The 60948-nt window shown below is 46.7% G+C and overlaps 1 protein-coding gene across 2 annotated transcripts; it reads left to right on the plus strand.

Moving 5' to 3' along the window:
* Positions 1–12282: 12282 nt before the first annotated feature.
* Positions 12283–53306, plus strand: pola2 (polymerase (DNA directed), alpha 2). Of its 2 annotated transcripts, XM_041181988.1 has the most exons (18): positions 12283–12520; positions 13804–13928; positions 15563–15651; positions 17695–17752; positions 18274–18383; positions 19725–19918; positions 21493–21581; positions 23903–24058; positions 26286–26348; positions 27866–27926; positions 28856–28980; positions 29446–29484; positions 30715–30788; positions 33818–33926; positions 39737–39843; positions 49049–49108; positions 50977–51103; positions 52825–53306. In XM_041181988.1, the coding sequence occupies exons 1-18, from the start codon at positions 12439–12441 to the stop codon at positions 52972–52974; spliced, it is 1818 nt and encodes a 605-aa protein (XP_041037922.1). In that variant the 5' UTR covers positions 12283–12438; the 3' UTR covers positions 52975–53306. The 2 variants fall into 2 exon arrangements, with proteins under 2 accessions (XP_041037922.1, XP_041037923.1); XM_041181989.1 differs by lacking the exon at positions 49049–49108.
* Positions 53307–60948: the final 7642 nt, after the last annotated feature.

Raw genomic sequence — 60948 nt, forward strand, 5'->3', positions numbered from 1 at the left:
AGTCATATATCACCCCATTATATACAGTGCAACCATATATCACGCCATTAAACACAATGCAGTCATAAATCACTCCATTATATACAGTGCAGTCATGCATCGCTCTATTATATACAGCAGTCATATATTACTCCATTATGTACAGCACAGTCATATATCACTCCATTAAACACAGCGCAGTCATATATCACTCCATTATATACAGTGCAGTCATACATCGCTCTATTATATACAGCACAGTCATTTATTACTCCATTATGTACAGTGCAACCATATATCATACCATTAAACACAGTGCAGTCATATATCACTCCATTATATACAGTGCAGTCATGCATCGCTCTATTATATACAGCACAGTCATATATTACTCCATTATGTACAGTGCAACCATATATCACACCATCAAACACAGTGCAGTCATATATCACTCCATTATATACAGTGCAGTCATACATCACTATTATATACAGCACAGTCATATATTACTCCATTATGTACAGTGCAACCATATATCACACCATTAAACACAATGCAGTCATATATCACTCCATTATATACAGTGCAGTCATACATCGCTCTATTATATACAGCACAGTCATATATTACTCCATTATGTATAGTGCAACCATATATCACTCCATTAAACATAGTGCAGTCATATATCACTCCATTATATACAGTGCAGTCATATATCATTCCATTATATACAGCGCAGTCATATATCACCCCATTATATACAGTGCAGTCATATATCACCCCATTATAAACAGTGCAACCATATATCATGCCATTAAATACAATGCAGTCATATATCACTCCATTATATACAGTGCAACCATATATCACGCCATTATATACAGCACCGTCGTATTTCATTGCATTAGAGTGCAGTCATATATCATGGGGAGGTGATTGCATAGTGGTATTATCGCTGGACTAGTAATCTAGTGACCCTAGATGCCCTGGAAACCTGGGTTCAAATCCCGCTACGGCAGATTTGAATCCAATTTAAAAAAATCTGGAATTAGAAGTCTAATGATAACCATGAAACCGTTGCTGTAAGAACCCATCTGGTTCACTGATGCCCTTTAGGGAAGGAAATCTGCTGTCCTTATCTGGTCTGGCCTACATGTGACTTCAGACCCACAGCGACGCGGTTGACTCTGAGATGGCCGAGCAAGTTACTCAGTTGTGTCAAACTGCTACACAGCCTCAAAAAAAGGAATGAAACCGGACAGACCACCAGCATCAATCTAGGCATCAAAAATGGCAACAGCAATCTCAGCCCTGTCGACCCTGTAAAGTCCTCCTTGCTAACATCTGGGGGCTAGTGCCAAAGTTGGGAGAGCTGCCTAATCAGGCAACAGCCTGACATAGTCATCCTCATAGAATCATATCTTACAAATGATGTCCCAGACTCCACCACCACCATCCCTGGGTCTGCTCTGCTGCAGGGACAGGCCATATCCAGCAGAGGTGGTGGCACAGTGATATACAGTCAGGAGGGAGTTGCCCTGGGAGTCCTCAACATCAGCTCCAAATCCTGTGAAGTCTCATGGCATCAGGTCAAACCTCCTGCTGATTATCACTTACCACCCTCCCTAAGCTGATAAATCAATACTCCTCCATGTTGAGCATCACTTGGAGGAAACTGAGGGTGGCAAGGGTGCAAAATGTGGTTTGGTTGGGGGACTTCAATGTCCATCATCAAGAGTGGCTTGGGAGCACCACTACTGGCTGAGTCCTAAAGGACATAGCCGCTAGACTGGCAGGTGGTGAGGGAACCACCAAGAGGGAAAAACATATTTGACAACAGATGCATTTCTCCATGACAGTATCAGTAGGTGTGACCACAGTCGTTGTGGAGACTTCCATTGAAGATACCCTCCATCGTGTTGTGTGGCACTACTTTGCTAAATGGAATAGATTTCTAACAGATCTAGCAGCTCAAGTCTGGGCATCGATGAGTTGCTGAGGGGCAGCAGCAGCAGAATTGTACTCAAACACAACCTGTAACCTCATGGCCTGGCATATCCCCCTCTCTACCATTACCATCAAGCCAGGGGATCAACCCTGGTTCAGTGAAGAGTGCAGCAGGGCATATCAGGAGCAGCACCAGGCATACCCAAAAATGAGATGTCAACCTGCTGAAGCTATATCACAGGGCTACTTGTGCGCCAAGCAGCAAGTGATAGGCAGACTCGCTGTGATCCCACAACCAACAGATCAGATCTAAGCTCCGCAGCCCTGCCACATCCAGTTGTGAATGGTGGTGGACAATTAAACCTCTCACTGGAGGAGGAGGCTCCACAAATATCCCCATCCTCAATGATGGAGGAGCCCAGCACATCAACTTGAAAGATAAGGCTGAAGCATTTGCTCCAATCTTCAGCCAGAAGTGCCGAGTGGATGAACCATCTTGGCCTCTTCCAGAGGTCCCCAGCATCACAGATGCCAGTCTTCAGCCAATTCCATTCACTCCATATGATATCAAGAAACAGCTGAAGACCCTGGATAGTGATAAGGGTTTGGCCCCTGACAATAATTCTGGCATTAGCACTGAAGACTTGTGCTCCAGAACTTGCCGCGCCCCTAGCCAAGCTGTTCCAGTACAGCTACAACACTAGCATCTACCCAGCTATGTGGAAAATTGCCTAGGTATGTCCTGTACACAAAAAGCAGGACAAATCCAACCCAGCCAATTACCGCCCCATCAGTCGACTCTCGATCATCAGTAAAGTAATGGAAGGGGTCATCAACAGTGCTATCAAGCAGCACTTACTTAGCAATAACCTGCTCACTGACATCCAGTTTGGGTTCCGCCAGGGCCACTCAGCTCCTGACCTCATTACAGCCTTGGTTCAAACTGTAATGAACCAAGGTGAGCCCTTAACATCAAGAGAACATTTGACCGAGTGTGGCATCAAGGAGCCCTAGCAAAACTGGAGTCAATGGGAATCAGGGAGAAAACTCTCCGCTGGTTGGAGTCATACCTAACACAAAGGAAGATGGTTGTGGTTGTTGGAGGTCAGTCATCTCAGCTCCAGGCCATCACTGCAGGAGTTCCATAGGGTAGTGTTCTAGGCCCAACCATCTTCAGCTGCTTCATCAATGACCTTCCTTCCATCATAAGGTCAGAAGTGGGGATGTTCGCTGATGATTGCACAATGTTCAGCACCATTTGCGACTCCTCAAATACTGAAGCAGTCCATGTCCAAATGCAGCAAGATTCGGACAATATCCAGGCTTGGGCTGACAAGTGGCAAGTAACATTTACGCCACACAAGTGTCAGGCAATGACCATCTCCAACAAGAGAGAATCTAACCATTGCCCCTTGATGTTCAATAGCATTACCATCACAGAATCCCCCACTATCAACATCTTTCGGATTACCATTGACCAGAAACTGAACTGGACCCAGCCATATAAATACTATGGTTACAAGAGCAGGTCAGAGGCTAGGAATCGTGCGATGAATAACTCACCTCCTGACTCCCCAAAGCCTGTCCACCATCTACAATGCACAATGATGGAATACTCCCCACTTGCCTGGATGAGGGCAACACTCAAGAAGCTTGATACCATCCAGGACAAAGCAGCCCCACTTGATTGGCATCACATCCACAAACATTCACTCCCTCCACCACCGACGCACAGTAGCAGCAGTGTGTGTACCATCTACAAGATGCACTGTAGGAATTCACCAAGGCTCCTTCGACAGTGCCTTCCAAACCCACAACCACTACCATCTAGAAGGACAAGGGCAGCAGATAGATGGGAACACCACCCACTGGAAGTTACCCTCCAAGTCAATCACCATCTTGACTTGGAAATATATCGCTGTTCCTTCACTGTCACCGGGTCAAAATCCTGGAACTCCCTCCCTAACAGCACTGTGGCAGTACCTACACCACATAGACTGCAGCAGCTCAAGAAGGCAGCTCACCCCCACCTTCTCAAGGGCAACTAGAGATGGGCAATAAATGCTGGGCCAGCCAGCGAAGCCCACATCCCGTGAATGAAGTTTAAAAAGACAGTGCAGACATATATCACTCCATTATATACAGTGCAGTCATATATCACCCTATTATATAGAGTGCAGTCATACATCGACCCATTATATACAGTGCAGTCATATATCACCCTATTATATAGAGTGCAGTCATACATCGACCCATTATATACACTGCAGTCATATATCACCCTATTATATAGAGTGCAGTCATACATCAACCCATTATATACAGTGCAGTCATATATCACTCCATTATATACAGTGCAACCATACATCACCCTATTATATACAGTGCAGCCATATATTACCCCATTATATATAGTGCAGCCATATATAACTCCATTGTATACAGTGCAGTCATACATCATCTCATTATATACAGTGTAGTCATACATCATCTCATTATATACAGTGCAGTCGTATATCACTCCATTAAAACAGTGCAGTCATATATCACTCCATTACATGCAGTGCAGTCATACATCATCTCATTATATACAGTGATAATTTGGATACAGTCAGATCAGCCATGATCTTGTTGAATGGCGGAGCTGGGGCTGAGTGGCCTACTCCTGTTCCTAGTTTGAATGGGTGATACTAGTATTGTTGGACGCTCCCTAACTAATATGAATGATCCTGAATGGTTCTGGTATTGTTAGACTCTCCTGGACTAATGTAAATGACTCTTGGTGATCAGTCTGCAGCTCCAGGTTGCCTGTAATGTTGATGGGGAGGGGGTGATGTGCTGAACTCTATGTATGTATGTGGTAACCAGAATGGAAATGATTAGGTTGTTAATAACTGAGTTCCTGCTGTCCTTGACTTATTGTGGATCCCTGTCCCTTGGCGGAAATTTGTTCCCAACATACTCACTGTGCTCCTGCTGCTTCAAGTCTCTCACATCGGTCCCCCTGCTATCGATATATCAGTTACCCTCAGTGGTGACCTCCTTTCTTGAAAGAGAGAGAGAGAGAGTGAAGCAAAACGAGAAGGGAGACTAATGGGAAGATAGAGAGAGTGTAAAATAGAGAGACAGAAGGTGAAGAGAGAAGGAAAGGGAAAGAGAGATAAGGAAAGAGATGTGGGGGCTGGGTGGAGAGAGAGATAATTTGATGTATACAAAAAGCAGAGATTACAGGACTTTGGGAGAAGAGTTGGGGGTCTAATGGATTCATTTGGATAACTCTTCGAAGAGCTGGCAGAGGCACAATGGGCAGAATGACCTCCTGTGCTGTCAGACATAATATCTTTGGAAAATCTATGACTCATATATTAAACATAATTGGATAGAGTGGTGGTGATATTACTGAACTAATCACCCAGAGAACATGAGTTCAGACCACATGGTGGGCAGTTTGAGAATTCGAATGGGGTATTAAAAATCTAGAATTAAAATGCTGGTATCAGTAACAGTGATCATGAAGCTGTCAGATTGGGATTAAAACCCAACTGATTCAGTAATGTCCCTTAGGGAAGGAGACCTTCTGTGCCCAACCAGTTTAAGTCTAAATGAAACACCAGTACCCACCCACCTCACACCAACGTGGTGGCCTCTTAACTATGGAATGACCCAGTGAGTCACACAGGGAAACTAGGGATCCCAGCCACAGCCCCTATCTCTGTAACCTCATCCAGCCCCTACAACCTTCCCTATCTCTCTATCACCCTCCCTGCCTCTGTATAACCTTCCCTGTCTCTGTATAACCCTCCCTGCCTCTGTATAACCCTCCCTGTCTCTGCATAACCTTCCCTGTCTCTGTATAACCCTCCCTGTCTCTGTATAACCCTCCCTGCCTCTGTATAACTCTCTCTATCTCTGTATAACCCTCCCTGTCTCTGTATAACCCTCCCTGTCTCTGTATAACCCTCCCTGCCTCTGTATAACCCTCCCTGTCTCTGTATAACCCTCCTTGCCTCTGTATAACCCTTCCTATCTCTGTATAACCCTCCCTGTCTCTGTATAACCCTCCCTGTCTCTGTATAACCCTCCCTGTCTCTGTATAACCCTCCTTGCCTCTGTATAACCCTCACTGCCTCTGTATAACCCACCTTGCCTCTGTATAACCCTCCCTGTCTCTGTATAACCCTCACTGTCTCTGTATAACCCTCCCTGTCTCTGTATAACTCTCTCTATCTCTGTATAACCCTCCCTGTTTCTGTATAACCCTCCCTGTCTCTGTATAACCCTCCTTGTCTCTGTATAACCCTCCCTGCCTCTGTATAACCCTCCCTGTCTCTGTATAATTCTCTCTATCTCTGTATAACCCTCCCTGTCTCTGTATAACCCTCCCTGTCTCTGTATAACCCTCCCTATCTCTGTATAACCCTCCCTGCCTCTGTATAACCCTCCCTGTCTCTGTATAATCCTCCTTGTCTCTGTATAACCCTCCCTGTTTCTGTATAACCCTCCTTGCCTCTGTATAACCCTCCCTGTCTCTGTATAACCCTCCCTGTCTCTGTATAACCCTCCTTGCCTCTGTATAACCCTCCTTGCCTCTGTATAACCCTCCCTGTCTCTGTATAACCCTCTCTATCTCTGTATAACCCTCCTTGCCTCTGTATAACCCTCCCTGTCTCTGTATAACCCTCCCTGTCTCTGTATAACCCTCTCTATCTCTATATAACCCTCCTTGTCTCTGTATAACCCTCCCTGTCTCTGTATAACCCTCTCTATCTCTGTATAACCCTCCTTGCCTCTGTATAACCCTCCCTGTCTCTGTATAACCCACCTTGCCTCTGTTTAACCCTCCCTGTCTCTGTATAACCCTCCCTGTCTCTGTATAACCCTCCCTGTCTCTGTATAACTCTCTCTATCTCTGTATAACCCTCCCTGTTTCTGTATAACCCTCCCTGTCTCTGTATAACCCTCCCTGTCTCTGTATAACCCTCCCTGTCTCTGTATAACCCTCCCTGTCTCTGTATAATCCTCCTTGTCTCTGTATAACCCTCCCTGTCTCTGTATAACCCTCCCTGTCTCTGTATAACCCTCCTTGCCTCTGTATAACCCTCCTTGCCTCTGTATAACCCTTCCTGTCTCTGTATCACCCTCCCTGTCTCTGTATAACCCTCTCTATCTCTGTATAACCCTCCTTGCCTCTGTATAACCCTCCCTGTCTCTGTATAACCCTCCCTGTCTCTGTATAACCCTCTCTATCTCTGTATAACCCTCCTTGCCTCTGTATAACCCTCCCTGTCTCTGTATAACCCTCCCTGTCTCTGTATAACCCTCTCTATCTCTGTATAACCACCCCCGTCTCTGTATAGCCTTCCCTGTCTCTGTATAACCCTCTCTATCTCTGTATAACCCTCCCTGTCTCTGTATAACCCTCCCTGTCTCTGTATAACCCTCCTTGCCTCTGTATAACCCTCCCTGTCTCTGTATAACCCTCTCTATCTCTGTATAACCCTCCTTGCCTCTGTATAACCCTCCCTGTCTCTGTATAACCCACCTTGCCTCTGTATAACCCTCCCTGTCTCTGTATAACCCTCCTTGCCTCTGTATCACCCTCTCTATCTCTGTATAACCCTCTCCATCTCTGTATGACACTTCCTATCTCTGTAACTTCCTCCAGCCTTGCAACACTCCATAGGTGAGAAAAAACTTTTTCACACTGCGAGTAGTTAGGGTTTGGAATGCACTGCCTGGAGGTGTGTTGGAGGCAGGTCCAATTGAGGCATTCAAGAGGGCATTGGATAATTATCTAAATAGAAACAATGTCTGGGTTATGGGGAAAAGGCAGGAGATTGGTACTAAGTTAAAATGCTCAGAGAGCCTGTGCAGACACGATGGGCTGAATGGCCTCCTTTACACTGTAACAACTCTGTGATCTCTGTAACTTCTTCCAGTCCTACAACTCTCCCTATCTCTGAAGCTTCCTCCAGCCCCTACAATCCTCCCTATCTCTGAAGCTTCCTCCAGCCCCTACAACCCTCCCTATCTCTGTAACCTCCTCCAGCCCCTACAACCCTCCCTATCTCTGTAACCTCCTCCAGCCCCGACAACCCTCCCTATCTTTGTAACCTCCTCCACCCCTATAACTCTCCCTATCTCTGTAACCTCCTCCAGCCCCTACAACCCTCCCTATCTCTGTAACCTCCTCCCGTCCCTACAACCCTCCCTATCTCTGTAACCTCCTCCAGCCCCGACAACCCTCCCTATCTTTGTAACCTCCTCCACCCCTATAACTCTCCCTATCTCTGAAGCTTCCTCCAGCCCCTACAATCCTCCCTATCTCTGAAGCTTCCTCCAGCCCCTACAACCCTCCCTATCTCTGTAACCTCCTCCAGCCCCTACAACCCTCCCTATCTCTGTAACCTCCTCCAGCCCCGACAACCCTCCCTATCTTTGTAACCTCCTCCACCCCTATAACTCTCCCTATCTCTGTAACCTCCTCCAGCCCCTACAACCCTCCCTATCTCTGTAACCTCCTCCCGTCCCTACAACCCTCCCTATCTCTGTAACCTCCTCCAGCCCCGACAACCCTCCCTATCTTTGTAACCTCCTCCACCCCTATAACTCTCCCTATCTCTGTAACCTCCTCCAGCCCCTACAACCCTCCCTATCTCTGTAACCTCCTCCAGCCCCGACAACCCTCCCTATTTTTGTAACCTCCTCCACCCCTATAACTCTCCCTATCTCTGTAACCTCCTCCAGCCCCTACAACCCTCCCTAACTCTGTAACCTCCTCCACCCCTACAACCCTCCCTATCTCTGTAACCTTCTCCACCCCTACAACTTTCCCTATCTCTGTAACTTCCTCCACCCCTACAACTTTCCCTATCTCTGTAACCCACTCCAGCCCCGACAGCCTCCCTATGTCCGTAACCTACTCCAGTCCCTACAACCCTCCCAGATCTCTGCGCTCCTCCAATTCTGGCCTCTTGACCATCACCCCGATTCCCCATCGCTCCACCATTGGCGGCCGTGCCTTCAGCTGCCTGGGGCCCTAAGCTCTGGAATTCCCTCACTAAACCTCTCCGCCTCTCTCTCCCCTCCTTTAAGGCGCTCATTAAAACCGACCTCTTTGACTGAGATTTTGGTCACCTATCCCTCATATCTCCGTATGTGGCTCGGGGTCAGAGTCTGACTGATTGATGCTCCTGTGAAAGAACCTGGGTTGTTTTGTTATCTCAAAGATGAGAGATAAATGAAGTTCTTTTTAATTGAAGGTGCTTTCTGATGCAGAGGGCAGCCCATCACAAACCCCAGGATATATCAAATGATAAGGAATGATCAGGTTGTAGAAAAATGTGGGGAGTTTTCACCTCCTTTCTGCTCTGAGAGCAAGTGAACTGTGAACCTGGAAGGGAGAGGGGGGATTTATACAGAATGGGGATCTGGAATCGCATCGAAGGAAAGCTTTCAATTCCAGCACCTGTGTTTTTGAGGGCAGCCTTTGACACATGGCTTTGCAGAAGGGGAGGGGATAATCAGATTGTGATTGCTGGAGGGAGCAGTGCTTGCTTTCCTGAAATGGCTAATGTCCTTACCTGGAGACAGCCTGCTCGCCCTGTGAATTGGCCTGCACATGCAGACGCACACACACACTGGATGATTGAAGTTTCAGCTGATCCTGCAAATCCCTTCTCGGGAAAATCAAGACTGTTTCTCCTGCAGAGTTTCTGTTTTTTGTTCTCTCCCCCTCCCTTTTCCCCCTTCTTACCTGGAGCTGAATCTTCTCTCTCTCTCTGTCTCTCTGACATTGCTGTGAAGCTGAGAGATAGAGTGAGAGAGAGAGGAAATCACCAGCATGACGCTGAAAATCCGCCTGGGGATCTCCATGGGAACACACATTCCAGGCTGTGGCTTCATCTCCATTTACAGTCTCTCTTCATTCACACACTGCTGCTTTCAGCTCCTGCCAGCTCTCTCTCACAATACAGTCTCTTACTGCCCACTCCCCTCTCCCCCAGTATGTGGATCACCATCGCTGCAGGGCCCCATTTCATGACTGGACAAATGGCTGGCATCCAGCTTGGTTTAAAAACAGAAAACACTGGAAATTCTCAGCATCCCTGGCAGCATCATTTGAGAGAGAGATACGGTTAAGGTATCAGATAGAACTGAGCCCTGAGGGATACGTTTTTGGGGAGGAGGGATCGGGGTATGGTGAGAGCAAGAGGACTTCATTATACACACTCACTGCAACCTCCCAGTTCTCCAGATTGCCCAGAAGCCTTCCAGTTCCTGTGTCTCATCTGCTTGTGGACAATATTCTGTGTTTAGTTGCCATGATGTTTGGTGGTGTTGGTGAGTACACCTATTCCAAGCTTGGAGGCGCTGCTCTCATTCTGCCTCCCTTGGTGACAGATTTACCAGTCACATCCTAACTCATATCCCTGGGCTCCTGAATTCCTATCACATGCCACAGACCCCAGTCTGTGTCTGCTATGGTGAGCTCCTACTGTGAGTGAGCTCCTACTCTGGGTGACTGAGAATTCGGGAACTGCCATTTCTCCAGCACCTTTCACCACCTCAGGATGGCTCTTCACAGCCAATGGTGTACGTTTTGAAGTGTAGTCACTGTGGGAAAAGCGGCAGCAATTTGTGCACAGCAGGATCCCAGGAACAGCAATGTCATAATCACCAGATATTCAGGTTTCCGGTGATGTTTCTCTGAGGGATAAATATAGGCCCCAGGACACGGGATTAGTAGTCATGGCAACTGTCACACCCACCTGAGAGAACAGTTTAATATCTGAAAGATGGCACAATGACAGTGGCATTTAAACCCATGACCGTCTGACTCAGTGAGAGTGTAAGTATTTGGACCATGGGGAGAGTTGGCAGCTGTGGAGCTGCACCCCAAACATGCATGCAGAAGGATTCTGTCTGTAGTTTCAGGGTTAATATCAATAGATTATACTTATATGTTATAGAGTTAGTCTGCGGTACAAGGATGTCTGCAAGTGAGACTTTAAGTGGAGTGGGATCTGAGTCGATGCATTGGAAATCCTTGCTGCTGACCGGAATGCCTGGAAACAAGCAGTCAGGAAGGGCATGGAAAAAGCAGGGGACAATAGAAATGAGCAGATGGTGAAGAGAACCTGGTGGAGGAAAAAACATCAGGTGACCTCTGGTCAATGCTATTCATCTGTACTAGCTGTGGGAGAGAATGCGCTCACAGATCAGCCTCAGCAGGCAATGTTCTAAATACAGAAGTGACATTTTTAAAATGCATTTATGGGATGTGGGCATTGCTAGCTCAGCCAGCATTTATTGCCCTTGAGGTGATGGTGAGCTGCCTTCTTGAACCGCAGCAGTCTATGTGGTGTAGGTACACCCACAGTGCTGTTAGGGAGGGAGTTCCAGGATTCTGACCCAGTGACAGTGAAGGAACGGTGATATATTTCCAAGTCAGGATGGTGAGTGGTTTGGAGGGGAACTTCCAGGTGGTGGTGTTCCCATCTATCTGCAGCCCTTGTCCTTCTAGATGGTAGAGATTGTGGATTTGGAAGTTGCTGTCAAAGGAGCCTTGTTGAGTTTCTGCAGTGCATCTACCTTGAGTACAGTCCATCATATCCTTAAGACAGTCAAGATGCCATCAGTAAATTATATGATTGCAACAATGACAGGGGTGATATTGGGATGTCACACCTTACACCCAGTTTCACAAAGATTCTCAGTGAATTATTAGATATAGTAACAGGAATAGGCCATTCACCCCCTCAGACTTGCTCAATTACATCATTGCTGATCAGATTACGAAGGGAATCTGAGTTACCTCATTATTATTTATTGGTTCATTGTCAGTGAGTTACTATTGGAATAAAAACAGAAAATGTTGGAAAAACTCAGCAAGTCTTACAGCATCTGTGGAGAGAGAAACAGAGTGAACGCTTCGAGTCTGTAGGACCCTTCTATTGGACATTAGTGGAATCAAAGTTCTCATCAATGTCCTGGAGCCTGCAATGAGTTCATTGAAAACAATTGATAATGTGAAGAGTCGCTGCTCCTCCCAGCCGCTAGGCGCGCTAAACTAGGGCTCCGGGAGCAATCCCGATTGGCTGGAATACCGATGTATGTGATTGCCTGGAGGAACGAGGACGGCGAGGCGTGATTGGCTGGAGGGGCAGGAACGCGCTGAACGCTAATTGCATAAAGAAAGCATGGTGGACGATGATTGGCTAAAGGACCAGGAGGACGGTGGATGATGATGACGTAAGGGCCAGAAGCGCGGTGGACGGTGATTGGCTAAAGTACCAGGAGCGCAGTGGACCCTGATTGGTTGGAGGACCAGGAGCGCGATGGACGCCGGACTATTGGAGGACTGGTGGATGGGAGGTTGCTCGCGCGGGAGAATCGGATCCTTTCCCGCTCCGCCCCCTCGACCCGGATTTTAACCCAGCGGCAGATTTAAAGATAAATCTGTTGAACGAGTTAATAAATTTTATCTTTGAGGTGAACCAGGGTCAGAAGATGCGGGTAAATGTGGAGAATATCGTTTCCGAAATGGAAACTTTCGACCTGGTTGCTGAGGATGACAGTGTCCTGGAGAAACGTGAGTCCGGGGGGGGGGGGGGGGGATGTTAACCCATTGACCAAACCATTAACTTATTAACTAGACTCACTAACTCGGCCATTGATCCCCGGTACAGGGAGTCTGTGTGTTTGGGGTGGGGGGATTTTCCATTTCTGACCCCCCCCCCCCCTCACCCCATCTGAATCATTAATTACCTCGTAGACATCGATTAATGTTTAATAAACAGGAAGCGATTACATTTCATGTGGCGCCTGCATCGTCCACCAAACGCCACAGTACGAGATGAAGAGCAGCCACCACAGTGGGAGAAACTAGTCAATTTGTGCACAGCAAGATCCCACAAACAGCAATGTGATAATGACCCAGATCATCTGTTTTTAGTGATGTTGGGTGAAGGATAAATATTGGCCCCAGGACACCGGGGAGAACTCCCCCCTGCTCTTCTCCCAATAGTGGCCGTGGGATCTTTTACACCCACCTGAGAGGGCAGACGGGGCCTCGGTTTAATGTCGCATCCTGAAAGATGGCACCTCCGACAGTGCGGCGCTCCCTCAGCACTGACCCTCCGACAGTGCGGCACTCCCTCAGCACTGACCCTCCGACAGTGCGGCTCTCCCTCAGCACTGACCCTCCGACAGTGCGGCGCTCCCTCAGTACTGACCCTCTGACAGTGCGGCGCTCCCTCAGCACTGACCCTCTGACAGTGCGGCGCTCCCTCAGCACTGACCCTCCGACAGTGCGGCGCTCCCTCAGCACTGACCCTCTGACAGTGCGGCGCTCCCTCAGCACTGACCCTCTGACAGTGCGGCGCTCCCTCAGCACTGACCCTCTGACAGTGCGGCGCTCCCTCAGCACTGACCCTCCGACAGTGCGGCGCTCCCTCAGCACTGACCCTCCGACAGTGCAGCACTCCCTCAGTACTGACCCTCCGACAGTGCGGCGCTCCCTCAGCACTGACCCTCCGACGGTGCGGTGCTCCCTCGGCGCTGACCCTCCGACAGTGCGGCGCTCCCTCGGCGCTGACCCTCCGACAGTGTGGCGCTCCCTCGGCGCTGACCCTCCGACAGTGCATCTCTCCACAGCCTTAGCCTGGTTCCCGGTGTCCTTTTGAGTTGGGCAGTGCGGCCCGGCCTGTGCAGCGGTGTGGCCTGAATTGTCGAATAGCTGTGCTCGTGGGATTGTGACTGTGGTCACAGCACGCTGGCAGTTTTTTGGGAGATCGGATTAGAGGGACTTTGTAGAAGGTATTCTGCTGTTTCTGTTTTTTAAAAACTATCTGTTTCTACTTTTTTTTATGTTAGTGTTGGAGCACTGTATCACATATCGCTTGAAGGAAGAAGGCATTGTGCACGAATGGTTTGCATTCAGCGCGACTCGAGGTGGCATTGCTCTTAATGCAGACAATGTGGAGATTTTTGAACATGAGGTAACGAATTAAGAAAGTCTCACTAGGAGTACTGTGAACAGTCCTGATCACCACCATATTTCAAAAAGGATATAGAAGCACTGGAGAAAGTGAAATAAATATGATACAGATGACCCAAAAATTGGTGGAGTGGTCAATAGTGAGGAGGATAGCCTGAGCTGGAGAGCTTTAGTTATGAGGAGAGATTGAATAGACTGGGGTTATTTTTCCTGGAGCAGAGGAGATTGAGGGGGGACATGATTGAGGTGTATAAAATTATGAGGGGCGAAGTTAGGGTAGACAGGAAGGAACTTTTTCCCTTGGTGGAGGGATCAGTAATCAGGGGGCATAGATTTAAGGTAACGGGCAGGAGGTTTAGAGGGGATGTGAAGAAGAATTTTTTCACCAAGGGTGGAGGGAATCTGGAACTCACTGCCTGAAAGGGTGGTAGAGGCAGAAACCCTCAAACATTTAAGAAATATTTGGATGTGCACTTGCGATGCCATGGCATACAAGGCTATGGGCCTAGTGCTGGAAAATGAGATTAGAATAGTTAGGTACTTGTTTGACTGGCGCAGACTCGATGGGCTGAAGGGCCTTTTTCTGTGCTGTATACCTCTATGATGTAAGATTTACTGGAAACAGTCCTGATCTTCACTTTTCAAAAAGGATATAGAAGCACTGGAGAAAGTGAAAAATAGATTTACCGGAACTGAGAGTTATATCTTTCAGGACATGTTGAACAGGCTGGGGCTATCTTCTCTAGAAAAGAGAAGGATGATGGGTGACCTGATCGACGTAGTTTCAGTCGGTTCAACGTAGAGAAGATGTTTCTGCTTGTGGGGAGACCAGAACTAGGGGCCATCAATATAAGATAGTCACTAATAAATCCGACCAGGAATTCAGGAGAAACTTTTTAACCCCTAGAGTGGGGAGAATGTACTGCCTGAAAGGGTCTTGGAAGCAGATCCAATAGTCATGCTGTAAAGGGAATCTGATAAATACTCAAAAAGGAGAAATTTGCAGGGCTATGGGGAGAGAGCTGGGGGGAGTGGGACTAATTGGATAGACCTTTCAAACAGCCGCCCTGACTGGCCGTGTGGCCTCTTCCTGTACTGCATGGCTCTACAAAATTTGTGCCTCTTGTACCACTGGAGCACCGACTGCGAATGCCCCAGCTTCAGTGGGAACCGCTGTCATGTTGGGGCTGGAGGAGTGTAGAAAGGGCTGCAAAGTGATGCTAGATGTTAGTTGTGATTTTTTTTTCTATTTTTAAGTGTGCCGGTCACACGTTAACCCCTGCAGCCTGGTGGTTTGGATTTCAGACCACTGACTGCTCAGCAGCAACAATGTGGGAAGTGGGTTGATGAGTAGAGATGAGGTTACTCTCCACGGCCTTTGAATCACCTGGTCTGTGTGAGCTTAAGTATTCACAGTTGCCTCCAGGTATCTTCTATGTTATAAATGCGGTCAAACTGAAGTATTAAATCACTTCCTTAAGGCAGAAGCACACATGGGTCACAGATCATCTCCTCCAGAATGAATAGCAGTGAATCGAAGTAATTCTGCCTGGAATTTCATCCATTAAGACAGTCAACAGAACATTATTCTCATCCCCACTTCCAACTTAATCCAGAAATGTTTCCTCTTGGCAGATCCTTAGTAAAAAAGCCAAGTCTCGCCCAGCAACAGTCAGACAGAACAACCGGACACCTATGCAGGACCTGAACACTCTTGAACAGCTGTATCCTTTTAAACAAACACACAAGTATAAAATGTGTGCAATGTTCTCAGGTGATGATATTGGAAGGAGTCTGTTATTAATGTAATAACTTTATATAGCACCTTTCTTAACTTCTGAAACTATAATTTGGTACAAAATTAATTGTCACATGGGAAGTGCAGGTTAACTAAGGAAAGCCAGCATGGATTCCTTAGGGGAAATTCATCTTTAACTAACTTGGAGTTTCTTGAAGAGGGAACAGAGGTTTGATGAAGGCAATGGTGTTGATGTGGTGTACCTGATCTTCCAAAAGGCCACACAGTTGACTTGTGAACAAAGTTATAGTTCGTGGAATAAAAGGGAAAGCAGCAACATGGAAACGGAATTGGCTGGGTGACAGGAAACAGAGTAGTGGTTAGTGGATGCTTTTCAGGCTGGAGGAAGGTTTGTAGTTGAGTTTTCCAGGGGCCAGTATCAGGACCCTTGCTTTTCCTGATATATATTAATGCCCTAGATCTTGGTGTGCAGGGAACAGTTTCAAAGTTTGCAGATAACACAAAACTTGGAAGCATTGTAAACTGTGAGGAGGACGGCGTAGAACTTCAAAAGTACAGACAAGCTGGTGGAGAGGTGGAAGATGAAGTTCAATGTGGAGTGATACATTTTGGTAGAAAGAACGTGGAAAGACAGTATAAAATAGGGGCACAACTCAGAATGCAGGAGCAGAGGCCCCTGGGTATATTTGTGGATAAGCCAATAAAAGTGGTCAGACAGGTTGTGAGCATGGTTAATAAAGCCTACAGTTTCCTGTGCTTTTATATATAGGGGCATAGAGTACAAGAGCAAGGAGGTTATGTCAAACTTATATAAGTCACTAGTTCAGCCTCAGCTGGAGTATTGCGTCCAGTAATGGGCACCACACTTTAGGATGGATGTGAAGGCATTGGAGAGAGTGCAGAAAAGATTCACAATAATGATTCCAAGGATGTGGAACTTCAATGCTGAAGGTAGATTGGAGAACTTGGGACTATTTTCCTTGGAGAAAAGAAGGCTGAGTGATTTGATAGAAGCTTTCAAAATCATGAGGGTCTGGACAGAGTAGATGGGGAGGAACTGTTCCCATTGGCAGAACGAGAGGGCACAGATTGAATGTAATTGGTTTTAAAAAAAAAGCAAAAGCGCTATGAGACAAAACTTCCATGCAGCGAGCGGTTAGGGTCTGGAATGTGCTGCCTCAGAGTGCGGTCGAGGCAGGTTCAATTGAAGCATTCAGGAGGGAATTAGATGATTATTTGAAAAGAAACAACCTGCAGGGTTGCAGGGCGAAGGCAGGAGACTGGCACAAGGTGAGACATGCATTCGGAGAGTTGGTGCAGACACGGACCAAATGATCTCCTGCCCAGTAATAATTCTGTGATTGTTTCACCACCTCAGGGTGACCCAAAGCGTGCTGCAGCCGTTTACATTCAATTCACCCACTGTTCTGTTATCAAACGCTGACAGCCCATTTACACACTGCAAGATCCCATAAACTGCAGTGAGGTAAGTGACTGGTCATTCTGTGTTTGGTGCTGTGAGTTGAGGGATAAATGTTGATCCGGCCAGCAGGAGAGCTCTCTGAATGCAGCCACAGGATCTTTTTATGCCCTGAAAATCTGAAAAACGGGCCCCTTTAACTCTGCAGCACTCCCTCAGCCCTGAAGCGTCAGGCAGATTCTGAGCTCAAGCCCTGGAGCGGGCCTTGGACCTCTGAGGCGAGAGTGCCACCAGATAATCTGGCAGGGTAGCCGTTGTGAGGAGTTTGAGTCGACAGAGCAGTGAGTTTATTTGAACATATTGAGGGTGTGGGTAGGTTAATCTCTTTTAAGTGTAACAAAATCTAAAGCAGGACCCCTGGCTCTGATGCAGGAAGAGAGGGAGGGTGTAAATGAGGGCTTACATGGAGCATTAACACTGGTATGTTACTGTGCTGTAAATTCAACGTAAAGAATCGCTGGGAAAGGGAGTGTAGCAGCGACAACTGAGTTACATTGTGGCCAGTACGTTTCCTTTAACTCTAGGCAGTGTCCGAGCAGAGACGGAGGAAGAGAACCTGCTGGATTCCTATACCACAGTACCTAAGGTATTTTGTAGTCGAGGATGTTATCCCTTTGAGGGTCATGGTTAAACTTGCTGCCTTTCTCCCTGAGCTTTGGATTTGAAAAGTCACAGTCCTCTTCCTAGTCCTTTGTAATTGGAGCCACGTAACTGATTCCTTGGTGGAGTTTTTTTTCTGCTGTGTGTTCTTTTCCTCCTCTCCTGAGGGAGTATTCACCTCTTGTTCAAAGCCCATCTGGGAAATGATGGGTTGTGAATTACTATTCTCTGTAGTATACTGACACTGCCCGAGTCAGGGGGAGGTGAAATGTCTCCCTCGTTTTGTACTGATTGTTTTTGGAGGGGCGGGTTGTGCGCTAGCTGTGTTTGATGGGTCGGGGGGGTGTGTGGTGCGGGTTTACACTGATTGTTCTTGGAGAGAGGTTGGGGGTGTCTGTGGTTTGTATGGAGACTGTTTTTGGAGGGTGGGTTGGGCTGCCTGTGTTTGGTGAGGTGCTTGTTCCCATTTGTGCTTGGGATTGAATGATTTTTTTTATCCCTCCGTAGGCAGGTTCACAGAAGCGTGTGCTGACCACTCCAGAGCAACCGCAGTCGAAGAAGGTGTTGATTGCCCGCAGCCCACGTCTGCTCTTCTCCCCAGCTTCTTTTTCTCCAAGGTAACAGTGCAGTTTGACGAACCAGTGACGTATACCTGGAAATACACAGCAGCATTTGGAGAGATATCGGTCAAATGGCCTGTGACAGGCTATTAAGCCCACTGCCTCTCTATGCTGACAGCCACCCTCCCGGCCCGTGCCCGGGCTTTTCTATCCCTTGTCACTTTGCCCTGCTGCTTATAGGGGCTGCACACCTTCAAGTAATGATGTAAGCTCTGTTGCAAATGTTAACTTGTATATTTCCCATTCTCACATGCTGAGTGACCTGCTGTGTATTTCCAGCTTCACATTTTGTTTTACTTTTCTGCTGTGCTTTCCTAACTTGTCAAATTTAATATGATGGCTGTCATGTCTTGGGTGTAAAATAAAATCCAAACTTTCTTTTTTCACCTTTTTATTTCTATATACTAAACCGGTGAAAGTGATTAATTTTCCCCCTTTCTCCCTGCACTGTGGGTGTACCAACACTGCCTGAACTGCAGCACTTCAAGAAGGCAACTCACCACCAGCTTCTCAAGGGCAATTAGGAATGGGCAATAAATGCTGGCCTAGCCAGCAATACCCACATCCCATTGAAAGAGTAAAATAAACTATTGCTCCCTCAGTATTGCCTATGGGGAATGTTGGTCTGGATTGTGGAGCTCAAGTCTCTGGAGTGGGGTTTAGCCTCACAACTATCTGACTCTGCGGTGAGTGTGCTACTCACAGAGCTGATGCCCTAACCCAGTAAGCGTTTGTATGAACAGTTTGGATAAGTTGAAGTGTGTACAAAGCTACACTGCCCATATCCTAATGTTCACCAAATCCCGTTCACTAATTTACCCCATGCTTGATGACCTATGTTGGCTCCTGGTTCGCTGATATCTTGATTTTAAAATTCTTATTCCTGTTTTCAAATCGTTCCATGGCCACTTCCACCACAACTTCCAGCCACCTATCTTTGTAACTCCGTTCCTACCAGCCTACCAAGATCCCTGCGCTTCTCCAATTCCGGCCTCTTCAACAACCCCAGATTCCCATCGCTCCGCTATTGGCGGCCGTGCCTTCAGCTGCCTGGAGCCCTAAGCTCTGGAATTCCCTCCCTCAACCTCTCCGCCTCTCTTGCTCTCGCTCCTCCTTTAAGATGCTCCTTAAAACCCACCTCTTTGACCGAGCCTTTCATCACCTGCCCATAATATCTCCTTGTGGCTTGGAGTCAAATTCTGTCTGCTTTACGTTCCTGTGAAGCACCTTGGTGATGTTAAAGGTGCTTTATAAAATCTTGTTGTAATTTCCAACCTTAATGAACCCCTTATGGCTGCTTGGTGTTTGATGAGTTATTTTCCCTCTTGCCCCCCTCAGTGCTAACCCATCTCAGAAGTACAGTTCCAGAGCCAACCGCGGTGAAGTTGTCGCCTCCTTCGGCACGGCACAAGGAGCCACCTGGCATGGCATGGGCGGCAGGAGTGCCAGTGTTCAGCTGCTGGCCGTGCCTGAGGACTCGATCACCAAAAGGTTTAAGTACATGTTCCAGAAGCTGCGTGACGTCCGAGATGGTAATTCCTGCTTGGTTGCTACTTTGTTTTGATTTCACTGGGTTTCTCCTGAAGCACCTCTCCAGCTCTTGACATGACTGTGGAAACGTGGGATAAGCTTCAGTTAGACAGTACAACGCTCTTCTGTTCAGAAACCCCTTCTGCACTCTCCTGGTTAAAAACAGACATTGTAACCAGGACAGCAGGGGGTCACTGTTGGCATCAGTACCATAGGGAAATCAACAGGATGGGGCATTGTCGTTGGACAACCCACACTGCTGAAATCAAAGCTCCCTGAACCAGATCTGGACCCCCAACTCAGGAAGGATTGTTCTTGGTGGGGGTGCTGCGCAGATTCACCAGAATGATCCCGGGGCTAAAAAGGTTCAGTTCCAACTACGGTTGCACAGACAAGGCTGTATTCGCTCAAGTGCAGAAGATTAAGGGGGGATCTAATCGAGGGGTATAAGATGATTAAAGGATTCAGTAGGGTTGATAGAGAGAAACAGTTTCCTCTTGGGTGGAGTGGAGGACCTAGAACAAGGGGGCAGAACCTTAAAATTCGAGCCAGGCCATTCAGGGGTGATGTCAGGAAGCATTTCTTCACACAAAGGGGAGTGGGAATCAGGAACTCTCTCTCTCACAAAAAGCAGTTGAGGCTGTGGGATCAATTGAAAATGTGAAAACTGAGATTGATAGATTTTTCTAAGGTAAGGGTCTTATGGCTCATAGGACTGAGCCAGTCATGATCTAGTTGATTGGATGAACAGGTTGGAAAGGCTGAATGGATTTCTCTTGTTGCTCTGTGGTACTGCTGCTCCTGGATCGGTTACTCACCTTGAGGTGCACCGCCTTATAGCTGCTCGCTTTCTGGGTGAGTTAGCAGCGCTGCTGCCCACACATTACAGATCCTTACCCCAGCATAAGTCCTCGGGAGGAGACAGCAGGGAGCTCCTTCAGCTCTTCCATAGCTCAGTGAGTAAAGGAAAGGCCTGGTGTGGTGCTGAGGCGTCCCGACAAGAGAGACATCACCTTAAAATCAGAGCCAGGTCATTCAGGAGAGAAATTAGGAAACACTTCTTCACTGGAACGCTGTTTGAAGTGTGAAACTCTCTCCCACAATAAACAGTAAGCACTCCTTCGATTAATATTAAAGCTATGGATTTTGCTGGAAATAAAGGATAGAAATAGAACAAAAGTAGGTAAATGGAGTTGGATACAGGGAAGCCATGGTGTCATTGATTAGCTCGAGGCACCGAATGGCTTCTTCCAGTTCCTGTGTCTCCAGGGACCAGACGACTTCGGTTCTGATTCCGGCTCTGCATTGAGTTATTCTCAGCTGGGAAACAAAAGTTGGCCTCAGTGCCTTTTTGGCTGAGCAAGGGGAGGAATCAGCCAGGTTTCCTGCCCCTGATGGCTACACGGTGGGTGCTTCAAATGTGGATCAGGCTCAGCTGTGATGATCCCCTCGAGTGTGGATTGTGGGAGACTCCGTGCCTCAGCAAGGGGTTAATGCCTTTGGGGAATAAGGATGAGGTGAGAAAGTTGATAAGAAAATTAAGATCTCTAAGCCGCTGTTCATTAATCCATTTCAGTTCTAAACGACAGGATTGAGGAGCTGAGTCAGGTTTTGACAGATCATTACGATATCGAGGACTTCAGATCAGTGGCTATGCCAGCTCAGGTGAGGATCTATATTCTGCTTGTCCTATCCACCTGGACCTCACTGTAAACAGCCCATTTGGTTCAGTATTGGTAAACTCAAAACATATTGAGAAATAATTGTCACCCTTCATAAAATTCCAATGAACTGCTTAAGAAAATTCTAATGTTTAAACTGGAGAAGTCATTTGACATAATAGTGGGTCTTCTGAGTTTATTGCGTGTTGATATCTTAATGTTCACCAAGTCCCATTCACCCATCAACAGTGCTTGCTGACCTATACTGGTTCCTGGTACAGCAACACCTTGATTTTCAAATGCTTATCCTCATGTTCAAATCCTGCCATGGCCTCAGCCCTCCCTATCTCTGTAGCTTCTCCCAGCCCCTATCACCCTCCCTACTTCTGTAACCTCCTCCAGACCCTACAGCCCTCCCTATCTTTGTAACCTCCTCCAGTCCCTACAACCCTCCCTATCTCTGTGGCCTCTCCCAGCCCCTATCACCCTCCCTACTTCTGTAACCTCCTACAGCCCTCCCTATCTTTGTAACCTCCTCCAGTCCCTACAACCCTCCCTATCTTTGTAACCGCCTCCAGCCTCTACAATCCTCCCTATCTCTGTAACCTCCTCCAGCCCCTACAAGCCCCTCTATCTCTGTAACCTCCAACCCCCACAACCCTCCCTACCTCTAACCTCCTCCAACACCACCAACCTCTTGAGCATCCCCCAATTTCGATTACTTCAGCTGCCTGGGTTAAGTTCTAGAATTCCCTCCTTAAATCTCTCCGCCTCTCCTCCTTCAAGACACTCATTAAAACCTAGGTATTTGGTCACCAGTCTTAATATCCCTTTGTGTTTCAGTGAGGGTCTTCTGCCTGATTAACACGCTGTTGCAATATCTTGAAGTGCTATGTAAATACAAGTTGTTGAGGTTGGAATTTCAGCCTCCTGGCCAAGTTCTGTGTGAAGGTTGTAAGTCAAAGGGTAACTATCACTTCTAGGTCCATGGTTAAAGCAAAAGTGCAGCAAAGGTGATTTGTTAAACTTAAAGATATGTGAAAGCTTCTGCCTTGCCCCACCTAGTGGTAGCACCTGATATTGTCTCCGTTAGGATCTAGGGTAAGAATTAAACAGCGAACCTGAACTGCACCCAAGTATATTACTCAGGACAGTATGGCAAAATGTCTAAATACGCCGTGAGATACAGCACTAGGGCTGAACATTTCAGCTTTAAAGCCTCAGTGTCACACGGTCTCCTTTCATTCAGTGATGAGTGTAGTGAATGTTGTCATAAGATAAAAATAAAATAAAAACACTGTTGTCAGTACTTTAGTGTGTGGTGCTGAATCCTTTGACGAGTTACTAGAATATTGAGCAGTTTAGATTGGTAACTATGCCAACTCAGGTGAGGAGCAGTACTCTAGTTGTTCTAAGTCATATAATTAATATAATGAATGGTGGAGCAGGCTCGAAGGGCCAAATGGCCTACTCCTACTCCTATTTTCTATGTATCCATTCTGGACTTTGCACTAAGTTGTTCACTTGATTCAGTACTGACAAGTCTTTAGCTGAAGATCAGCCTTTTGAAACAACTGGTAGATAATAATTCAGTTAACATCTGACAGGTAGGATAGCACTTTTGTTGATGGTGTTTTTCTCAAATCATTAACGTTCAGAATCTGGTCCTGCTGTGGGTTTCCAAGATTTTCTGTTCATTGTTTCCTGTCTTTATCTTCTTCCCAGCCAGTTCCTGCACGAATAGTTAATGACCAGTAACAAGCACTCAGACACAGGAGAGGTTTATACAGCAGCAAAAGCTTGCATTTATTCAACACCATAAAGATAGCAGAATGTCCCAAGACGCTTGACAGGAACATTAGCAAATAAGATTTAACAATGAGCCATGTAGGGCAATATTATGGACATGTGACCGAAAGCTCAATCAAACAGGTAGGTTTTAAGTAGCGTCTTAAAGGAGAGGAGAGAGAGGCGAAGGGGTTTAGGGAAGGAATTCCAGAGCTTAGGGCCCAGGCAGCTGAAGGCACGGCCGCCAATGGTGGAGCGAAGCAATTAAAATTAGGAATGTACAAGTGGCCGGAATTAGAGGACTGCAGAGATCTCTGTTGATTGTAGGGCTAAGAGTTTACAGAGATCGGGAGAAGATGAGGCCATAGAGGGATTTAAAAGCAAGGATACCCAGGGAGCCAGTGTCAGTCAGTGAGCACTGGAGATCAAAAGGGAGATGAGCTAGGCATGTTGGAAACCAGCCCACCTACCAGAATTAATCAGAGGTCAGACTTTTGTCCGTTACCCTTATTAATCATTCTTTTCAATTCATTGCAGGAGCCGGTAACGTTTCTAGGGCAGATTGCATGTGACAGCAATGGAAAACTCAATGCAAAGTCAGTGATATTGCAGGGAGACCTGAAACATTCTGCAGGAATGCAAGTGCCGGTGGACCTGTCAGATCTGAAGGATTACTCGCTGTTCCCCGGGCAGGTGAGTGAAGCTGAGTAACGGATTACTCGCTGTTCCCCGGGCAGGCGAGTGAAGCTGAGTAACGGATTACTCGCCGTTCCCCGGGCAGGCGAGTGAAGCTGAGTAACGGATTACTCGCCGTTCCCCGGGCAGGCGAGCGAAGCTGAGTAACGGATTACTCGCCGTTCCCCGGGCAGGCGAGTGAAGCTGAGTAACAGTGGGAGATTGGCGAGATAAATTCAATACTTGCTGGCTTGTGGGCTTGCCTCCAACATGCAACGTGGGCCCACGGTTTCCTATCAAAGCCCATCGTCCCTCACTGGATTCCAGAATGACTGTACTGGAGGGGGTGTAAATCCAGTGAAACCTGTAAAAACAGACACTTATTGGGAGACCCAAATAAATTCTGTAATAAAATATACAGAATGCACCCTGAAAGCATGGACTCTTGCAAATTGCAAACAACCTTCGAGGCACTGTTTACACTTTTAACACAGGTAGTAGGCCAGCAGGTTTTATGAAAGAAGTGGTGAGAAGCCTCTCTATCTGTGGCTTCAAATGTTTGCATGGCTCCACTCAAGGGTAGAGAGTTCTGTTTGCTACGATGGGTGCTGAGTAAAGAACTCACCATTTGCAGGGAAGTTTCAGTACATTCAGCCAGTTACCATGTTGAAAGATATAATATATATATATATATATATATATATGTGTGTGTGTGTGTATATATGTATATATATATATATACATACATATATATAAAAGACAGCTGGTGGCAGTTCCGAAGGTGTGTGAAATATACAGGTATTCACTGCAGTGTACCAGCAGGAGTCACTGCATCATGATGAGGAGTGGCTGATTTATTCTCTACTCCCTCTACCCCACTAACCCCAAAGCTAAATTCTGCACCCTGGCTGAGATCAGGCTGACCCCTGAGGATCATCTATATACTACAAATTAATCAGAGCTTCACTGGCAGATGAACACTTAATGTACTTGTTTAATATTCCTCTACCTCCTGTTTTTTTTATATATATTTTTATATTCATGGGATGTGGGCATTGCTAGATGGGCCAGCACTTATTGCTCTTCCCTAATTACACCCACAGTGCTGTTAGGGAAGGAGTTCTGGGATTTTGACCCAGTGACAGTGAAGGAACAGCGATATATTTCCAAGTCAGGAAGGTGAGTGGCTTGGAGCGGAATTAGCAGGTGGTGGTGTTCCCATCTATCTGCTGCCCTTGTCCTTCTAGATGGTAGAGGTCGTGGTTTTGGAAGGTGCTGTCGAAGGAGCCTTGGTGAATTCCTGCAGTGCATCTTGTAGATGGTACACACTGCTGCTACTGTGTGTCGGTGGTGGAGGGAGTAGATGTTTATGGATGGGGTGCCAATCAAGCAGGCTGCTTTATCCTGGGTGGTGTCAGGCTCCTTGAGTGTTTTTGGAACTGAGCTCATCCAGGCAAGTGGAGAGTATTCCAAGAAATCAAGAGATGAGTTACTTGCTGCAGGATTCCTAGCCTCTGACCTGCTCTTGTAGCCACAGTATTTATATGGCTAGTGCAGTTCAGTTTATGGTCAATGGTAACCCCCAGGATGTTGTTAGTGGGGGATTCAGCAATGGTAATGCCATTGAACGTCAAGAGACGATGGTTAGATTCTCTCTTGTTGGAGATGGGCATTGCCTGACACTTGTGTGGTGTGAATGTTACTTGTCAGCCCAAGTCTGGATATTGTCCAGGTCTTGCTGCATTTGGACATGGACTGCTTCAGTATCTGAGGAGTCATGAATGGTGCTGAACATTGTGCAATCATCAGCAAACATCCCCACTTCTGACCTTATGATGGAAGGAAGGTCATTGATGAAGCAGCTGAAGATGGTTGGGCCAAGGACACTACCCTGAGGAACTCCTGCAGTGATGTCCTGGAACTGAGATAACTGACCTCCAACATTCTCAACCATCTTCCTTTGTGCTGGGTATGACTCCAATCAGCAGAGAGCTTTCTCCCTGATTCCCATTGACTCCTGTTTTGCTGGGGCTCCTTGATGCCACACTCAGTCAAGTGCTGCCTTGATGTCAAGGGCAGTCACTCTCGCCTCATCTTGGGAGCCCATGTTTGAACCAAGGCTGTAATGAGGTTGTTGGGGAGGAGAGAGTTGCCTCTAGATTAATACTCCTGTGGCTAATTCTGGTGTATGTTCAACATGTACTGGAGCATTGGATCTGATTGTGATGCTCTTTGCTTTCGTTAGGTAGTGGCTCTAGATGGAACAAACAGCACCGGCCGACGCGTGGTGGCTTCCCGGCTGTATGAGGTCAGTATTTGAGCGGTGGGCTGGGAAAGTTCTGTTAACTGATTCAGTCACACTTGGCATTTAAGAATCAAGCTGGTAACACTGGCTCTCAATTATTCCACCAAAATTGGTTTCCTATCTTGACTACTGTCACAAAAGATGGCAAACAAATGCTGGGTGCTCCCCATACTCTGAACCTGTTCATCTTCTGCTTTTCTTGCTTATATGTCTGCTGTGCCTCTCAAGTGCCTCCTGCGCCCCTCTTGTGTGCTCTGAAATTCTTGGGAGCATGTTCTCCACATTTCTCTTGCCTCTGCCCTATCATGTGCTCTGTCACATGTCCCCTGCATGTCTCAGCCATGTCCCCTACCAAGTGCTCTCATGCATGTCCTGCTGCTCTCTTTAACCCTCTTATACTCTTGTACTTGTTCCTAATGTCTGCAGCTCACACTGGGAGTGTAGAGTGATGAAGCTGGCTGGGTGTTTGAGGTAATGTAGTCAGCACGATCTGCAGCTCACAGTGGGAGTGTAGAGTGATGAAGCTGGCTGGGTGTTTAATGGTAGTGCAGTCAGCACGATCTGCAGCTCACACTGGGAGTGTAGAGTGATGAAGCTGGCTGGGTGTTTGAGGTAATGCAGTCAGCACGATCTGCAGCTCACACTGGGAGTGTAGAGTGATGAAGCTGGCTGGGTGTTTAATGGTAGTGCAGTCAGCACGATCTGCAGCTCACACTGGGAGTGTAGAGTGATGAAGCTGGCTGGGTGTTTGAGGTAATGCAGTCAGCAAGATCTGCAGCTCACACTGGGAGTGTAGAGTGATGAAGCTGGCTGGGTGTTTAATGGTAGTGCAGTCAGCACGATCTGCAGCTCACACTGGGAGTGTAGAGTGATGAAGCTGGCTGGGTGTTTGAGGTAATGCAGTCAGCACGATCTGCAGCTCACACTGGGAGTGTAGAGTGATGAAGCTGGCTGGGTGTTTGAGGTAATGCAGTCAGCACGATCTGCAGCTCACACTGGGAGTATAGAGTGATGAAGCTGGCTGGGTGTTTGAGGTAATGCAGTCAGCACGATCTGCAGCTCACAGTGGGAGTGTAGAGTGATGAAGCTGGCTGGGTGTTTGAGGTAATGCAGTCAGCACGATCTGCAGCTCACACTGGGAGTGTAGAGTGATGAAGCAGGCTGGGTGTTTAATGGTAGTGCAGTCAGCACGATCTGCAGCTCACACTGGGAGTGTAGAGTGATGAAGCTGGCTGGGTGTTTAATGGTAGTGCAGTCAGCACGATCTGCAGCTCACATTGGGAGTGTAGAGTGATGAAGCTGGCTGGGTGTTTAATGGTAGTGCAGTCAGCACGATCTGCAGCTCACACTGGGAGTGTAGAGTGATGAAGCTGGCTGGGTGTTTAATGGTAGTGCAGTCAGCAGATCACCACACGCTGTGTCCTTTGTCCAAGATTCCCCACTCGGTGAGTTCCCTGAGCTTTTGCTGTTTGGGAAACCTGTTCTTTATGATGTGAGTTTCCCCCATGCCTGTGTTGCAGGGAGTGCCACTGCCTTTCTACCAACCTGAGAAACAATCTGAGCAGGAAGAGGCTTTTGAAGGTAAGTGAATAATGTGTAAAACTATTCCTACCATCTGTGCACAAAATTGGCTGCTCTGTACAAGCTACAGTACAAGTGTGACCACACTTCAAACAAAAATACTTAATTAACAGCAAAGCACTTTGGGATGCCCTGTGTGTGAAAGGTGCTATATAAATGCAAGTCTTTACCTGACCTTGTGTCTTTTGCTTACAGAAATTGGACTTGCACAACATTTCCAGCGCGCAGACAGACTATTTGGCCCAACACGTCTCAGCTGGTATTTCTGCTCCACACGAGCCATCTCCTACCCCTCTACACCTCACCTAATAAATATGTCCTCTTTCTTTCTCCCTCATGTGTTTATCCAGCTTCCCCATTAAATGTATCGATACTATTCACTTCGACCACTCCGGGTTCCACATTCTCCCCACTCTCTGGGTGAAGAAGTTTCTCCTGAATTCCCTATTGGATTTATTCGTGATTATCTTATATCGATGGGCCCTAGTTCTGGTCTCCCCCACACGTGGAAACATCTCCACATCGACCCTATCGTAACCCCCTTGGCCATTTTAAAGACCTATCAGGAAACCCTTCCAGAGAAAAGAATCCCAGCCTGCTCAGCCTCTCCTGATGGTTGTAACCTTGAAACAGCTCAGAGAATCCAATTGACTTTAAACCCAAGCAGTTGATTTGTGTTTACTCGATAACAGCAAGACATTGTACATTACATGGCATACGGTTCCTGTCGGTATGAAATCCTATACTCAGACTTTGAGATGTGACTTTTTCAGTGAATACGGATGTGGTGTGATGTGTTCCTTTTCTCATGCCCTGCAGTGTTTGACTGCTTCATTGTAATTATTTAATGTGGATCAGATGGTCGTGGTCTGTGGGGAGGGGAGGGCCCTGTCAAATAGAGTTCACTGAGCTGTGAATGATGTACCTAGGTCTGGAGCAGCAGATGGTTCTTGTGGCCTGTGGACCCTACACCACCTCGGACAGCATCACCTATGATCCCATGATGGATCTGATAGATGTTATCAACAGGGATCAACCAGACATCTGCATACTGGTATGTACCACCTTCAGCTCTGGCATAAACCTATCTATTCATGTCATATTACTTCTTGAGGTGCGCTTGGTTCTGATCGCTCTTAATTCTGTTCACACTTACTCTCTGTCACACTTTGCTGATAGCCTGTGCCATATTATCCTATAATTCACGGGGGATCGTCGGTAGGTAAGCTGTAATCTTTTACTAATCCTTCAGGAGGTTTCTGTCCCCTCAGTCAGTAAGTGTAAGGTCCAGACTGGCAAACAGAGTTCATGGGCTGCAGCACCCAAGCCTACCAGCTGAAACATAACAGTGCTACTATCACTCAGCAATAAAACCCTGAAATATAGGCTCTGCACTACATCAACCTTTCAATTAGATCCCGACCTGGACGTGTCTCTCACTCGCACTCTCTCCTGGGTGCTGGTTGTTTTGTACAGAAATGGCATTCATTTTCAATATTCCTTTCTGTCTCCCCTTCAGTTGGGACCATTTGTGGACAGCAAACATGAGCAGATTGAGGTAAGATCTTTTAGTTGTTGTTTAATCGTAAACCTCGTGTGATTTAGGGCAATTAGTAAAAGAACCGGGGGTGTAGGGAGGAGAATGTTTTTTTCACACAGCGAGTTGTTGTGTTCTGGAAGGCGGTGGAAGCAGATTCAAAAAGGGGAATGGGATAAATATTGAAAAGGAGAAATGTTGCAGGACTGTGGGTGAAAGAGCAGGGGGAGTGGGACTGATTGGATGGATCTTTCAAAGAGCTGGCACAGGAATGATGGGTTGAAAGGTGTCATTCTATGATTGCATTTTAAAGTGAATTGATGCTGCAACCTAGAACAACAGGGACTGGTGGTTGAACCTGGTGTCTGTGCAAGGGGAACTGAGACACCTTCCGGGCCATTCTTGCTTAATTCTAGTGGCTGGTTAGGAACAGGAGCTGGACATTCAGACATTGAGCTTACCCTGCCAAACTGTTTGTGTTGGCAGCTCCTTAACCCCAACTTCTCCCCCTCTCTATATATTTCTTACTTTTCCAAATGAATATGGTTCTATGATAGTACCTCTGGGTCAGTCTGTTCCTAATTCTTGCAACCCTTTGTGTGAAGAGGACTTTTCCCAGATTCGCTTTCAATTGGCTTTGCCCAAGTTCTCCAACTCTGCTCCCTTGCCACCAGAGTTTCAGCCCTGACTCATCCCTCCACTGTCGCTGGGTCAAATTCCTGTAACTTCCTCCCTAAGAACACTGTGGGTGTACCTACACCACAGGGACTGCAGCGGCTCAAGAAGGCAGCTCACCACCACCTACTTAAGGGGACAATTAGGGGTGGGCAATAAATGCTGGGCCCAGCCAGCGAAGCCCACATCCTGTAAATGAGAAGAAAGTAGGCAGGACTCACCTGTGAGCTAGAAAGGTCATGGGTTCATGTTGCGCTCCAGAGATATAAGCACGAAATGCAGGTCAGCACTTCCAGCGCATGATTGAAAGAGTGCTGCACTGTCCGAGGTGCCGTTTTAGTGCCTTTCAAATACCAGGATTCTGCCAACAAAGCCACAGCTGATCCCTGCAGTAACTGCACTTGGTATGAAGTAGCCAGGGACAGACCGTTGTGTTAAGCACAGGTTGGCTATAATATACATTTCCCTTCTTCCCCTTGGAGTAAACTGAGGTGAGAGTCTAGGTAAGAACCCAGCTGGCCTGAGTGCTCAGTAAGCTGTAGCAATTTTCACTGCTTTTAATGTTTTTCTTCCTAGAATTGCCAGCTGACAGTGACCTTCCAAGAGGTTTTTAAGCAATGTATGAAGGGAATCATCGAAGGGACAAGGGGGTATGTTTTTGTGCTGATCCACTTTCTATAATCATACTTCTGTTGGGCTCAAAGCATGGACTGAGATAGCTGAGGCAGCAGTGCACGTACTGAGATAGAAGTTAGAGGGGTGGGTAGTGGCTATGTTATTGTCCCTGAGCTTTGCTTTTGGTGCCTTAACCTCCAGCAAAAGCCATCAGCAATCCCCAGACCATGTGAGAAATCCCTGTATGTAGATTTTCTGTTTTGTCTGATGAGGGAGGAATGCGCTTTCTCTCTGTGGAGACGCACCCAATTTCCCTGCAGCATCAAGCAAGCTGACCGAAGTGTAGAAAGTCAATAAATATTCCTAACGCTGTGCCACTTCTGCAGGGCCACCCGTGCTGTTTGGGATTGCAGGCTATCTGGAGCTGAGTAGAAAGAGTTACAAGCCTCTTATGACAACACAACTTCCAACCAATCAATCAATCAATCAGGCTGGGTGATGGGTCACCAGGGAGCTGTGCAGGAGACTGCTTCCGGCTTTGACAAGAATCGGCTGTGTTGCCAGGCTTAGCAAATCTACACCAGAGGCCCCCACCCCTGGCCCCGGTGGCACAAGCAGTTCACATTCAGTAGGAGCAGGGTTGAATTTTGTTTGTGTGTATACATTCAACAGTAAAAAAGCAATGATACGCTGACCAGTGGTGGGGCTGCTGTGAGCTCTCTCTCGTGTGTGTGTCACTCTCTCGTGCTCTCTCTCTCTCTCGTCCTCGCGCTCTCTCTCTCTCGTCCTCGCGCTCTCTCTCTCGTCCTCGCGCTCTCTCTCTCGTCCTCGCGCTCTCTCTCTCGTCCTCGCGCTCTCTCTCTCGTCCTCGCGCTCTCTCTCGTCCTCGCGCTCTCTCTCGTCCTCGCGCTCTCTCCCGCCCTCGCTTGCTCTCTCTCTCGCTCTCCCGCCCTCGCTCGCTCTCTCTCTCGCTCTCCCGCCCTCGCTCGCTCTCTCTCTCTCTCTCCCGCCCTCGCTCGCTCTCTCTCTCTCTCTCTCCAGCCCTCGCTCGCTCTCTCTCTTTCTCTCTCCCGCCCTCGCTCTCTCTCTCTCTCTCTCTCTCTCTCTCTCTCTCTCTCCGGCCCTCGCTCTCTCTCTCTCTCTCTCTCTCTCCAGCCCTCGCTCTCTCTCTCTCTCTCTCTCCGGCCCTCGCTCGCTCTCCCTCTCTCTCTCTCTCTCTCGCCCTCGCTCGCTCTCTCTCTCTCTCTCTCTCTCTCTCTCTCTCTCTCCCGCCCTCGCTCGCTCTCTCTCTCTCTCTCCCGCCCTCGCTCGCTCTCTCTCTCTCTCTCTCTCTCCCGCCCTCGCTCGCTCTCTCTCTCCCGCTCTCTCTCTCTCTCTCTCCCTCCCTTGCTCGCTCACTCTCGGCCTCGTGCCCTCCTCTCCTCCTCCCCCTCCCTTTTACCGGTTTTCCTTGTGTGACCTGTAACCACAAGATTCTGGATAATATGGACTCTGTCCTCCACTCTGCCCCTTTCTATGACTCTGATTGTTAATTCCATGGCATTGTGTAGGTGGGGGTCTTCACAAGCCCATGTCCAACCATTCTGTTTTGCTGTTACACCATGAGGCTTCATTTAACCATTCTCCTTTTGGTTCTTTGCAAGATTCTTACCCTGACCTTGACTTCCATTCTCTCTGACTTTATGCCTGATGCAAACTTTGACAGAATAAGTAAACAATCTGTATGATGACTTGGCGGGACTCTGCCTTCCGGTTGTTCTCTCCTGCTCCATCGCACACACACAACCCTATGCAGTTGTCCCTATGCTGTCTTCCCACATCCCACGCCCAGTACAGAACCAAACTGATACCATTCGGGCCAAGTGAGTGGGCAACAGGATGTCAGAGGGAGTATCATGTGGGAAAGTGAGAGATTGTTCACTTTGACCGTAAGAATAGGCAAGCAGAGTACTTTTTTTTAAAAGAGTGAAATTTGTAAATGTTGATATTCCAAGAGATTTGGGTGTTCTCGTGCAAAGAGCACAAAGTTAGCATGCAGGTACAGCAAGCAATTAGGAAGGCAAATGACATATTGGCCTATATTGCAAGGGATTTATGGCAGGAATAAAGAAGCCTTACTATGATAGTGCAGGCTTTTGTGAGACCACACCCAGAATAAGTGTCGTTTTGGTCTCCATATTTAAGGATGCGTACACTTGCACTGGAAGTGGTAAAGCAGAGGTTCACTAGTTTGGTCCCTGGGCTGAAAGGGTTGCCCTCTGATGAGAGGCGAGTGACTTGGAGCTATGTTCTCTGGAGTTTGAAAGAATGAGTGATACACGATTCTGAAATGGGTTGGTAGGTTGGACAGTGAGAGATTGTTTCTGCTGCCCAGGGAATCTAAAACATGAGGGCACAGTCTCAGGGTAAGGGGCCGACCGTATAGGACTGAGATGAGAAATTTCTTCACTCAAAGAATATTGGCAATTCTCTACCCCAGAGGGATGTGGATGCTCGATTGTTGGATATATTTCAGGCTGGGACAGACAGAGTTTTGGTGCCTCAGGGAATTAAGGGATCTGGGGAACAGGTGGGAAAGTGGAGTTAAAGCCCAAGGTCAGCCATGGTCGTATTGAAAGGCAGAGCAGACCATACAAAGCATATGATCTGTTCCTGCTCCTGTTTCTTGTGTTGTTCTATGATCTGTTTGAGAAACCCATTTCCTGTACCAACCCAGGGTCACTATAGACCCCCTCCTCCTTGGTAAATTTGTCTCTCTTAATCTCACTACCTTTACCTGGGCATCAATTTTTGACTAATTGCATTTTGTTGTGATGCCTTCGAGTGATTTGTTATGTGAAACATTGTTGTATAGATACTAATTGTTGTCTCTTCAGTGCTACCGTGGGAAGTCTGTTTTCTTTAAGCTTTGTATTCTTGCAACAAAATCCTTCAGACATTGACAGCAATTTACAATGCAATATAACTTGCAGCATGTGGGCCCGAAATTGGGAGAATGTACAACCTAAACACAAACTCTGTCACAGGTGGCTCTGCCTCTTTAATTGTAAGTTTTCCTGTGCAGCTCAGGGTCTCACCTTGTGTTCGTGCCGTCACTGAGGGATGTTCATCACGACTTTGTGTATCCTCAGCCACCATTCCACTGTTTTGAGCCGCTCAAAGAAGACAAGGAGGTATTTTAACCTTTCATTCATCCTTCTCTGCATCTGTCTGAAACACTATTGCTTAAGTATCAGTTCTGAGCTTTATAATCTAAATCGTTCGTGGGATGTGGGGCGTTACTGACAAGACCGGCATTTATTGACTGTTTCCTGGTTACTCTGAAAGCAGTTTGATATAAACTTGGCCGTTTCAGAGGGCAGTTGCCTTGGTGTGGGACTGGACTGTTGGTGTAAGCCCAGACTGGGTAAGGACGATGGGTTTTCTTTATTGAACCGGTTGAGTTTTTAACCACGATCTTGACAGCTTCCCCGTCGTTTTTACTGATCCCAGCTTTTTTAAAATTCCAGCTCACCTTTTAATTAAATTCAAATCACCTAAAACAAAGTTGAACTCTGGTTCTCTGGAATTAACTAGCCCAGCGACGACATCATGACACTAACTGGATTGGTCCAGTATGTTTCATTAATGTTATTATGGACAAATGAGTTAGCCGGGGTGGGGTGGCTGGTTGGTGACAGAAACCCCCAAATATTGGTAATTCACAGGGCAATGACTTTGTGCCCCGTATGTTACTCCCAAAGTAAAAATGGAGCAACAGCAAACATTGAGCATGTTGAACATTGAACAGCCCCTACAGACTTGGACTCTGTTGTTCAAAGAAGTGAGTTTCTGGAAGAATGTTTATTGACCACCCAGAGAACTGGGATCTGGGGCTATGTTTTTCTCTAGCTCATTGTAGCTCCCCCCCCTGTGCCTCAAGCCCACCCAAAGGCCCAGCCTGGGTTTGCTCTGGAAAAGGCCTGGCTCGACATTCTGCGTTGTTTCCTCAGCGCTCTTTTATTTTTAAAAGTGCAGGCACTCGGGTGATAGCTGGTTCCGATAGTGAGTGTCTGCACCCAGTTAAAGTGTCTGCTCCACACCCCAATGTACCTGTGATGAGTACACTGACAATCCTCCCCTGCCCTCCGTGCGTGCACGCACCATAAAGCCCACCCTCCCACCCAATGCTCACAGTGAGATCATATGACAGAACCATTATTCCATGTATCTCTCAGGGCATTATTCAGCTCCTAAGGCTGTGTTCCACTACATTAATGTATAATATTGCCAATTGTCGTAAAAACCCATCTGATTCACTAATGTCCTTTAGGGAGGGGGATCTGCCGCCCTTACCTGGTCTGGCCTACATATGACTCCAGACCCACAGCAATGCGGTTGACTCTTAAATGCCCTCTGGAAAGCACTCGGTTCTCAAGGGCAATTGGGGAGGGGCAGTAAATGCTGGCCTAGCCAGCAACGCCCACACCCCCTGAGTGAATAAATAAACATATAAATGCAAGTTGCTGTGTGTTTCTTTCTCTTTCAGACAACAAAAACCTAATTACTATAAACAAACAAGATTTAACTATTTTGCGCCCAACCAATTAAACTAAATTAACAAAGAAGATATAAGGCTCTGGGATTAACAACCCACTTAACTAGATTTCCTCAGAGAGTGCTTGAGCAGTAGCCTTAAAGAGGCAGACAAGACGACGGGCGTAATGGTATTGTCGCTGGACTAGTATTCCAGTCACTCAGGGAATCCGGGTTCGAATCCCCAAGTCTGATGATGAAACTATTGTCTGTTGTAAAGACCCATCAGGTTCACTAATATGCTGTGCTTACCTGGTCTGGGCTACATGTGACTCCAGACCCACAGCAGTGTGGTTTACTCTTAAATGCCCTCTAAAATGGCTTAGCACGAGACACCCAGTGCAAAAGATAAGGCTGAAGCATTTGCTACAATCTTCAGCCAGAAGTGCTGAGTGGAAGGTAAGTGCTGAGCAGATCATCCATCTCAATCTCCTCAGCAAGACCCCAGTACGTCACAGATGCTAGTCTTCAGCCAATTCGATTCACTCCACGTGATATCAAGAAATGGCTGAAGGCACTGAATATTGCAAAGGTTATGGGCCCTGACAATATTCTGGCAATAGTACTGAAGACTTGTGCTCTAGAACTTGCTGCGCCCCTAGCCAAGCTGTTCCAGTACAGCTACAACACTGGCATCTACCACTGGTAATCGGGGGCACTCACCGCTGGTTGGATTCATACCCAGCACAAAGGAAGATGGTTATGGTTGTTGGAGGTCAGTCATCTCAGCTCCAGAACATCACTGCAGGAGTTTCTTGGAGGGGAACTTTCAGGTGGTGGTGTTCCCACCTCTCTACTGCCCTAGTTCTTCTAGGTGGTAGAGGTCGTAGGTTTGGAAGGTGCTGTCTGAGGAGCCTTGGTGAATTCCTGCAGTGCATCTTGTAGATGGTACGCACACTGCTGCTACTGTGCGTCGGTGGTGGAGGGAGTGAATGTTTGTGGATGGGGTGCCAATCAAGCGGGGCTGCTTTGTCCTGGATGGTGTCAAGCTTCTTGAGTGTTGTGGGAGCTGCACTCATCCAGGCAAGTGGGGAGTATTCCATCACACTCCTGACCTGTGCCTTGTAGATGGTGGACAGGCTTTGGGGAGTCAGGAAGTGAGTTACTCACCACAGGATTCCCAGCCTGTGGCCTGCTCTTGTAGCCACAGTATTTATATGGCTAGTCCAGTTCAGTTTCTGGTCAATGGTAACCTCCAGGATGTTGATAGTGGGGGATTCAGTGATGGTAATGCCATTGAACATCAAGGGGTGACGGTTGGATTGTCTCTTGTTGGAGATGGTCATTGCCTGGCACTTAATGCTACTTGCCACTTGTCAGCCCAAGCCTGGATATTGTCCAGGTCTTGTTGCGTTTGGACATGGACTGCTTCAGTATCTGAGGAGTTGTGAATGGTGCTGAACATTGTGCAATCATCAGCGAACATCCCCACTTCTGACCTTATGATGCAGCTGAAGATGGTTGGGCCAAGGACACCATCCTGACTTGGAAATATATCGGCCATCCCTTCACTGTCGCTGGGTCAAAATCCTGGAACTCCCTCCCTAACAGCACGGTGGGTGTACCTACACCACACAGACTGCAACGGTTCAAGAAGGCAGCTCACCACCACCTTCTGAAGGGGCAACTAGTGTTGGGCAATAAACGCTGGGCCCAGCCAGCGACACCCACATCCCATGAATAAATTTTTAAAAATTACCCGCAATAGCTGCAGCCATGTTTCCATTTGCAAAGCAAGGTCTCTCGAGCAGCAGTGAGATAATAACCAGTTCATTTGTTTCAGTGATGTTGGTTGAGTGATAACTATTGGCCCAAGGACATCGTGGACAATTCCCCCCAGGTTGTCTTCCAGATAGAGGTAGTAAAATCTGTTACTTTCATCTGAGAGGGCAGATAGGGCCACGGCCTTATGTCTCATATGAAAAATGAAACCTCCAAAGGTGTAGCCTCCCTCAGTACTGATCCTCCAGCGCCCCAGCCCCGCTACCCCCACCTCTCCAGCAGTCGGTCTGGATTTTGTGCTCAATTCTCTGCAGTGGAGTTTGAACCCATGATTTATTCTGATTTATTATCCTTGTGTTTTGGGGATAGGGTGATAATTGTCACCTTTGAATTATTTCTCTTAGCGCATTTTCTCCCTTCTACGTAGAGGAGGCTCCTGCTGCCATTTCAGGCATAAATTAATAATCCTGGAAATGAAAGGGGAAAATTTAATCACATGCAGCTTCCTTAAGGCTCGGTGATGCCAGGAACCTGTGTCTGTCCAGGAGGCTGGGCTGGGTTGAGCTGTCACTGGCTAATCCTAATGCCCAGGTCCATAACAGTGGAGCTTCAATCCACGTATCCAAATCAGATAGCGATTGAAGTTTTTCCCAGCTGATTTTCATTCATTTTTATCTCCTTTCCCCGTTCTATCAGCAGAGTGAGAGGCCTCCAGCTCCTGTCATCCTGGACCCGGATTTGACCCCAGGTTCCAGAGGTAAAAGGCCAGAGTCTGATGTATTGCCCATCCTCCCCTCTCATCTGTGTTCATTTAACTCCCTGGTGGTTGGCTCACAATAACACGGGGAGGAGAATGGGAGCATTGACCTCCATAAAATGAAACAGCTTGACAGTGGAAAGCAGGCTTTCCGATCAAGCAGGGTCCCATTTTAAAGATTTATTAGCAGGCTGACCCCTAATGCTATTCAGCACGAGAACCATTTTGTTATTCCTGTGGCAGCTGTAATTCTTCACTGGCTGCTGGTCAGCAGGATGTGGCCAGTTCCTTTCTCCTGCCTCACAAGATTTTTACCATTCCCACTCTGATCTCACATTAGATAGTGACCTGCTGCATTGTGTCCTGGTCACTCAATGGAAGCTGACCTGTGGTAATTTGCTGTGGCAGCCTGGCCAATTAAATTTAGGTTCCATTCATGATCTTCTAAGTTCTTGTACATCTAAGATGCAAACACGTAGCCCTCTCTTTCTCCCATTCCCTCCCCACCCCACTTTTAGATTAGGAATGCAAAAGTTGCCATTCAGCCCTTTATGTCTGTGCTGGCTCTGTGAAAAGACCTATCCTTTTAGTCACGCTCCCTCTGTTCTTTCCTCATGACTCTGAATGTTTTTTCTGTGTATTTATCCAATTCCCCTTTTGCAAACTCCTATTGAACCTGCTCCCACCGCCCTTCCAGGCAGCGCATTCCAGATTACAGCAACTCACTGTGTCAAGGATTTCATTGTGTTGCTTCCAATTCTTTTCCCTCCTTCACAACCTCTCCAAAGTCTTGACATCTATCCTGAAGTGTGGGGCCCGGAACTGAATAAACACACACACACACACAGCATCCTTGCACCATATGTTAAATTGAGGCTCGTTACATCGACTCCCAATCCTATTTTTGATGGGAGTAGATCAAATGCTAGTGTGGAGGATGCACTCCAGTATGGGCTGAATGGCCTATTTGATTGTTGTAATTTCAATGCAATACTGTTCCATGCCCATCAGTCTGTAGGAGGACGTGCATTTATATAGTACCTTCTGTACCTCAGCACTTGACAGCCAATGAAGTACTTTTGAAGTGTGGTCACTGTTGTAGAAAATGCAGCTACCAATTTGCGCACAGCAAGCTCCCACAAACAGCAAGGGGAAAATGACCCAGATAATCTACTTCTAGTGATGTTGATAACTATTGGCCAGGACACCGGTGAGAACTCCCCTACTCTTTTTATTGGAATAGTGCTAAGAATCTCTTATCTCCACCTGACAGTGCAGATAGGATTTAACATTCTCTTTGGAAAGTTGGCACGTTCAACAGTGCTCCCTTGGCGCTGACCCCCTGACAGTATTGCATTCCCTCAGCGCCAACCCTCCAACAGTGCGATGCTCACCCAACGCTGCCCCCGACAGTGCAGTGCTGGCCCGGAGTCCAAGCCTGAATATTTTGTGCTCAAGCCTCCGTTGTGGAACCTGAACCCACAACCTTTTTGACTCCAGCGAGAGAGCTACTCTCTGAGCCACAGCTGACACTGTGTTGTGCCGTGTGCTCAATTTCTGTACATACTATTCAAGATAAATAACTTCCAAACTTTTCACTGGTCTGAGGGCCTGTGCCATAGTTCCAGATCTAAAGATGATTGCATGAGAGGATAACAGAATATTGATGTCGGCTGGGGAGGAGGATTAAAAGGAGGAAATCTCTGTTTGAGAGATTGAAATACAAGGGTCCTTATTTGTCCCTCCCGCCATCCGGACTTGAAGATAAATCATGACTAATAGATGAGATGCCAGAGGGGGCCTAGTGCCTGCAGAACTGTACCTCATATTGGGAGCTGGTACCTTGAAGACAGGAGGGGATAATAATGAGACAACGAGAGGAGCAGAAAAGATCTTGATCCATCCTGTGTGTTTGCCTCTTTTTGACAGCGTGTCCATTTTGTCTCTGATCCCTGCACACTGAATATCAATGGCGTGGTCTTTGGAGTAACATCGACTGATGTTCTCTTTCATATGGGCACGGAGGAGATTAACAGGTACGTGGGCAGCGAGTTGCATTATTTAGATAGAAGCTGGAAATGTGACACCAAATCCCATGAAATTTCTTTAACTGCTTAGAAAATTCTCATGTCTTTGTTCCTCCAGACTTGACCCTTCCAATGCTCTCTTGATCAGCTTCCCATCTTGCAAGCTAAATAAACTTGAGCTCATCCAAAACTCTGCTACCTGTTCCTAACTTGCACTAAGTCGCGTTCACCCATCACCCTCCTGTGCTTACTAACCTGCATTGACCCCCAGTCCAGCAACACCTCAATTTTAAAATTCTCATCCTTGTTTCCTTGGTCTCACCCTCTCCCCTTCTCTGTAATCTTGACCAGCTCCACAACCCTCTGGGATCTCTGCACTCCTCTAATTCTCACCTCTTGCATATCCTAATTGTCATTATTCCATCACTGATGGCTGTGCCTTCAGCCGTCTAGGTCCCATTACCTGGAATTCCATTCCTAATCCTCTCTCCTCTCTTTAAGATGTTCCTCAAAACTCCAGTCTTTAAGCAAAATTTTGGTCACGTTCTTTAACTTAGTGTCAAACTTTGTCTAACGTTGCTCATTTGAAGGGCTTCTGTTATAACCATTATTAAGGAGGTTATAGCTGGGCACTTGGAAGAGCTCAAGGCAATTGGGAAGAGTCAGCATGGTTTTGTGAAAGAAAAATCATGTTTAACCAATTTTATTGGAGTTTTTTGAAGGAGTAACATGCGTAGTGATTAAAGGGGAGCCTGTAGACACACTGCACTTGGACTTCCAGAAGGCCTTTGATAAGGTGCCACATCAAAGATTATTACGGAAAGTAAAAGCGCGTGGTGAAGGGGGTAACATATTAACATGATAGAAGACTGGCTGGCAGAAAGCAGAGAGTATGAATAAATTGGTCTTTTTCTGATTGGCAGGATGTGACGAGTGGAGTCCCAAAGGGGTCTGTACTGGGGTCTCAACTTTTTACGATTTACATCAATGACTTAGATGAGGGGAGTGAAGACACGGTAGATAAATTTGCAAATGACACGAAAATAGGTAGGAAAGTATGTTGTGAAGAGGACATGGGGAGATTTCAGATGGATATAGATAGGTTGAGTGAATGGGCAAAGATCTGGCAAATGGAGTTTAATGTGGGAAAATGTGAAGTTGTTCACTTTGGCAGGAAGAACAAAAAAGCAGAGTATTACTTAAATGGAGAACCGCTGCACAATTCTGAGGTGCAGAGGGATCTGGGTGTTCTAGTATGAGTCACACAAAGTTAGTATGCAGGTACAGCAAGTAATTAAGAAAGCTAATGGAACGCTATCTTTTATTACGAGAGGGGTTGAACATAAAAGTGAGGATGTTATGCTTCAGTTATACAGGATATTGGTGAGACTGCACCTCGAATACTGTGTGCAGTTTTGGTGTCCTTATTTAAGGGAGGATGCAAATGCATTGGAGGCGACTCAAAGGAGGTTTTACTAGATTGATACCTGGAATGAGTGGGTTGTCTTATGAGGAAAGGTTGGACAGACTGGGCTTGTTTCCTGGAGTTTAGGAGAGTGAGGAGTGATTGGATTGTAGTATACAAGACCCTGAACAGTCTCGACAAGGTGGATGTGGAAAGGATGTTTCCTCTTGTGGGTGAGTCCAGAACTAGGGGCCACTGTTTTAAAATTAGGGGTTGCCCTTTTAGGACAGAGATGGGGAGAATTTTTTTCTCTGAGGGTTGTGCAACTTTGGAACTCTGCCTCAGAAGGTGGTGGAGGCGGGTCATTGAATATTTTTAAGGCAGAGGTAGTTGGATTCTTGTTAGACAGGGGAATCAAAGGTTGTCGGGATTAGCTGGGATTGTGGAAATTGAAGCACAAGATGATCAGCCATGATCTTATTGAATGGTAGAGCAGGCTTGAGGGGTCAAATGGTCTACCCCTGTTCCTATTTCTTACATTATGTTGAAAATGCTGTATAAATGCAAGTTGTTGATTAGTGGCAGAACAGCCTGATTGCCTTGGAGTTGGAGAGAGAGTTCAGTGGTAAGTACATACTGCTCTTGGCGTGTAGTAAGTGGAGCATTTGGTCAAAGAGCAGGTTAATGTTAGAAATTCTATTTCCTCTGGTCAGGAGTCATTGACGAGGGCTTATCAATTCGATAAGAGAGAAATTTCTTTGCACAAAGGGGTTTTGGAACATGTAAATTTTTGCCACAGGAGGGCATGTTTGAGGCAGGGATTGTAGCATCTTTTCAAGGTAATTTAGATGAATATTTGAAGCAGATAAAGAAAGATCTATGGAGTGAGAGCAGGATGATGGGTGTGGTTTTGGATTGCTCCAGCTAAGTGCTGGCATCGATAAGATGGGCTGAGTGGCTTTCCCCTTTACTGTAAATTTCTTTATAGGTATTTCTCAATATAAGCAATCTAGTAAACTGTTACCCATGGTCAGTTGGTGAATACAAAGCTTTTTGCATACAGGGGTGACGATAGTGTTGAGGGAACCCTTCAGAAACCCACTCCACACTGCCACCTCATGGTGAGAATCTGCAGCTGCTTTGTGACACTTCACATAAGAAAATGGAATGGGCATTATTGACATAGCAAGTTAATATGGTATAGTTTGGATCAGCATTGTGATTAAAAATCATGAAGAAGTAAATAAAGCTTGATGCCCTTACGTGCAAGTGTGTGTGTGTGTGTATTTCAGAATAAAGGAAGAAACGTACAATTTAATCAGACCCCAGATCTATTACAGTATCCTACTCAGAGTAATCAAGAAGTCTGGTCAGGCAGGATATTTTCCTTCTGAGTCCATGTTGGCTGCAGTTTACTATTCAGAGTCCCTCTCCCTCTATTTAACATCTGGGTAAGTTATGACAGTCATTAAACCAAAATTGGCTAAAGTATTTTTTGGGGAAGTTGCCATTTTGGCAGCTTGTGTTTTCCAATGCCTATGATGCTGCTGTAGAGCACTGTGGCTGTGCAGCCCTCTCCTGTTTACCACATTCCTGTGCCCTGTCTTCATCTGTTTATAGAGATGAAACGTGGATACTGCAGCTGTTTAATATCTGGTTTATCGGTGCTAGTAGGGAATACCATTAAAAGGTTAACCTTGTAGCGTGTGTAACCAGGGCTGGATTTGTTTTAAAATGAAGAAATTAGTATTCTTAACGCAGGTTTCTTGTGGGAGAGCAACAAGTCAGACGGAGTAACTCTTTTAAAATCTGAAGCATGTGAGGAATGTCTCAGAATAGTGAGGTTTAATTTGTTAGGGCGAATTGAAGTTAGCAGCATTTTGTTCACATTTCTAGCCCTGTGCTCTCCCGAAGGTGCTCACTGTCGGTGGATTAAAGCTCGATGGATATTGGCTATCCACTGTGACTGAGTGACCAGACTCGATGCGTGAGGCTGGGTGTTGAGTGTCAGCAGCAGGCTCTTGCTTTTTTGAGGAGGTGGAAAGCAATCCTTCCCTCTCCTCGTGTGCACAGTTCATCCTGCTCACATACCTTTCCAGCAGGGGCATCGAGGAAGGCAAGTTGAGTGTGGGATCCCCTGGCTGATTTCCCTCCTTTCTCCACCCCCCCCCCCTCCAATCTCAGGGCACAAACTCTCACTCCTGAAAACCTCTGGTATAAATGTAGCTTCAGGACCCCATGAATAAAAGGTGTTTGGACACCCTAGCTATTGGACCCACTTATTGGATTTAATCTTCAGAAGCTCAGTAAGGGGAAGGTAAACAAGCCACCATTAATAAATGACAAGACAATGATGCCATCTGAATTCTGAGATTAGACTGCAACAATCACTTCCCTGTCCTAATGTTTAATAGACAGGGGAGGTCTTTTACACTCTGCACCTTCAGTCACTGTCAGTGGCGGGATTTAGTTTTTCAGCTGCCTGCACTGCTCCCAATCTGTGAGGGCCCATACTGTGAGCCACAGATGTGATGTTCCAGCTCCATTCAGCCAGTGTGCAGTCTCCACTCAGACATATTTTGCAGCCAGGGTTGCTTGGTGGTGAGAGCAACTCCTGTCTGATTGTCCCTTTCCTAGTTCAGGGTGCAGAGATCAACTGCCACCCTTGGCTGACATGAGTTAACCAGAGACTGAATCTGGGACCTTACTGTAGTAAAGTTTAGTAACAAAAAACACATTACAATATAGTAATTTTTTTAGTAACCTTACAGTCCAACTGCATCACTCAATCTGTAAGTAACCCAACCTAGAGTTTCACGGAGAGTGGCTGGAGAATTCTTAACGGTTTTGGTTCAGAAATAATCGAGTTTGTAAACCCTCCTGCTTGTTGACTTTCTACCTTGTTTGCCCCTCTCCAGTGTTTGTGTAAAATAGCTTTTGCTGTAATGTCAAACTGTCCCAAATTATCAAAAAAAGAATCAGGAAAGTAACAAGAATATGATCGGAACCAGATGCAGAAAGAGCTGAGCTGCCACCACAACATGACTAATGTTGAGAGCCTGCCAATTCCAGCCTGTCCTTTCCAATCTGCAGTAAGCTTATAATTGATGGTGTTGTGAGTGTGGTAAATACATCGCATTGACAAAACCCTTGGGCTCTTCAGTGGGCTTGTTTGTTTCCAGCCTCCTATTGACAGTTTAATGTTGCTGAAAGAAAGCAGAGATGAGCAGTAGGATGATCCTCTTGTGATTAAAAGTTACAGTGGAGCCTGCGACTGGCATTCTAGACAAGCCGATGCTGTTGTGGTGAGGAGGGTGTGGGGGTTGGGTGGGGGTCATCAGTATCTGCTAGCTGACTTCCCAGAAAGTCTAGGATCTGCAGATCAGTGATTGAGTTCAGCTGCTTTTAAGGGTGGGGAAGCGGCTTCGAGCAGGTCCTGGGGTCAGGTTAATTGTTGGCGAGGTTATGCTGAGTGCGTGTAAACCTTCACCTTCCCACGACAGTAGAACTGAACCTCCAATTGACTGGAGAGAAAAGCTTGATTTCCTTTCGCTCACTTTTCTTAGTGTCAGAGTACTAAAAAAAGTGTGACATCTGGAAGCAGGAGATCACCAGATCTGAGCCTGTCCTTGTCAGATGTCCCAGCTTCCAACACCGGTCACTGGAGTAGTCGTCAGTAGTAGGAGTTCAGACTGTTCTCCACAACAAGCACCCACCGTCTCCAACTTGCAGTTTACCTCTGCCTCATACCTTGCCTGCAGCCAAGGGTCACCTGTGCTGCTCATAGTGCCTTTGCTGCTGCAGTTCAGATCAGATAACCCACCACAAAACTGGCCCCTGAAGCTCAGGAGAGCACTTTCCTTTAATTCATTATTCAAGTTGCAAGAGTTCAGATTATATTTACCAAGGGAGGAGCAGGAAGGGGAAGGAATACTATTCCTGCACATCTCCCAAGTGAACTCGATGAATATAATCCCACTGAGAAACACCCTACAGTAAAGGAATGAAACCTAATTAAGAGCTCTCGGCCCACCCGTGATGGGGTCTCCCTGCAGAGTGTTTTTTTCTTTTCAACTGGGGGCAGTATTCCGTTCACCAGAATGTAAAATGGCTCTGACTGTGGATGGGAACGTCTGAAAGGAGGGACAAACACATTACGCTGAGCCCTTGTGTAATTATTCTAATTATCTTCCCATCTTGCAATCCCAGATTTCAAGAAATTCTAAACCCTTCTTGTTGGGAGCAATCGAGCAACACATAAGACCATAACCATAAAACATAGGAGCAGAAATTAGGCCAATCGGCCCATCGAGTCTGCTCTGCCATTCAATCATGGCTGATAAGTTTCTCAACCCCATTCTCCCGCCTTCTCCCCGTAACCTTTGATCCCCTTACCAATCAAGAACCTATTTATCTCGGTCTTAAATACACTCAATGACCTGGCCTCCACAGCCTTCTGTGGCAATGAATTCCATAGATTCACCACTCTCTGGCTAAAGAAGTTTCTCCTGATCCCTGTCCTAAAAGGTCTTCCTTTTACTCTGAAGCTGTGCCCTCGGGTCCTAATCTCTCCTACTAATGGAAACATCTTCCCCACGTCCACTCTATCCAGGCCTTTCAGTATTCTGTAAGTTTCAATCTGATCCCCCCTCATCCTTCTAAACTCCATCGAGTATAGACCCAGAGCCCTCAAACATTCCTCATTTGTTAAGCCTTTCATTCCTGGGATCGTTCTCGTGAACCTCCTCTGGACCCTCTCCAGGGCCAGAACATCCTTCCTGAGATACGGGGCCCAAAATTGCTCACAATATTCTAAATGTGGTCTGACCTGAGCCTTATAAAACCTCAGCAGCACATCCCTGTTTTTATATTCTAGTCCTCTCGAAATAAATGCCAACATTGCATTTGCCTTCCTAACTACCAACTCAACCTGCAAGTTAACCTTAAGAGAATCCTGGACTAGGACTCCCAAGTCCCTTTTGCTCTCCAGATTTCTGAATTCTCTCCCCATGTAGAAAATAGTCTATGCCTCTATTCTTCCTACCAAAGTGTTTGACCTCACTCTTCCCTACGTTGTATTCCATCTGCCACTTCTTTGCCCATTTGCTAACCTGTCCAAATCCTTCTGCAGCCTCCCTGCCTCCTCAATACTACCTGTCCTTCTACCTATCTTTGTACATGATTGAAAGAAGAGCAATGGGGAGTCTTCCCCGGTGCCTGGGGCCAATATTTATCCTTCAACCAACATCACTAAAAACACACAATCTGGCCATTATCAGTTGCTGTTTATGGGAGCTTGCTATTCATACATGTCCTACATTGCAACTGTGATTACACTCCAGAACAGTACTTCAGTGGCTGTAAAGTACTTTTGGACAAAATTGTGGAAGATGCTACAGAAATCCATCTCTGTCTCTTTGTTGTTCAATTCTCTATTGTATCCATTTCCCTTCTCAGCAAATATCAATCCAGGTTTCTTTTAAAGAAGTCTGTTTTGTGCTGTCTGTCTGGACAGAGTGAGGGATCCACCCTTGACCTCCCTGCTGGTAGCTTGTCTGTGTGGAGACAGGGTGAGGGATCTGCCCATGATCTCTACTTTGACCTTCTGTTGGTAGCCTGTCTCTGTGGAGACAGGGTGAGGGATCTGCCTGTAATCTCTACTTCGGCCTCCTGCTGGTAGCCTGTCTCTATGGAGACAGGGTGAGGAACCCACCCATGACCTCTGTCTCGACCTCCCTGCTGGTAGCCTGTCTCACAGGGTGAGGGACCCACCCATGACCTCTGTCTTGACTTCCCTGCTGGTAGCCTGTCTCTATGGAGACAGGGTGAGGGACCCACCCATGACCTCTGTCTCGACCTCCCTGCTGGTAGCCTGTCTCTATAGAGACAGGGTGAGGGATTGGCTGTGATAGAGAAAAAGACTTGGATTTACACCACACCTTTCAACAGCTCAGGATGTCCCAATGCCATTGAAGTGCTTTTCAGGTATAATAACTGTTGTAATGTAGGAAATGCAGTAGCCAATTTGCGCACAGCGCGATCTCACAAACAGCAATGTGATAACCCAGATCGCCTGTTTTTAGTGGCGTTGATTGGGGGATAAAACTCCCCTGCTCTTCCAATAGTAGGATCTCTTCCCTGAAAGGACAGGCAAAGCCTCGGGTAAACATCTCAGCCAAAAGAAAAGAGTGCATCTCCAGCAGCGCAGTACTCCCTCCACACTGCACTGGGAGTGTCAATCTGGATTATGGGGTTCAAGTGGGGCTTGAACCCATGCCTTTCTGACTCACTGGCACCCAGTGAGCTGTGATGGACTTGAATCTCTCGCTCTTTTTTCTCTCTTTCTCTCTGTCCTCTTCCGCCTCTTCTCTCTTTCTCCCCCTCTTCTCTCTTTCCCCCAGCTGACAGGCAAGGCAGCTTCCCTCAGTGCCCAAGATTGGCTTGTAGTACCAGGAATAGCTCCTGGGATCCTGTGCTCGGTATGGATGAGGGTAACACCCTTTTACCCATGGCCATCTGTGCCGCTCCACTACAGTTGAAGCCAGGAAAATTAGATTTCTCATTTTCCGGTCTCCCTCACAGCTGGAAACCTTGGAACAGTACAACGTGTGCTGAAATAATCCAATTGTGAAAAATTCCAGGATCTTCGAATTGTGCTGATGACATTTCTGGCATGTGTTATCTCAAGTAACAAGCTTCCTGAGTAGCTATTCCTGGAGAGGTGGCCCCATCCATCCTCAAGCAGTTGCTTCCTGTATCTAGGCTGGGGATCGGCCGAATTATTCGGTCAGCTTCAAGTTGCAAAGCCTCGCCTTTGCGGAATCCATTAGGTGTAAAATGAACAAGCCTGCCTTTGCTGTTCCTCACGCTATGTGTCTCCGAAATGGAGATAGCCCAGCTGTCCAAAGCAGATGTGTCGTGTAGACTTGTCCTCCAACAATCTAGATTTGTGCCAAATGGCAGTGAAGCCTCCTGTTGAGTTGAAAGACACGGTATCTTATCGAGCCTCTCGAAGACCTCAGATCACTTCACAATCTAGTTCATTCGCTTGGGGTGCAGTGACTGTTATACAGAAAGGCTGAACAGACTGGGACTCTTTTTTTTTCCCTAGAAAAGAAAATCTGTAAAATGATGAAGGGTGTTTTGATAGGTCGACATAAAGATGTTTTCGCTTGTGGGGGAGACTAGGACTAGGGCCCATCGATATAAGACCGTCACTAATAAATCCAATGGGGAATTCAGGAGAAACTTCTTTACCCAGAGAGCGGGGAGAATGTGGAACTCGCTCCCACACAGAGTGGTTGAGGTGAATAGTATTGATACATTTTAAGGGAGAAGCTGGATAAACACATAGGTGAGAAGGTTAGAACAGGTTATAGAGATTATAGATGTGATAAAAGGCTTGAGACTTTTAATGTAACCAAGGTCCTCAGTGAGGAATCCATTGTCTGCTTTCAAGAGTTATGAGAGAGTCCGTTTGGAAGATTGCTGCCAATGGGTATGGGACTTCACTAGCAGTGAAACTGGATGATAGAAGAATGTTTTTCACAGAGGGCGAAAGCTTGGAATACTTTATAAATGCCTATAAGCATTATTTAAAAGGAAACTGCATCTGTATTTGATTAGAATGTAAAAGGATACAGAAAATGTGATTGGAGTTGGCAGTTCCATTAAAGAGCCAGCACTAGTGCTGGATGTTTCCTGGCCCTCACATTTGTTCTTTGAGGTTAAGTTGTGTTTCTGTGTTTATAAACGGGCGGAGCCATTGACTCATTCACCTAGTAACATTGTGCATCTTTCCATCTTCAGCCCCCCGGGTGGGTCAGACCGATTTACAAGAATCCTCAAGCACATTCTGACCCAGCGAAGGTGAGGAAAAGCATTTTCAGCCTCCCCCAATTTGGTGAAGATACTGACTGTTGTTGGAGCTCCGTAATCCCCTGCCCTCCACTACCGGACCCAAATACCCAGAAAGTATGGGCTCCTCCTGCTCCGACACTCCCACACCTGTCATGGGTCACGTGCTATTAGGAGAATGGGAATCACGTGGATCAGAACATTGTATCTCTTCTGCTGTCAGCCTGGCTTATTATACAGGACAAGGGCACTGTTAGCCTGAGTAAGGATATAACCTCGAGCACTAATGAGATAACCTTTGTCCTCTTTCACTCTACCCCCTCGTGAGTTTTTCTGAGTTTTTGGAAGGGTTGATTGAACTTCCATTAGAGTGGCACAGAAGCTAATGGTAGTGCTGCAAATTTTACCTTTCCAGAGAATTGCTAATTCCATGCAGGGATGTGGGAATGCCATCAGCCCTGAGTTCCCCTCCGAGTCACCTATACAACTTCCCGACTTGGGCATGTTTCAGTCTTTCCTCTGTTGACACTGGATCAAAATCCTGCAGCTCCTGACCTAACAGCAAAGTGGGATAAGTTCACCACATAGACTGCAGTGATTCGAAAAGAAGGCGGTTCTCTGCCATCCTCACAAGGGGCAACTAGGGGGTGGGCAATAAATACCAACCACGGCCATATCTCGCCATGCCATAAAAATGAATTTTTTAAAAAAGTTAGTGCCCTGTGCCCAACCATCTTCAGCTGCTTCATCAGTGACCTTCCTTCCATCATAAGGTCAGAAGTGGGGATGTTCGCACAATGTTCAGTACCATTCGCGACTCCTCAGCTACTGAAGAAGTCCATGTCCAAATGCAGCAAGACCTGGACAATATTCAGTCTTGTATGGTGTGAATGTTACTTTCTACTTATCAGCCCAAGTGCCAATGACCATCTCCAACAAGAGAGAATCCTACCATCACCCCTTGATGTTTAATGGCATTACCATCACTGAATCCCCCACTATCAACATCCTGGGGGTTACCATTGACCAGAAACTGAACTGGATTAGCCATATAAATACTGTGGCTACAAGAGCAGGTCAGAGGCTGGGAATCCTGTGACAAGTAACTTCACTCCTGACTCCCCAAAGCCTGTCCACCATCTACAAGGCACAAGTCAGGAGTGTGATGGAATACTCCCCACTTGCCATGATGAGCTCAGCTCCAACAACACTCAAGAAGCTTGACACCGTACAGGACAAAGCAGCCCCGCTTGATTGGCACCCCATCCACAAACATTCACTCCCTCCACCACCGACGCACAGTAGCAGCAGTGTGTGTACCATCTACAAGATGCACTGCAGGATTTCACCAAGGCTCCTTCGACAGCACCTTCCAAACTCATGACCACTACCACCTAGAAGGACTAGGGCAGCAGATAGGTGGAAACACCATCACCAGGAAGTTCCCCTCCAAGTCACTCACCATCCTGACTTGGAAATATATCGGCCGTTCCGTCACTGTCGCTTGGTCAACATCCTGGAACTCCCTCCCTAACAGCACGGTGGGTGTACCTACGCCACAGGGACTGCAGCGGCTCAAGAAGGCAGCTCACCACCACCTTCTCAAGGGCAACGAGGGATGGGCAATAAATGCTGGGCCCAGCCAGCAAAGCCCAAATCCTGTGAATGAATTTTTAAGAAATGAAATAAAAAGAAAGACTGAGGATTTTACATATTACCTTCTAGCCTGAGCACCTCATTGATGAACAAGGGATTGTATTTGCCTACTAGCCCAGGGGAAGGATGTGGTGGAGGCTTGAATTTATGCTTATTGAAGGATGCTGGATGTTTAGCTAATGACTTATTCTTCTCTCCCACTCCCTGCCCTCCCACTTCCTCAGTTACTATCCTCTCTACCCACCTGCAGAGGAGATGAACATAGATTATGAGTGCTTCCAGCTGTATGCACAGATCCCCGTAACTCCTGATGTTTTAATTGTACCCTCTGAGCTGCGCTATTTCATTAAGGTGAGTAAAATCTGTCTGAGTAACCTGTAACTATCGGCATGTGACAGTTGTCGATCCGCTAATGACTGCGAGTGTCTTCGGTGCAGTTTGATCTTTATACTGCTGCTAAAATAGAAGCAGCAGGGAGATGCAATTAACTATTCACTGACCTTTTACCTCTTCAAAGCCACCCTGATATTCTGCTGACCGGCTTTATGCGGCATGGCTTTAGTTAGTTTTAGCAAGTTCCCAGCAGACAAGGATACACAGCATGTGAGTGCCTTTAATTAAGCAATCCCACACCAAGAAACAATTTACCGGTGGCTCGAAGGGTGTTGCATGTGTTCAATAGGAACCATTGAGGTTCCGATAAAAGAAAGGGAAGTTTTAATCGGTTTGGAAGCCCCTCAATATATTTGATCTCATCGTGCTAGCTGAGTTTCCAACCAATTAAAACAGCTATCTGCTTAACTTCGGTAGTTACAATTACTTGGCTGTGACTATTCAGAGCAGAAGGGTTAAAGACATAGACCAGCTTGGCAATGCAGCATCGGACCTTAGTGTCATGGGCGACCTGCCCATATCTCAGAGTCTTATAAAACAAAGAAACATTTATATTTCTACAGTGCCTTTCACAGCCTCAGAGTATCCCAAAGGACTTTACAATAAATGAGGTCCTTTCTGGCTGTGTAATCACTATTGTAATGTTGAAGACGCAGTCGTCAATTTGTATGCAGAGGTCACAAGGGAGCAGCCCCTGCTCTTTTTCAAAAAGTGGCTGTAGGACCTATTTTGCCCATCTGAGAGGGCAGACAAGACCTCTGGGTTAACGTTTCATCTGATAGGCACTCCCTCGGCACTGACCCTGCGGCAGCGCGGAGCTCCCTTGGCACTGACCCTGCGGCAGCGCAGAGCTCCCTCGGCACTGACCCTGTGGCAGCGCGGCGCTCCCTCGGCACTGACCCTGCGGCATCGCAGCGCTCCCTCGGCACTGACCCTGCGGCATCGCAGCGCTCCCTCGGCACTGACCCTGCGGCATCATGGCGCTCCCTTGGCACTGACCCTGCGGCAGCGCGGCGCTTCCTCGGCACTGACCCTGCGGCAGCGCGGCGCTCCCTCGGCACCGACCCCGCGGCGCTCCCTCAGCGCCAACCCTGCGGCAACGCTGTGCTCCCTCAGTACTGCACTGGCCATGTCAGCCTAGATTATGTGGCTTGAGTCTCTGGAGAGGGTCCTGAAACTGACTTTCTGATTCAGGGACAAGAGTGCTACCAGCTACACTCAACCTTGGCTGTGGATGTTTACCACTAATTGTGCCAACCCTACCCCATGGTGAACCCATAACCACTCCCATGTCAGGCTTTACTCACGATCCCTGTTTTTGTAAACTTGTGCGTCCATCTGAGTACAGCTGTTGTTTTAGTTGACCTGGAAACTTGTATCTTTTTCCTTGCTTCCATACATGTAAACGTGTTTGAATATTAACAGCTGTCAGTGTAGGGGATAGCCTTAAAGGTACAGTGGCGGTGTGGGTCAGATCATCCTTGGAAGAGGCTTGACCTCTGCTCCAACAATCATCGCCTCGTTTTGCAGGAGGGCTTGTTTTGTGTTTTATCCTAGCTTGGGCGTCAGGAAGAAATGAAGGGAATATTCTCCATGGGAAACATTGATTCGCTGGGCTGGAGGGAGATGCTAACTGAGAACGCAGTGTGTTAATCTCTGGTGCTTTATCCCAACATCAGGATGTCCTGGGGTGCATCTGCATCAATCCTGGGAGGTTAACCAAAGGTCAGGTTGGTGGGACCTACGGACGCCTGCTTCTACAGAAATGGAATAGCAAGGAGGCACATCGACAGACTCCCTGCATGGCTACACAAGTGGTGAAAATCTGATCCTCCCAAGGCACGTGGACTCTCGCATCCTATGGTCCTGAATGTGGACGACCCAGGGTGCGTACGGACAGTCAGGCATGCCTTACTGAGAGGCAGCTTACTCGGTTGGGGATTGCTATTGAGATTCCTCTCTGTGCCCTTCTGGCAACACACAGCAAATTCGTTTGAGATCAAACAGGTACTTCAGGTGCCTGACGCAAAGTACTTGTTCAAACAAGACTACATCAGCCCTACACAGTTTTTTTTCTCTCTCTCTCTCTCTCTTTTTGTTCCTCCTGTTCGTAATGTAGAGCACCAGGGTTTAATTATGTAAATAAAATGATTTGATTGTTCCTATTTTTCTACTTCTGGTTCCAGGAGAGCTTAAGTTTTAATTTAGTGAGTCAAGTGGTGAGCTCATGTCTCTTGCAAGGAACACCTTGCTGTCGGTTCCCAAGGAGTGTAAGAGAAAATAGCTGCTCTCAACAGGTACCTCCTGTCATCTAGAGTGGCATCCATGTTGAAGCTAGAGAAATCTAACCAACAGCTGCAACTTGCTTTTACGCAGTACCTTTAACATTGTAATCAGACAAAATTTGACACCGAGACACAAGTTCTGGGATGTAATTTCTAATTACTGCTGTAGGAAGTCACCTGATAGCCCCTGTGAACAAATAAACATAAACAGAAGCACAGACTGATGGCTCATCGCCATGTCCCAGCGTTATAAGACAGGATCATGCTGGTAATCCCCTCTGCTCCGCTAACCTCTGCTTCTGAGTAGGAGGGCCACCCTGACCAAGAGAGAGGGTGGGAGTAATGCCCTGGGTTGCTATTAGATCAAGCAACTGATAGCAAATTAACAAATAAACATTGGCAAATTAACCAGTTCTCTGGTCTGTAGAAGGTATAAGGCACCAAGATGCTATTGAATGCATCACCGATGTGTAAGGGTGCATCAATTGATGGTCCGGCACTAGATTCACACAGCATTCCTATTAGAAGTTAGATTTATCTACAGTCTTATCCCATCTGCAGGACATCCCAAAGTACATGGATTACTTTGAAGTAAGTTACTATCATACAAGGAAATAGAGTAACAATCTGAACATGAGAAATGATTAGTCAGTGAATTTTTGGTGGTGTTGGTTAAGGGCATCAGGAGAATTCTGTACTCTTCCAATAGCGCTGTTAGATTTTTATCATCTACCTGAGTAGTTAGAAGGATCTTCTGTGTAGATTTATCTGTAAACTGGCATATTCGACTGTGCAACCCTCCCTGCTGCGCTGTTCCGACAGCAGCATTCTCTGCCAAGCCAACATGCCCAGTGTCGAGTGCTAATCACTGAAAATCAGTTCCACTAGACAGAACATGTCATTCTTATGCCAGAGAGTGAGAGAGTGCTACCCATTGAGCCAAGCTGTGGTTTTATGAGATGCAGCATTTGTAAGTTTGTCACAATTCAGTTCGCCCACATTAAACTCCTGAGGATACCGATGTGCAGGAGCATAGTTCCACAGCTGATTGCTCCCTTCTGCTCCTTTTGTACTGCTCTCTTCTGATGATCTCAGACATGCTGTTTCTGGAGCAACAATCAAACGGGGGCTCTGAGCAGCTCCCCCATCCCTGGTCTGAGTCCATCTCACTTCACAGCTGGATTTCAATCGCGGATGAAGGTGGACTTTAAAGCTCGATTGTGCATTTCCTCTCAGCCTCATGGGACAGTCTAGTGAAGACTGTATAGGCCATGACAAAGTGCAGCAGGCATAGTACTCCTTATAATATAACTTTCACAACAAAGAGGGAAAACAGACCATAAATATTATAGAGAGCGACAAGGACTTGGAAATATTATGATCCATGAGAACGGAAGCAGCCCATCAGAAGACTTAAGCTGATGGAATGGGTGGACACATGGCAGAGAAGTATGAAGTGGTACATTTTGGAAGGAAGAACAAGGAGAGGGTGCAGGAGCAGAGGAACCAGGGTTATATATGCACAAATCTTTGAAGGTGGTTGGACTGGTTGAGAAAGTGATTCATAAGGCATATGAGGTCCTGGGATTTATAAATAGAGTACCAAAGCAAGGAAGTTATGATAAAAGTTTATGAAACACTGGTTCAGCTTCAGCTAGAGTATTGTGTCCAGTTCTGGGCACCACACTTTAGAAAAGATGTGAAGACATTAGAAAGGGTACAGAAAAGGTGCGCAAGAATGGTTCCAGGGATGAGGAACTTCAGTTACATGGATAGATTGGAGAAGCTGGGGCTGATCTTCTTGACTGAGGGGGAGGGGGGGTGGGTTAATAGAGGTGCTCAAAATCATGAGGGGTCTGGACAGAGTAGGTAGGGAGAAACTGTTCCCATTGTGGAAGGGTTGAGGGCACAGATGTAAAGTAATTGGCAAAAGAAGCAATGGCGACATGAGGAAAAACTTCTTCACATAGTGAGTGATTAGGGTCTGGAATGCATTGCCGGAGACTGTGGTGGAGGCAGATTCAAATCTTCACTTTCAAAAGAGAATTGGATAATTATCTGAGGTGAGGGTTGGAGGGGTGGGGGGGAGGGGGGGGTTGGTGGTGCTACTCGAGAAAAGAGACGAGTCAATTATAGAAATACAATAAATTAAAGAAATGAGGAATTCAACCACTAGGGAGTTAACTGAGAATCTATGCTATGCCCTAAATTAATGTTTTATGGCTTTAGAAAGCTGCCATCTGGAATTTTTTAAATCTAACTCGTTGTTGCAGAATATTTCTAATTCCCTAAAGAAGCAATTTTAAGTATTTGGAAAATCTGACTTAATTTCCAAACTTTCTTTGTTTTAAATTTGTCAGCCTGCAGAAAAAAAACACCATCCCTTTACTTGCTCCTCTCCTACAGCAAAAACCAGTGCAATCAATGATTGAATGAGGTTAAAGGGAGTAATGAAACACAGCTTTTGCCTCAGGTTTTCAGTCTGTGAATCCTATATTTATTTTTCCCTCTCTCCCACCACTATAACTTCATCTGCTCCCTCAGCTGGTTGTAAAAGAACCCAAAGCATTGTTGGATGAAGAATTCTCCCTGGTGTCCTGGGACCAATATTTATCCCTCAACCAACATCATTAAAAAAAACACATGATCTGGGTCATTATCACATTGCTGTTTGTGGGAGCTTGCTGTGCACAAATTGGCTGCTGCGTTTTCTACATTACAACAGCGACCACACTTCAAAAAACGTAATTCAATGCCTGTGAAGCGCTTTGGGACGTCCTGAGGTGATGAAAGATGCTGTATACATGGGAGTTTTCATTTAGTGTGCCAACAGTCAACGATGGTCATTATGCTGATTGACTCAATCAGCACCCTTTAAAGGTCAGGAGAAGTCCCACTGTAAGCACTGCAGTGCATCTTATACCAAGCATGCGGTACAAAGCATTATCAATTGAAGCTTCCAGCTTGGCCTAAAAAGCCAAGTGGTTATGGTACTGGGCTTGTAACCCCAAGATCAAGAGTTCAAATCTCACAATGGCAAACAATGTAACTTCATCTGAATAGGAACAGATGGAAACGTGTTTGTATTCAAAAGAGTTACCACTAAGCTTGGCCTAAATAGCCAAGTGGTTATGGTACTGGGTTTGTAACCCCAAGATCAAGAGTTCAAATCTCACAATGGCAAACTATGGAACAATGTGACTTCATCTGAAACAGATGGAAACAGGTTTGTACTCGAAAGAGTATCAAGAGTTCAAATCTCACAATGGCAAACTATGAAACAATGTAACTTCATCTGAAACAGATGGAAACAGGTTTACTCAAAAGAGTATCAATTGAAGCTTCCAAAACTGCAACACAGGCAAGTGATTGAGGTGAAACCTTAGACTGTGGGCACTGTAGCTCAAACACTTTATATAAAGCCATCCAAACCTTGAGGTTGTATTACAGCCTTTAACACAGTGCCGCCACGTGTTAGCCTGCCAGAACATATTGAATATGGAGTTTCCACAGGAGGCCAAGCCCAGTAATATCTAAAGTAGTTCAGAAACCTGTAGTGATGGGAGGCTGCAGTGGTTTTTAATCTGTAACTGGGGAAACTTTATCAGAGAAGATTTAAGTAGTTCCATTTTTGTGTTTTATTAAATTATATAATGATTAAAGGATTGAATAGTGTGTGGGGTGGGGTGAGGGGAGACCAGAACAATGGCGAAGAACGTTAAAGTTAAATCCAGACTGTTCAGAGGTGATGCCAGAAGACACTTTACTCAAAGGGGAGTGGAAATTTGCAACTCCTTCCCACCACCCCACAAAAACCTGTTGAGCTTGAAGGTCAATTGAAAATGTCAAAACTGAGATTGATATATTTTTGTTAGGTGAGGCTGCTAAGGGTTACGGAACCAAGGTGTGTGTTGATGGAGTTAAGATACAGATCAGGCATGATCTCATTGAAAGGCGGAACAGGTTTGTGGGGCTGAATATCTAACTCCTGATCCAATATTCCTAAAAGCTTGGTTGGCTGATGCTGTGCGTAAGTGGAAACAGAATAGATAGGTGCCAGTTTTGATTCCCAGTCTGCACTGAGTTAGTTATCTGAACTAGTCTTCTTAGAGAGGCACTATGATTAATATTCCTTGGTTCTCCCAGGTTGGGAGGGTGAAATTGGCCAACGTTTTTGGTGCTGACCGCTGTCTAGTAACCCATGCGCATTTGCATTTGTCTGGTGAGGCAGGATGAGGCCTGTGATGCCCCAGTGTTTGAATATCTGAGCATCAATCACTGGGGTCAGAGTTGATTGACAGCACTGTCCTGCTTTACAAAATGATATGGACAGCAGAGACCCCCCCCCCCCCCCCCCCCCCCCCCCCCCGCACCCTCCACCAAACTATGCACAATGCTCTAATCCCCCAAACAGCTCCTTCCACTTATCTTCCCCTTCTGACTGAGCTGGATTAATTGTAGATAAACAAACAATTGGAACAAAAAAAGGTCTCTGCAGGGTAAAGGGATGCCCTGTGGCCACGGGTGAGAAACAGAAAATAGGAACAGGAGTAGGTCATTGGGCACATCAAGCCTGCTCCAGTATTTAATATGATCATGGCTGATCATCTATCTCAATGCCATACTCCCGTTCTCTCCCCATACCCCTTGACGCCTTTAGAGTCTAGAAATCTATTTCCTTCTTAAATATGTTTAGTGGCTTGGCCTCCACAGCCCTCACCTCAAACATAAATGATCTACCCCATATCCTGAGATTGCAACCCCTTGTTCTAGGTCCCCCCAACCAGAGGAAACATCATTCCTGTATACGGTCTGTCCAACCCTGTCAAAATTTTGTATGTTTCAATGGGATCCCCTCATCCTTCTAAACTCCAGTGAATAACTCCTGTGAATAATTGACCGAATCACTCCTCATATGACAATCCTGCCAACCCAGGAATCAGCCTGGTGAACCTTCTCTGCACTCCTATGGTAAGTATATCCTTTCTTAGGTAAGGATACCAAAAATGCACATAATACTCCAGGTGTGGTCTCACCAAGACTGTACAGCTGCAATAAGACATCCTTGCTCCTCAAGTCCTCACTCTGAAGGCCAACATAAAAGATGATGGGTTTGGGCTGTAACTACTGAGCAAACTGAAAGTATCCAGTTAATGTATATTTTCAAGAAATGAACTTCAATGGCATTGGGCTATTGAGTAGGAACAAGGTACTCAAACATCTGGTGTGTGCATTATGCAACTACCCTGCAGGTGAATTGTGCTTGATTACTGTTTTCTTGTCATTGGATAGCATGCTGAGCAAGTGGTAGTCATGCTGGGATCCGAGAAGCAGCAGAACGCTCTCTCCCTCTTTCCACTTGAGTGCCAGCCGTGATTCAGGGCATAGTACTCTTAACCTCTGATTGTCAGAGGGTCAGTACTGAGAGAGTGCCACACTGTTGGAGGGTCTGTACTGAGGGAGCGCCGCACTGTCGAAGGGTCAGTACTGAGGGAGCCCTGCACTGTCAGAGGGTCAGTACTGAGAGAGTGCCACTGTTGGAGGGTCAGTACTGAGGAGCACCATACTGTTGGAGGGTCAGTACCAACGGAGTGCTGTACTATTGGAGGATCAATACTGAGGGAACTCTGTACTGTCAGAAAGTCATTACTGATGGAGTGCTGCACTGTTGGAGGGTCAGTACCAAGGGAGTGCAGTACTGTCAGAGGATCAGTACTGAGGGAATGCCGCACTGTCGGAGAATCAGTACTGAGGGAGCGGCGCACTGTCGGAGGGTCAGTTCTGAGGGACCGTTGTACTGTCGGAGGGTCAGTACTGAGGGAGCGCAGTACTGTTGGAGGATCAGTACTGAGGGAGTGCTGTGCTATCGGAGAGTCAGTACTGAGGGAGCGCCATACCATTACAGTGTCAGCTCTGTTCTGTTGGAAGATCAGTACTGAAGGAGCACCACACTGTCGGAGGGTCATTATTGAGGGAGTGCTGTAATTTTGGACCAGACATTAAACCAAGGCTCCACCCTCGGGAGGATGTAAAAGATCCCACAGCCACTATTGGAAGAAGAGCTGGAGGGGTGGGGGAAGTTCTCCCAAGTGTCCTGGGGCCTATGTTTATCCTGTGACCAACATCACTAAAAACAGATGATCTGGTTATGTGTTTGTGGGATTTTGTGTGTACATATTGGCTGCTGCATTCCTACAGTACAATAGAGGTTATGAGTTAATTAGCTTCCCACAACCAATGGATCAGATCTAAGCTCCGCAGTCCTGCCACATCCAGTTGTGAATGGTGGTGGACAATTAAACAACTCACTGGAGGAGGTGGCTCCACAAATATTCCCATCCTCAATGATGGGGGAGCCCAGCACAGCTGAAGTATTCGCAACAATCTTCAGCCAGAAGTGCCGCTGACTGAATGATCCATCTTGGCCTCCTCCAGAGGCCCCCAGCATCACAGATGCCAGTCTTCAGCCAATTCAATTCACTCCACGTGATATCAAGATATAGCTGAAGGCACTGGATACTGCAAAGGCTATGGACTCTGCCAACAGTCCGGCAATGGTTCTGAACACTTGTGCTCCAGAACTTGCCGCGCCCCTAGCCAAGCTGTTCCAGTACAGCTACAACACTGGCATCTATCCAGCTATGTGGAAAATTGCCCAGGTATGTCCTATACAACTCTCCATCATCAGTAAAGTAATGGAAGGGGTCATCAACAGTGCTACCAAGCGGCACTTGCTTAGCAATAACCTGCTCACTGATGCCCAGTTTGGGTTGCGCCAGGGTCACTCAGCTCCTGACCTCATTACAGCCTTGGTTCAAACATGGACAGCAGAGCTGAACTCCCGAGGTGAGTGTTTGCCCTTGACATCAAGGCAGCATTTGACAAAATGTGACATTAAGGAGCTCGAGCAAAACTGTAGTCATTGGGAATCAGGGGACAGTGCTCTGCTGGTTGGAGTCATACCCAGCACAAGGGAAGGTGGTTGTGATTATGGTTGTTTGGTAGTACAGAACTTGATTATTGCTGAAAAAAGACTTTTTATCAAAGCTCTTCATCTTGCACTCATCAGGACAATTGTAAGAATACCAATGTCAGGGGAAGCAACAACTTTATACTGTATGAGCACGGTGCTGACTGGTAGGCAAGTAGACTCTGGTTGGTAGAGGCATTCTCATGGAGAATGCACCAATTGACTGAAGTTAACTGCCAAGCATTGTTTGAAATTTAAACCAGCAAGCTTGACTCTGATTGGTCAGGACATTGCCCTGAGGAATGAACCAGCAAATAGCTGTCACTTATTTTGTTTAGCTGAAACAGGCGCGATTTGTGGACAGGTTCTTTCTGTCTGCAAAGAACAGGGCCCTGTGTAATAATATTTGTAGCTTCCAGTACACGCAAATGTGCCACACAGCAAACTCGGTTGACAGTCTATTGTCCTGATGAAAAGCTTCAACAAAAAATGTCTCTTTCTTCAGCAATACTCAAGGTTGCGGTTGTTGGAGGTGAATCATCTCAGCT

The sequence above is a fragment of the Carcharodon carcharias genome, assembly GCF_017639515.1.
Source record: "Carcharodon carcharias isolate sCarCar2 chromosome 37 unlocalized genomic scaffold, sCarCar2.pri SUPER_37_unloc_2, whole genome shotgun sequence".
NCBI classification, from domain to species: Eukaryota; Metazoa; Chordata; class Chondrichthyes; order Lamniformes; family Lamnidae; genus Carcharodon; species Carcharodon carcharias.

What these genes read in the sequence shown, in the direction of transcription:
- pola2 (XM_041181988.1), top strand. Translation starts at nt 12,439, where the DNA reads ATGCGGGTAAATGTGGAGAATATCGTTTCCGAAATGGAAACTTTCGAC. An exon ending in TGACAGTGTCCTGGAGAAAC is followed by an intron (nt 12,521 to 13,803) that starts GTGAGTCCGGGG and finishes TTTTTATGTTAG; the next exon opens with TGTTGGAGCACTGTATCACA. An exon ending in CAGTGGCTATGCCAGCTCAG is followed by an intron (nt 21,582 to 23,902) that starts GTGAGGATCTAT and finishes AATTCATTGCAG; the next exon opens with GAGCCGGTAACGTTTCTAGG.